At 35.0% G+C, this 70,806-nt stretch overlaps 8 protein-coding genes, 1 long non-coding RNA gene and 1 other non-coding gene across 13 annotated transcripts in view; 5 read left to right on the forward strand and 5 right to left on the reverse strand.

Annotated features, from left to right (window-relative positions):
* Nucleotides 1-10,249: 10,249 nt before the first annotated feature.
* Nucleotides 10,250-11,033, forward strand: LOC124921531 (protein DMP2-like). Its single transcript, XM_047462201.1, has one exon. It carries the CDS (start codon nucleotides 10,316-10,318, stop codon nucleotides 10,859-10,861), a length of 546 nt encoding a protein of 181 aa, XP_047318157.1. The 5' UTR covers nucleotides 10,250-10,315; the 3' UTR covers nucleotides 10,862-11,033.
* Nucleotides 11,034-11,214: 181 nt separating this feature from the next.
* On the forward strand, nucleotides 11,215-11,286 carry TRNAW-CCA. Its single transcript has one exon. It is a non-coding gene; the product is annotated as a tRNA-Trp (tRNA).
* Nucleotides 11,287-11,453: 167 nt separating this feature from the next.
* Nucleotides 11,454-16,291, reverse strand: LOC124919105 (F-box/LRR-repeat protein 4). Of its 2 annotated transcripts, XM_047459265.1 has the most exons (8): nucleotides 15,895-16,288; nucleotides 15,278-15,508; nucleotides 14,451-14,857; nucleotides 13,892-14,077; nucleotides 12,891-13,083; nucleotides 12,617-12,693; nucleotides 12,088-12,238; nucleotides 11,454-12,012 (listed from the first exon to the last, which is right to left on the reverse strand). In XM_047459265.1, exons 1-8 carry the CDS (start codon nucleotides 16,159-16,161, stop codon nucleotides 11,716-11,718), a joined length of 1,809 nt encoding a protein of 602 aa, XP_047315221.1. In that variant the 5' UTR covers nucleotides 16,162-16,288; the 3' UTR covers nucleotides 11,454-11,715. The 2 variants fall into 2 exon arrangements, with proteins under 2 accessions (XP_047315221.1, XP_047315220.1); XM_047459264.1 differs by having other exon boundaries at nucleotides 11,904-12,238; nucleotides 13,892-14,086; nucleotides 15,895-16,291.
* A 99-nt stretch (nucleotides 16,292-16,390) lies between these two features.
* Nucleotides 16,391-18,049, forward strand: LOC124919106 (BSD domain-containing protein 1-like). Its single transcript, XM_047459266.1, has one exon. The coding sequence runs from the start codon at nucleotides 16,443-16,445 to the stop codon at nucleotides 17,691-17,693; it is 1,251 nt and encodes a 416-aa protein (XP_047315222.1). The 5' UTR covers nucleotides 16,391-16,442; the 3' UTR covers nucleotides 17,694-18,049.
* Nucleotides 18,050-19,401: 1,352 nt separating this feature from the next.
* On the reverse strand, nucleotides 19,402-22,294 carry LOC124919970 (uncharacterized protein At5g19025-like). 2 transcript variants are annotated; one of them, XM_047460342.1, is made up of 3 exons: nucleotides 21,960-22,294; nucleotides 21,470-21,789; nucleotides 19,402-19,764 (listed from the first exon to the last, which is right to left on the reverse strand). In XM_047460342.1, the coding sequence occupies exons 2-3, from the start codon at nucleotides 21,724-21,726 to the stop codon at nucleotides 19,749-19,751; spliced, it is 273 nt and encodes a 90-aa protein (XP_047316298.1). In that variant the 5' UTR covers nucleotides 21,727-21,789; nucleotides 21,960-22,294; the 3' UTR covers nucleotides 19,402-19,748. The 2 variants fall into 2 exon arrangements, with proteins under 2 accessions (XP_047316298.1, XP_047316297.1); XM_047460341.1 differs by having other exon boundaries at nucleotides 21,470-22,293.
* An 830-nt stretch (nucleotides 22,295-23,124) lies between these two features.
* Nucleotides 23,125-26,378, reverse strand: LOC124921887. Its single transcript, XR_007097726.1, has 4 exons — nucleotides 26,327-26,378; nucleotides 25,708-25,848; nucleotides 24,197-24,307; nucleotides 23,125-23,595 (listed from the first exon to the last, which is right to left on the reverse strand). It is a non-coding gene; the product is annotated as an uncharacterized LOC124921887 (long non-coding RNA).
* Nucleotides 26,379-31,698: 5,320 nt separating this feature from the next.
* LOC124920760 (DUF21 domain-containing protein At4g14240-like) lies at nucleotides 31,699-35,973 on the reverse strand. The gene is made up of 13 exons (XM_047461313.1): nucleotides 35,615-35,973; nucleotides 35,370-35,446; nucleotides 35,154-35,237; nucleotides 34,953-35,066; nucleotides 34,528-34,611; nucleotides 34,306-34,377; nucleotides 33,777-33,844; nucleotides 33,234-33,321; nucleotides 33,086-33,159; nucleotides 32,578-32,974; nucleotides 32,442-32,488; nucleotides 32,254-32,353; nucleotides 31,699-32,181 (listed from the first exon to the last, which is right to left on the reverse strand). Exons 1-13 carry the CDS (start codon nucleotides 35,853-35,855, stop codon nucleotides 32,050-32,052), a joined length of 1,578 nt encoding a protein of 525 aa, XP_047317269.1. The 5' UTR covers nucleotides 35,856-35,973; the 3' UTR covers nucleotides 31,699-32,049.
* Nucleotides 35,974-64,640: 28,667 nt separating this feature from the next.
* On the reverse strand, nucleotides 64,641-65,489 carry LOC124919562 (glycine-rich RNA-binding protein 4, mitochondrial-like). 2 transcript variants are annotated; one of them, XM_047459824.1, is made up of 4 exons: nucleotides 65,178-65,489; nucleotides 65,036-65,104; nucleotides 64,835-64,941; nucleotides 64,641-64,751 (listed from the first exon to the last, which is right to left on the reverse strand). In XM_047459824.1, exons 1-4 carry the CDS (start codon nucleotides 65,428-65,430, stop codon nucleotides 64,656-64,658), a joined length of 525 nt encoding a protein of 174 aa, XP_047315780.1. In that variant the 5' UTR covers nucleotides 65,431-65,489; the 3' UTR covers nucleotides 64,641-64,655. The 2 variants fall into 2 exon arrangements, with proteins under 2 accessions (XP_047315780.1, XP_047315781.1); XM_047459825.1 differs by having other exon boundaries at nucleotides 64,641-64,761; nucleotides 65,178-65,472.
* A 1,336-nt stretch (nucleotides 65,490-66,825) lies between these two features.
* Nucleotides 66,826-69,160, forward strand: LOC124919561 (UPF0613 protein PB24D3.06c-like). Its single transcript, XM_047459823.1, has 9 exons — nucleotides 66,826-67,179; nucleotides 67,446-67,522; nucleotides 67,714-67,819; nucleotides 67,899-67,991; nucleotides 68,083-68,148; nucleotides 68,239-68,384; nucleotides 68,500-68,608; nucleotides 68,690-68,754; nucleotides 68,839-69,160. Exons 1-9 carry the CDS (start codon nucleotides 66,955-66,957, stop codon nucleotides 68,984-68,986), a joined length of 1,035 nt encoding a protein of 344 aa, XP_047315779.1. The 5' UTR covers nucleotides 66,826-66,954; the 3' UTR covers nucleotides 68,987-69,160.
* A 1,321-nt stretch (nucleotides 69,161-70,481) lies between these two features.
* The window catches only part of LOC124922457, a 2,391-nt gene continuing 2,066 nt past the window's right edge, over nucleotides 70,482-70,806 (forward strand). The window contains exon 1 of the mRNA XM_047463184.1: nucleotides 70,482-70,806. This exon is cut by the window's right edge and continues 1,277 nt beyond it. Within this exon, the coding sequence (XP_047319140.1) occupies nucleotides 70,765-70,806 (42 nt within the window). The 5' untranslated portion in view covers nucleotides 70,482-70,764.

Genomic DNA, 70,806 nt, shown 5'->3' on the forward strand with positions numbered 1-70,806 from the left:
GATGGGGCTTCTTCATCCTCAATGTGCATTTGAAATTGGGGATATTGCTAGAGAAGTGGTTACATTACAAAATAATTTTGATTATTTGGCATCCTTCAAAGGGTATCTTAGGGTTAGAGTTCTTTTTAATGTAACGAGACCTTTGCAAAAGGTATGTGGCTAATGCGAGATGGTGAAGATAAACTTTGGATCCCCTTTCGATATGAAGAAGTTGGAGATTTTTGCTATAATTTGGATGTTTCGGACATGATTATCAGAATTGATGTTTCGGACATGATTATCTGAATTGTGAGACATTGTTGCTTCATAATCTGGAATACGGTCCTGGTTTGAGAGCATCTAATGGATTTATACAACCATGCAAACCGGATAACAATGCTCCACTTATGTAATTTTATGCATTATTTAATCTTACAATGTTGAATGAGAATGAGGAAGCAACGAATAACATAAACAATGATGAAGACCGAAGGTTGATTGAACATCATTTGACTGATTCAAGTGTGAATTTGATGAGGGAAAAAATATGACATTCACTGTCTAATAATATTGAGAATCTACATATTCACAATCCTAAATCACTAGTAAATAATGAGTGTCGGCCCATGAAAGTTTAAACCTCAAAAGAGAGGTAAATCAATTATTAAAGATGAAGTTAATTCTACTAATGCTGGAAATACAATATCACTAGGTTTTATGTCAATTGGGGTAAGAAATATGACAGAATCTGCAACACATGAAGATGAAATGTGTGAAATTATTACAAATAACACACTTCCTCTTCATATATTTCAAATGTGGGTGGAATAAATACTAATGCATTGAAGAATGGTGAACAAATTATCAATAAAGATTTGCTTCATAATATTGATGACAGTGATGTTGGAATAAAGAAGTGCACTAATATTTCAGAAAATCGAATAGAGGTTATGAGGAAGTTGAAAAAGTGGCTATTGATTCAGATCTTGTTGAAGTTGTATATTTTACTAATGGTAGCATGTCACTTAATACTGAAAATACAGATCTAGTGTTAGAACTGGGTCTGAACCTTGTGGTGGGAGTTTGATGAGAGACTCAAAAATCTTGAAGTGATTCATCACAAAAGGAGGCTGACGGTGTTGATAAAAAGAACCTAATGCGGAACAGATTCTCTTTTAGTTTTAGTGCCCTGTTTATATGCTATCAATCTTCTTTCAACCAAGTAGACAATGGAAAATAAAAAAGAGACACGAGCTTTAGCGTGGAAAACCCTTAAACAAGAGTAAAATCACCGGACCCTTAGGCCGCTTAAACCATCCACTATAATATCGTTTATAATGGGCAATACAAAGTTCTTACAAAATAAGGTTTATAATAAAAAAGATTACTTAAACTTTTAAGAACTATCTAGAAAGAGAAGTTAAAGTAGTTGAAGAAAAACTCATTTTTTCTTCCTAACGCCTGCTTTCGTCTTGCTCTCTGTCGTGTTTACTTCAAACTTGTGTGTTGTGACTGAAAATCTTGATGTCTATTATATAGTATAGAATACTATATAATAATATAAAATAATATATGATAATATATAATATATCATTATAATATATATTAGTAGTCCAAGCCCAATGGGTCGGGCACCCCAACAAACTCCCCCTCCGACTCATATGGTGGGCTCCAACAGGCCCGCTCTTCGCCGACAAGCTTCAAGCTTTTCTCCCGACAAAGTCTTCGTCAACATGTCTGATCCATTCTTACTGGTGTGCACTTTTTCTAAGTACAATTGTTTTGTTTCAAGCATGTCTCGAATGCAGTGGTATCTCACATCAATATGCTTTGATCTAAAATGAAATGACGAGTTCTTGGAGAGGTGGATAGCGCTCTGACTATCGCTAAACACAACAAATTTCTCTTGGCTACAACCCAACTCTTTGAGAATTTTCTTCATCCACAAAACTTCTTTACAACCCTCAGTAATTGCAATGTACTCAGTTTCTGTGGTGGACAACGCAACACATTTTTGCAGCTTTGATTGTCATGAAACAGCTCCCCCTGCAAAAGTCATCAGAAATCTTGAAATAGACTTCCTGGAATCAACATCACATGTCATATCTGAATCTGTATACCCAACTAGCATAGGATCACTACCGCCAAAACACAAACACACTCTGGAAGTACCTCTCAGATATCTTAATATCCATTTCACAGCTTCCCAGTGCTCTTTACTAGGATTTGAGAGAAACTTACTAACTACTCCAACAGAATAAGCAATATCAGGCCGAGTGCAAATCATGACATACATCAAACTGCCGATAGTAGACGAATAAGGAACTCTGCTCATTTCTTCTTCCTCCTTCTCACTCTTAGAACATTGTCAGATCATTGTGTATTTGTTAAAAGATACTCGAAAGATGACTTCATTATTCTTCTTTTATATGTTGACGACATGTTAATCATCAGTCGTGATACTAGCAAGATTGATATACTAAAGAAAGAGTTGAGCAAATCTTTTGCAATGAAAGATTTGGGAAGAAGATACTCGACATGAATATTTCTCGTGATAGAAAAATCGGGAAACTTTGGTTATCTCAAAAAGACTACATCGAGAAAGTTGTTGAAAGATTCAACATGAGTAAGGCCAAGACGGTTTGTTCTCACTCTTAGGACATTGCTCAGAAGTGAGCTTGAAATGACCTGCAAGTGGAGAACAAACCGTCTTGGCCTTACTCATGTTGAATCTTTCAACAACTTTCTCGATGTAGTCTTTTTGAGATAACCAAAGTTTCCCGATTTTTCTATCACGAGAAATATTCATGCCGAGTATCTTCTTCACCGGTCCCAAATCTTTCATTGCAAAAGATTTGCTTAACTCTCTCTTCAGTATATCAATCTTGCTAGTATCATGACCGATGATTAACATGTCGTTAACATATAAAAGAAGAATAATGAAGTCATCTTTCGAGTATGTTTTAACAAATGCGCAGTGATCTGACGATGTCTTGTTGAACCCATGACTCATCATAAAAGAGTCAAACTTCTTGTACCATTGCCTTGGAGCTTGTTTGAGACCATACAAACTCTTTTTCAATTTGCACACGAGATGCTCATTTCCCTTGATTTTGAATCCCTCTGGCTGCTCCATATAATTTTCTTCTTCTAAATTACCATGAAGAAATGCAGTTTTCACATCAAGTTGTTCAATCTCTAGGTTCAAGCATGCTGCTATACCAAGAGAAACTCAGATCGAGGACATCTTCACAACCGGAGAGAATATCTCTTCAAAATCAATACCTTTCTTTTGACCAAACCCTTTAACAACCAACCGAGCCTTGTATCTTGGTTGTAAATTGTTATTTTCGTTCTTAATCCTGTAAATTCATCTGTTCTTGAGAGTCTTTTTGTCTCGTGGCAACTTTACCAAGTGTGATTCTCATGAAGTGATTGCATCTCCTCTTCCATAGCTTTTAACCACGACATTTTCTCATCAACAGAAATTGCTTCTTGGTAGGTTTCTGGCTCCCCTGCATCTGTGAGCATCACATACTCACCTAAAGGGTACATCGTTGATGGACGACGCTCTTTAATAGATCTTCTCAAAAAAGGTTCAACTGGTTCATCTTGAACTTCTTCATCAACATTTTCATCTGGATTACTGGTCGGCGGAATTTCATCAATAACAATGCCATCACTATCATTTGACACATCTCCCCCATGATTAGGATGCGCTGCATGTGTAGGAACTGGATCTATCTCAATAGAATCAACGAAATTCTTCTCAACTATTTCTATTTTATCAATATATGTTATGTTCTGGTTTTCGATAAACACAACATCTCGACTTCTAATGAGCTTTTTCTGAATTAGATCATAGAATCTGAAACCAAACTCATTTAGCCCATAACCGGTGAATACACATTGTCTCGTCTTTATGTCAAGCTTAGATCGTTCATCTTTCGGAATATGAACAAAAGCCTTGCACCCAAATACGTGTAGATGTTCATAAGAAACTTCCTTTCCCGACCATATCTTGTCTGACACCTCAAAATCCAAAGGAACGCTTGGCGTGAGATTTAAAACATGTACCACTGTATTCAAAGCCTCACCCCAAAAGGATTTTGGAAGATGTGATTGCGAAAGCAAACATCTCACTCTTTCAACTAGTGTTCGGTTCACCCTCTCAGCTAAACCATTTAGTTGAGGTGTCTTCGGGGGTGTTTTTTGATGTCGTATTCCTTGTTTCCTGCAATACTCATCAAAAGGACCACAATACTCACCACCATTATCAGTCCGAACACACTTAAGTTTTGTGCATGTCTGTCTTTCCACAAGAGCATGAAACTGTTTGAAAACATCTAACACTTGATCTTTAGACTTTAAAGTATATACCCAATTCTTTTTTGAATGATCGTCAATAAAAGTCACAAAATATAAGGCACCACTAAGTGTCCTTGTTTTCATAGGACCACACACATCAGAATATACTAAATCAAGTATATACTTGGTTTACGCGAGTGAGGAACATTCTTGAATGCAACTCTAGTCTATTTCCCTGCTAAACAATGGGTACACTTCTTTAAAGAATCATTCTTCACTTTAGAGAGAAGGCTTTTCTTAGCCAATATCATCAAACTTTTTTCACTCATATGACTAAGTCTGTTATGCCAAAGCTCAACATTTTCTTCATCATCAACTGCATTGATTGAAGAATCTGCAATCGTTGCTTGCATCATATATAACGAGGAACACTTTTCTCCCTTTTCCAATATCAATGAGCCTTTAGTAAGCTTCCATTTTCCGTCACGAAAAGTATTGCAAAAGCCTTCATCATCGAGCTTTCCAGTGGAGATCAAATTCATACGGATGTCGGGGATGTGCTTCACATTTTTCAGAGCCAACGTGTTGCCATTTTCAAGATTTAGGAACACGTTTCCAAAACCAATAACTTTGGCAGTACCATCGTTACCCATTCTAACACTTCCACAATCACTAGAAGTGTATGATGTGAAGAAATCCCTCCGCGATATGGCATGTATTGAAACACCGCTATCAATCACTCAGTTAGTCTCATGGCAAACGAGATTAACATCATTGTCATACAAACAAAAGAAATCATCGGTGGTAGCATTGACTTTCTCATGTTTGTCACCATCATCAGATTTCCTTTCTTTATCATTTGTATTTTTGTTCTCTCGTAGTAACGTTCGGCAAAATTTCTTGATGTGCCCCTTTTTGCCACAATGATAACACTTAGTATTAGAATTGTTACCAGATCTGCTTTTGCTTCTACTCCTCTCATTTGGGCCTCTACTCTTAATCCTCCCTTTTCTTTCAGTAAGTAGGACATCAAAATATGAAGAAGAACCTTGAGATTTTCTTCTCATCTCTTCATTGAGGACGCTACTCTTCAACACCTCCATAGTACAAATACCATTTGCGGCTGAGTTAGACAGTGATGAAAAGAACGTCTCCCATGAGTCTGACATTGTATCAAGAATCCATAACCCTTGTACTTCATCATCGAACTTGATACCCATTCCAGCTAGTTGATTAATAATCCCCTGAAATGTATTCAAGTGATCGGACATGGTGCTTCCATCTTGGTACTTCAAGCCCATCATCTGTTTGATCAAAAACAATTTGTTGTTACCAGTCTTTCGAGCATATAACTCTTCAAGTTTTCTCCATAGATCCTTCGCGTGTATCTCTTCACTAACATGGTTGAGAACATTATCATCCATCCATTGCCTAATATAGCCGCACACCTGACGATGACTTAAGGTCCATTGCTCATCGGTTTTATTTTCTGGCTTTCCATCAGCAAACACAGGTAAATAACAATCTTTGACGTAGAGAAGATCTTCCATCTTCTCTTTCCACACATGATAGTTGGAGCCATTAAGAGTAATCATTCTACTCGTATTGCTCTCCATTATTATAAACAGCACAATGAGTACAACCTGCTCTGATACCACTTGTTGATAAAAAGAACCTAATGCGTAATATATTCCTTTTTAGTTTTAGTGCCCTGTTTATAAGCTATCAATCTTCTTTCAACCAAACAGACAATGAAAAAGAAAAAAAGAGACACGAGATTTAGCGTGGAAAACCCTTAAACAAGAGTAAAAAACCACGGGACCCTTAGGCCACTTAAACCATCCACTATAATATCGTTTATAATGGGCAATACAAAGTTCTTACAAAATAAGATTTACAATTAAAAAGATTACCTAAACCTTTAAGAACTATCTAGAAAGAGAAGTGAAAGTAGTTGAAGAAAAACTCTTTTTTTCTTTTTAACGTCTGCCTTCGTCTTGCTCTTTGTCGTGTTTCCCTCAAACTTGTGTGTTGTGACTGGAAACCTTAATGTCTATTATATAGTATAGAATACTATATAATACTATAAAATAATATATGATAATATAGAATATATCATTATAATATAATATATAATATATCATTATAATATATAATAATATAATATATATTAGTAGTCCAAGCCCAATGGCCGGACACCCCAACAGACAGGTCAGAAAAAAGGGTTGAAAAACGAAAAATAAGTCAAGGGCTTGAGAGGATGGATAATTATTGGTTACAATGGAGATACAAGTCATGAATATTGAAACACAATTTGAAGGGGTTGAGGAGGTTGTCCCACAACAACCCCATGGGATTAAGTGAGTCTCATCGCTTGGAATTGTCAAGGTCTTGGTTCTTCCTTGACAATTCAATCCCTTAGGGATATTTGTAAACTTCAAAAGCCCTGTTACTTTGTTTATCAGAAACTCGTATAATGTTATCTAAAGTTAAAAAAATATTTTGTTTATTTAGTTTGACTCTTGTCATGGATGTGATCCAATAGATCTTGTTGGAGAAATGACGTTCATGTGGAACACATAATGTATTGATGTAATAATTAATTATATTTAGGGGTGAGCAAATGGGTAAAACCAATCCGTTTTGTTCGATCCGTATTAAATTCAAACTAAGTTTATCCAATCCGTAATTCAAACCATTTTACTAATTAATACGGATCGGATACGGATTGGATTGAAAATGGTTTGGATAATCCAAACTAAAAAATATTTATAGATTTCAGCTTGAATTAGTCAACAATTTTTTTTTTTTAAATTTTTTTTTTAATTTTTTTTTAAATTCAATTTTTTATTATTTTAATTTTGAATCTGAAAAAAATAATAAAAATAGAAACAAAAAAAAATAAAAATAAATATCGCTGTCAAGTGATAGATAAATAAAATATATATTATATTGAGATGAAATTTAATTTAAAGAAAATTAATTAAAAAAATATTTTTATTTAGATAGTTTGGATAATTTGGATAATCCTAATTCAATCCGATTTAATTCAATCCGAACTCAATCCGATCCGATCTCAGTTCAATCCGAAATATCCAATCCGAATTAGTATTTAAGATTCGAATTGGATTGGATTTCGGATTAAACCACCCAATGCTCACCCCTAATTATATTATACAAAATCTAGTGGATCTTGAAGTTTACTTGATTGATCAACAAAAATCATTTAAATTTTCATTCATTTATGGTTGCCCAATTGAAAGCGATAGACATTTACTTTGGATATATGTCAAAAAATGTACAAAGTTCATGGCTTTGTTGTGTAGACTTCAATGAAATATTTTGTCTATTTGAAACTTGGACAAACGTTATGGTTAGACAAAAGATGGGTTAATAGATTCAATGAAATGATGGACGAATGTAGATTTATGGATCTTGGAATTAAAAGATGTCAACTAACATGGTCTACTAATAGAGATCGAGAACATTATTTACAAAGAAGATTAGATAGAGCTTTAATTAATGTTCAATGGAGACTCCTCTTTGAAAATGATGTTATGACACTTCCTCCATTGAGAATAAACTTGAAGGTTTGACACAATATCGGAAAAATCATTTCAAATTTGAGGCTTATTGGTTGGATGACGTGAGCTCGGAAGAACCACTTATTCATGGATGGAAATACAACCAGCATTTACAACCATAGTGTAGTTTGGTTGCAAATTGTAAATCAATGTTATCTAGATTTACAAAATGGAGTAAAAGACGTTTTTTCTAATCCTAACAACATAATTAAAAAAATTGAGGCTCAATTGACGAATTTATTTAACCAATCTCTTTTAGAAGTTAACCAAAATAGAATGAATGATATTATTGAAAAAATAACTTCAAAAACTTTGGACACAAGAAGAGAAATTTTGGGGTAGTAGTTCAAAGAATAATTGGATAAAAATGGGGGTAGTAATTCCAAAATTTTCATGCGAGCACAATTCAAAGACGTTGAGTCAATAAAATTTTCAAGATAAAAATGGGGATCATAATTCAAAAATTTTCATGCGAACATAATTTGAAATTTCACGAACATTCTAAGATTATTATTGCCAATTATATACATCAAATGGACAAAGACATTTCTCGTAGATTCTTGATAAAATCAGACCAATGATTATTGTAACTATGAATCAAGACCTTTTAACACCACCAACTAGAGATGAAATTAAAGTTGTGACTACTAGTATGGGCGCTACAAAGGTTCCAGGCCCAGATGGATTGTCGGGACAATTTTATCACGCTTTTTGGGATCATGTTGAAATTGATGTGATCCAAACAGTTCAAGACTTTTTTTTGAATATGGATGGTTTCTTTCGAAACTTAATAAGACAAATATATGCCTAATTTAAAAAGGAAAGAATCCAGAAACAGTGAAACAATTCAGGCATATTGTCTTATGGAATTTCAACTATAAAATTTTCTTAAAGATTATGGCTAATAGACTTCAACCAATGATGTCTTCTATTGTTTCAGAAGAACAATCAACATTTATTAAGGGGAGGCTTATTCAATATAACATTATCATTGCTCATGAGATAATGCATAATTTTAAATCAAGAAGACAAAATGGAAAATGATAAAAAAAAACAATTCTTAATAAAGCTTACAATCATGTGGAATGTGATTGCATTGAAAAAGTTCTATTAGGATCGTGTTTTGATGCTAAATTTATTTATATGATTATGTATTGTGTATTTTCGGAGGAGTATCAACTTCTTCTAAATGGGCAACCACAACAATCATTTAAACCGACTCGGGTTTGAGACAAGGAGATTCATTATCTCCATATTTGTTTTTATTTGTCATAAAAGTTCTCAATAGTTTAATTAAAGAAACTGTGACAAATGGAAGTTTCATTGGCTTAACAATATCACGGGAAAGGCCTATTTTATCACACCATTTATCTGCTGATGATTCATTATTTTTCATGAAAGCTACATCATTTAATTGTAATACAATCAAAGGTATCCTTCATTGATTCTACTATGTCACTGGACAGTCAATTATTTTCAATAAATTGTCGTTGATATTCAATAAATTAACATACATCGTCTCTAGAAAGATTTCGAATCTCAAATCTGCTTAACATGTCATTTTCAGATAATGTTGGTCCATATCTTGGAATTCCTCTTGATTGAGGAGGATCAAAAATCAAAAGACTTCCGTGGTTAGATAAAAAATTGAAGAAAAAAACTCATAATTGGAAAGCAACGGTACTTAATCAAGTTGGAAAGAGGTGTTGATTAAATACGTTCTTCAAGCCATTCTCAACCATGTTATGTCAATTTTTTTCAATTTCCAAAAGAGACTATTTCATCTCTTATTTGAACAATTGCTAAATTTTGGTGGGGATTAACTACTAACAAGAAAATTCACTGGTGTAAGTGGACAAATCTAGTTTTATATAGTGTTTTATTGAAGAAAAAAAAGTATAAGGCTTGATTTCCATCAAAATTACTTGATTTTCACTCAAAATACTTTTGGTACATGACTTGATTTTCACTCAAATGACTTAAGTCGCAATTTGATTCCACTTAAAACACTTAAGTTGAAATAAAGTAAGTTTTACTTAAAATGTTTTAAATTAAAATATAATCACTTGATTTTTATCTAGAATGTTTAAAGTTAAAATAAAATTATGATTATTTCTCAGAAAATAGTATCACATCTCTATTTTGACTTGTAGTCAAATTAAAATTTATTAACCGATAATCCCATCTCTGTTGTATTGTAGTAAAAAAGTGTGAAAATGAGAAAATGTTTGTACAAAGTGGAGCTATCTTTTCAAATGAGTAGAAGCTAAACAATCAAAACAACACTTCTGATATGCAATCCAAGCTACCATGTAGATTATATTATAGCTAATCTTTCTTTGAAGCAATTCTAGCATAGCCACCTCTATATAATAACAACATTTCCAATTCTTCACATACAAAAACAAACAATTTCTTACATAAAAGAAAGAAAACCAAAAGATATGGCGAAATACTCGATCAAAAACATGAAACACATGGCCTTTACCGGGCTAGGAAGCCTCGTAAAACTCCTTCCAACAGGAACCGTCTTCATCTTCCAATTCCTCAATCCTGTCCTAACCAACAACGGCAAATGCCACCTCGTCAACAAATACTTGTCCGCTGCCCTTATAGCTGTATGTGGCCTGTCTTGCTTCTTAACCACCTTCACCGACAGTTACATTGGTAAAGACGGCATTACCCATTATGCTATCGCCACCTTCAAAGGGCTGTGGCCTTCCTCCTCTGCCTCGGCATCACTAGACTTGTCAAAGTATAAGATCCGGTTCGGGGATTTTGTGCATGGTTTCTTCTCGTTGGCGGTTTTTGCTGCATTGTCTTTACTAGATTCCAACACAGTGGAGTGTTTTTACCCGAGTTTCGTGTCTACTGAGAAAGTGTTGCTTATGACTATTCCTCCTGTTATTGGTGCTATATCTGGAACCGTGTTCATGTTGTATCCTAATAAACGCCATGGCATTGGTTACCCTTCGAGCCACTCAGCTTAGTTCGAATATATAACCATTCCTAGTATCTCGAACGAGTAAATAAAACTCAAATTTGTTTCTGCTTAATATATGATGTATTAAATTCTGTTCATTATTTGGTTTACAATAAAGTTCATGAAAATTACTTGATGAACCAATCTATATCTAATGCAAATTTGTATTTTGGTGTAAACTATCTTCCATTTATCTTTTAAAATCATTTTGTTGTATCCTTTACAAATAATGCATTTAATACAAGCAGGTAAAAAAATAAGGTATTTAATACAAAACTTATTTCATTTTACAAAATGCAAATAAATAATTGCATTAAAAACTATATATATTATATATTTTATTTAATATAATAACAAAAAGGATCTGTGGCGCAATGGTAGCGCGTCTGACTCCAGATCAGAAGGTTGCGTGTTCGATTCACGTCAGGTTCAAATATTTTTGTTTTTTTTCAATTCAATGAAAAGAAAAAAAAAATACACATACAGAATGGACTAATTGGATGAAAATGCTTTTTTGATCAATTAAATAAACATACAATAAAAAATCTCCTAAACCCTAATGATAATTACTGAAAAATAATAATAATAAAAGTCTTATATAAAGAAATAGAAACATATATAATTTGCCAAGTGGAATAATTATGTTTTACTAGCTTACTTCAAAGAAAACAATAGTCTAAAAATGAAAAAAACACAATTCAAGAACAACATGTCTCTCTTTTATGGAATCAGTTTTCAATCTTTTTATTTGTGAACAGAACTAGTAACCACACACACAAACAAACTATATAGCTCAAGGCTGGTCGGGCTAGAGTAAAATATGATCACCCGCAAACCCAAAGCTTATTGCGGGTTTTGTTTCTAGAGATCGACACATAGATAGGAGATGATTGAGCCAGCCCGCCTTTTAGTCCTAGGACTAACTTTCCATTTTTCGACCAACACTTTCTTTATGTCTGGACAGCTTGAGATCACTGTGGCAACCCCGGCTGAGCTAATATGAGGGCAGTATACCATATGACAAGTCTGAAGCAATTTGCATTTATTGATAAGATACGATAGACCCACATCTGTTATTTGTCTACAATGTGACAGTACTATGTCCTTTAGTGATGAACAACCTTCCCCTAATTCAGCCATTCCTGCATCTCCCAAATCCTACCAAAAATTAAGAGCACTGTCATTATGTGAATGAATGAATGAATTACCTTTTTTGAGTAAAAGATTACAAACCTGAAGAACACTCGCGTCAAGGTAAGTCAGACTAGGACAGCCCCTTGCAATGGCAGTCATTCCAACATCGCCTATTCGGTGACACCCACTGACATTTAAGTGAGTTAAGGAGCATCCTTGACCTATAGCAATCATTCCTTCATCTCCTACCCTACCAAATGCATTTTCATCTTGTATAAGAATAATTACCCCCCAAAATAACAATCAAGTCAAGAAGTAGCATGTCAATAAATTAGTGAATACTTATTACGGTTCTAGTGCTTGTTTGATGTAGGACTATTTGAAATATATATATATATATATATATATATATATATATATATATATATATATATATATATATATATATATATTGTTTGATGAAAACATAGACTATTTGGGTTAACTGACAAAAATGTCCTTTGTAATAATGTAATAAAGAAAAACAAAGTAAGAGTATTTTAGTTGATGATGGGATTGATGATCTCAGAAACAAGGTCTTATGCTCTAGCACTGAGATAATTAAAGGATTATATAGAGTGGTTCTCACCGATCACAATACCGAAGACTGAGATCAGTGAGGGATTTACAGTTCTCGCCCACAGCTATAATTCCTTTATTACCAACCTATTAAGCCAGAAAACAAGTAGTCAAATTAGTTATTGAAACATATAACAGAATATATGAAAGACATGCTGCAGCCAATCAGAACTTGGGCTATAACAAGACATGGGTTTAAAATGCGAAAAGAAAAACTCAAGAATCACTATCTGATAAAATAATGAATTCTTAGTAATATATGCGAGAGCTATCTAAATGAATACCTCGTAGCATCGACGTATATGAAGCTTTTTCAGGTTCCTGCATCCTTTGGCTATACTACATATTGCGTCATCACTAATACTGGAACAATCTACCAAGTGAAGGGCTTGCAAGTTGCTACAGCCTCTGCCAATTTCAGCAAGAGCTTCATTCCCTATCTTTTGGCAGTACAATAGAGCCAATTCTAAGAGGTTCCTGCAATATAGAGTAATGAACAAGAGGTTACACTCTCTCCAAATGAATAACGAATCCAACCTACCAAATTATTTAATCATCATAAACAACCAAAATATAGCAAGCTTGGGAATTTGGAAACATTGTCTAAATGGACATTCTTTGATTCATTGGAATGTTATCCCCATTGTGGAATGACAGGGTTTGTCTACAGATGTGATCAACTGTTCAGAAACCTGGAAATTATAAGCTCAAGACAGGCTGAGAGTGTTGTACAAGGCATACCTAGATATCAAGATTTCATTTAATGACAGTTAGGTATCACTATAATGGAATACTAGTGGTTTGAACAAGAGCTGAGTTTTTTTTTCCTACCGAGTTGAGTATTAATCCTTTGATCCTTTCTGGGTCAAGCTCAGGAGTGGCAACATCCTTAGGGAAGAAAGGATTAAGAAAATTTCATGAAGGATCATTAAATCATTTAGTTCATCCATGCAGCCAAGTATATATATTTTTTCCTCTTAAAGTCAACTTCTTTAGCATTCATACAATAATAGTTGCTTCCTTTATGCTTATTCAATTTCTCATAGTGTTTACTTAAAAAAAACTCAGTTTCTCAAAGTGTTCACCTTAACTTTTATAATAAAAAAAAGAAAGAACCCTAGAATAGATGGCATATTAGAAAATCTGATTTTAAAACAAGCTCATTCATTATCTTTTGACACAAATGGGATGGTCAAACACAGATTTAGAATTTATTCATACATGTCTTACAAACTATCTCAGATCTAAGGCATAATGTGCAGAGGGTAATTAGGGAAGACCATACCTGCAAGATCTACCAATGGATTCCAGTCCTTTCGTGCCAATATTGTGGCATCCATTAACTTCAAGATGTGTGAGTTCTAAGCAGCCAGATGCAACTGCTTCCAACCCTTTGTCACTCAAATAATAGCAATCACTTAAGGTAAGATTCTTCAGACTCTTGCACCCTTTACCGATTGCGTATAAACTCCTGGATGAGCTTCCATAAAAGAAATGCAAAAAAATGAGTGCCTGAGTAAATTGTTCATCTTTTTGTTCTTATAAATATGCAATCTCTACAACACTACAATCTTGGTAAATCTCTTAAAAAACTAATCTCCTTCACAATTGTCTATTGTGAAAAATCTTTTAAGCATCCGTCTAACATCTTCACACATAAAAGACTGCAACACATTTCTTTTCAGGATTCATGCCTCAGGAATGTATCATATATAGTGAAAATGCATGAAGGTTAAGTAACCTATATCCAAGCAATTATCTCATATTCTAATGTCATAGAAGGAAAAATGGGAAACCATTTTAAAATTGATATTATAAATGATTATGCAGGAGGAATGACTGACATGTCAGTGAATCTCTGGAAACTGTGAAGAGCCAGGAGTTCTAATGATGAACTGTACATGCCAACCATTTGCAGAGCCTCGTCTGTTACATTAATGCACTGCAGCTTTAGAACTTTAAGTAGACGACACCCTTTTGCCACAGCAATAACCCCTTTATTGTTGATCTGTTCAGAGTCCAATGACAAAGTTACAAGATTTTTGCAGTGAGATCCTACTGCTTCTAAAGAAAGATCTGTTATCCTTGTGCAAGCTGAAATCTCCAGAGATTGTAATGTACTTCCACAACTAAAAGCTAACTCAATTAAGCCTGCGTCAGTTACTCCCTCACAAAATCGAAGATTCAGATCTTCAAGTTGCTTACAGCAAACCCCAACAGCTGCTAGCCCTTGATCACCAACATAACACCCCTAACAAGAATAAAATATCTATTAGTCACCACAATAACTTTTGCAACAATAGGTAAGGGCATACAAGAAATGTACCAAGATAAGCGAAAAGGGAAAACAGAACCATGATATTGGTAAGATTTCTAAAATGGCATGTATAAAGGAACAAATGCAGTAAATATGGTACAAAAACACAGTGCACAGATATGTTCAGTGTAAAGGAACAAATTATCTCTTACTTGAACTAAAAAGAGATAAGTGAGAAGGAATGAACCAATGGCAATGAAGCAACACCATAAAAATTTCAGGATTCATGGTCACTTTTTCCATAATTAAACAGAAGTACAAAGTAATTTTTTTCTTTTTACTTGAAGACTAGAGAAAGGTTACAAGAATTGAAAGATTTTCAGAAAATAATGATCTGACGGAGCAGACAATCACCTGTAAATCCAGAGATCTCAAGGAGACACAATTCTCGGCAATAGATTTTAAACCAGCATTTGTCACATTAGAACACCAGATAAGGCTCAATTTCTCAAGCTTTGAAAATCCTTCACCTATAGCTATCAAACCAGCATCTGATAAACTATGTGAACTCGTTTCTTCATCTTCAAGTGCACGTGGAAGGTTAACGGATAAAAATCGAGGCTGATCTCCACCACGTCTTCTTCCCTACATAAACAGTAAAATCCCAACTAGAAAAAGTTAAACCATTTTAGCTAATAACATATTTCATCGACTTCTCTGAATCAAGTAACCTCTCGTGCTAATCTACATAGAGAAAATATCAGAAGTAGGAGAAAGACATATCATATTCAAACCAAATAAAATCACTAAAACCAACTAATGGGTTTCTTTATTCTGGTTCCAAGACCAACCAATTCACAACTAGTGCACAGAATGAGACTTCTCCAATAAACCAAATCATAAGAATTCAGATAGAACATGTAAAATCTACCAATAACTTCAACAGAAAAGATACAAAAATCTCGAATCAAGTTCTGGGTAAACCCATCTGAAGCTAGACAATAACGAACACAGACAAAGAAGAGACTTACAAACGAAACCGGAAGAGGAAATGGAAGCCTCTCATCGATGTAGATATTCTTAACATTAATAAATTGACGAGCCAACAGTTTGGTCAGGGCGTCAGGTTTACAGGAAGCAGCAATTCGAAGCTTATCTCGACTGATCCGCTCGAGCCCAAGCCATCTCTTGCAGACCAAGGAGCAGGCGTCGCGGTTCGACTTCGCGTGGATCCGCCTGAAAATCTCGAGGATCAACTCGTCCGGCAGGAATGAATTGATCCGATCGTAGCCTCTCATGTTTCGACTATTGAACAATAATGTTCATGAAAACATATTTATATAATTACTCATACAATTACAGAAATGGAAGCTTTTTGATGAATTTCAGGGATTTGGGATGAATGAGGAAGATGAAGGAGAAGAAGAAAGAAGATAATATATATATTTTTCCATATATATATATATATGAATATTATTTTTAATATATATATAAACGGTAAATAAATAAGGGGCGCCATCATTTCACAACTCTATACTTTATCCCTCTACAGAAAAAGATCCCATTTTTATCTCTCAACATGAATTTCTTCAAGTCTGTTTTCTCCGAAGATCTACAACCCTTTGATCCAGAAGATGATACCCTTCATTCACCATCCAAATCAAAACCCAAAGATCCAATCGACGAATCTTGCACATCGGAGGTGGTGGGTAGTCCAAGACCCATGTCATCAATCTCTGGTATTGCCAATGCTTGGTCGTTCGGCGGCTTAATGAAAACCCTGGCCACGAAGTCTGAATCGGTGATTGAGACTTACCGAAGGGATTTAGAAGAGTTCGGAACTGGTTTGCGAAAGGAAACGGCGGTGATCCGTGAAGTTGCCGGTCGTGCTGTGAGAGACCTCCCGGCGTCGCTAGAGGCTGGAGCCGCTGTCGCTCAGGAGTCTTTGGAGTCGGTTGGACAGGTAATTGATGTGTTTGGGAATACGGTGACTGAGATCATATCTCATGGTAAGGACTCAATCCTTGCTGGCGATTCTGATGCTGAATCCTCCGATTTCAAGCAATACAGTGCTGGCAGCAGTCAGCAAAATCTGAATCTTAATTCAAAACCGTACAGTAGACTTGATGCGCAAATTCGTTCGATTCAGTGTGATTTGAAGACTTATTGTGAACAACCTGATGAGTTGGATGAGTTCAAAGATTGGAAATTGGGTTTTCTGTTGGAAGAGAAGAGTGGGGAGATTGAAAACTTGATTGAAGAAAACGGAGTGATTGATGATATCCATAAAGAGATTGTTCCCAGTAAGGTTGATGATGAAACTTTCTGGAGCAGGTACTTCTTTAGGGCATATAAGTTGAGGAAAGCTGAAGATGCAAGGTCTGAGCTTGTCAAGAGGGCAATATCAATGGAAGAGGAGGAAGATTTGAGTTGGGATGTGGAGGAAGATGATTATGTAGAGGAGGAATTGCCCAAGCGGAAGGTGGAGCAAGAAAAGGAAGTCGCAGTTGCAGAACCGAAAGAGGCAGTTTATGGGGAGGAAATGCATCCTCCTGATGTAAAATCTGGTTCAGAAGGGGGGAAGACTGAGAATGGAGAATCTTGTAAGGATAGTGATTTATCAGTTGTCTCGACCCAGCCTTCATTAAACGATGAAGAAGATCTTAGCTGGGATGAGATTGAAGACAGTGATGAAACAACCAAGGCGGCTACAACAAGTGAGAGCCCAAACAAAGCTGAAATTCGGAAGCGGTTGAGTGGCATGGAGGAAGAAGAAGATCTGAGTTGGGATATTGAAGATGATGATGAACCACTACTTGTTAAGTCGTGACAGTAAAAAAAGTTATTACAGACAATAAATAAGCACTGGTTGTAATCCAGCCATGGAATGGAGCATACATTACATCTTAATCTTATATTATGGTTAGTTATCATTATTCATGTACATATACTAGTGTGTTGTTTGATCAAAAAAATCCAGTTCTCAAGTTCTTATAGTTGTTCATTATACACATTTACAATTACTCCCAGAGATTGGCCCCTATATTCTAGTCTAGTGTGAGCTTTGTTTGTAATGGCTGGCTAGACACCACCAATTTCAAAGCATGTTGCCTTGTTTGGCTTAAGTTATTTAAATTTCTTCCAATATCTGCATTCATGTGTTCATGAATCTTCTTTCACTGATAATGTGCAACATGTGTTGTATTTCCCATATACTTATAAGAAAAATTGTTTGTATTTCAAACTCAAAGGCATTTGATGTAAATTTCTTTGTTTCCAAAATACTACTCAATAATGTCAAAAAGGAGGGGAGACGGAATCTCCTCATAGATATTCCTACCAACGTTTATTGACTGTCTGGCTCTCCCAATTTTAAAACTAGTTATATTTAACATGTGTCTCTCCAAAGAACTCCATCCCGGTTTCCTTGGAGAGAGGTGTGGAAATAATTTGTTTTATCAAAAATCTCATTTTCTAATTGGAAAGCTATCAATTGAGACAAATTGAAAAAGAAATGATTTTATTTCGCTAGCCGATGCAATATTTGTTTGAAGAGCGAATAATTTATTGATCATATTCTTCTTCATTGTGATCTTGCCAAAAACAATACACCAACAAAAGTCGTCGATTTCTAGATCAAATGAATTTAATGGAGTTCTAGCAACAAAATTACGAACAACTAAAAACCAATTTCTCTCGTCATGTCGTGAACAATCTAGAAAAAAATAAATAGAAGAGTTTTCAAATGAAAAAATAATGGATACAAGCGTCTCAAAGAATTTCTATTACACGCATTCGCTTCAATTCGAAAAAAATGGATTTGTATGTGATATAAATTTTTCGAATTTTTCTTATTTATGCTTTATTTTTTCCTTTCCTCTTGTAACATTTGATAGCAGTTGAGATTTTTAAAAATAAAAAAATAGGTTTATCCCATTGGCAGTGATTATATGTGACATCAAAGATTGGGAAATACTAATCTCAAGCTTTTTTCCCATCATCATTAACTTGACTATATTGAATAAATGAACATAACAATACATGCATTTTCAGAATGAGATATTTCAATGTTAACTAAGGTTCTAGTAACCAAAATGTCAACTGAAGATTTAATGAATAAACCTTTATTCCTAAATCATGTCCTGGATTTATGATGATTGAAGATAATTTGAACAAATTGAAGAAATCAGCATAAATTCACAAAGTGATTTAAGAATAATGGTTTATTCTCTAAATCTTCAGTTGACATTTCTATGCATTGTATCTATTTATAGTAGCATATCAAGTGCAAAAAGACTAAAATAAATCATAATCTAAATTTTGCCCCAAACAAGATTGTGGTTAAAATCAAGACCCCTAATTTTGGTTGCTTGTGGCAGCCATGGAATTCTCTTCTGGTATGTGCAGGAGTTAAAGGTGGGCAAAGGGGATGTGCCTCCCAGGGCCGGCCCAAGTAGGGTGCCCGATTAGGCAAACAGCCGGTCACTGCCCACCTCTAGTTCTATGCAATGGTTTATTTTGAGCTGAAAAAGGAAGACTGAAACAAAACTGGTCAATTATATAATAACCCATTCAACAAAATGAAAGGATAACTGTGAAAGCAAATTGTATTTTTTATCTGTTTATTTGGTGGTGTTGGTTCAATGCCCACTTTATCCTCTTCTCACATACTTACCTCTTTTGTAGAAAGGAAAAAAAAAACATTATGTTCTGTTGTGTTGTGTTCTAACGAAGATGTACAAGTAATGTCCAAGAGGTACGAAAGTTCAAAGTTTGAAAGGCAATCAAAAGAGAGAAGAAGACATAATTAAGATGTGTGTTGGAAGAAAGCCATCACCATCACCAGCATCAGCTATTATTATTCACTGCTCCTTCCCCTCCATTTTTAACTGTTAAGACTCCTGCACATACCCAAGGGATAGTATTAGACAGGAAAATGCTCATATGATTATCAAAACAGATCATTCAGAAAATACATAGAGCCATTTCAGATACATAGATCGCAATTCTCTTTCAGAAAGCTTCAATTCTTCCATAATGTGAAATGACATCTACTAATCAGCAAAATCTTGAGGATATTTATTCATTAAACCAGAATAGTTCCAGTAATACAATACAACTGTTCTGCAATAGCTATTTTGATCAATATTGTAAAAAGAAAATAGACTGTATTATACAAGTCATGGGAATGAGACCCTTTCTTTCATAATTTTCACAACAGAATATAAGGGGGCGTAAACTGATTAGCTAATCATGATTCATGACACAGAGTCCACTTTTCCCAAAACTCATCTGTCAGGGAAACTGTAACAACCCTAATTACAGACAGATTTAGAGTGAACTAAAATAAGAAAACACAAATACTACAAATATCTCAATGAATTAGGTCCTTGAGGCAAACACAATCAATGTCTTGGACTCCTAGATGCATCTGAAAAATGCTAATAATAATATGAAGGAAATAAATGTTCATACATGATATAAATTAATATATAAAAACCATCTTGGGGCTTGCTTGATGATCCCATCTTCCTATAATCCTTTTATCAATTTGTTCAAATCATCGACTAAGTAAATACCAAAATACACTTAGTTTTTATTCTTCAAAACATTTTTTAAATATCAAATACTAAGAACATTTTGACCCAAATCCTCATGTTTCTCATCAAACAATATTATTTTCAAATAATCCCCCCAACGATTAGAAGAAAACTGAAGAAGTCAAGTAGGAGTTAAGGGAAGACTCGTGGTCAACAGGTTATACATGTCATAAGCAATCCTGAGATGCATTTCCTCCCATTTGATTCTTCTTAAGAAAATAGCTGGCAGGCCTTGTTTGATGCGGTTTACTATCCCAGCATTAATCACTTCTTTCATCAAATCATCAACTAAAATACCCAAATACCCTTACTTTATTCCTTGTAACATTTTAAATATTAACTACTAAGGATATTTTCTCCATTTTACCCAAATCAACTACGTTTTACATCAAACAAGCTCTTAACTAATGCATACTCTAATTTAGCTGGAACTAATACTTACATGATGGGTTTAAGAATATACCCATCTGTATTGTCACAAATTCCACACACCATTTAGAGCATCATGCAGTTTCAAGTCCAGATTAACTGGTTATGGATAATTTAACCAATCCAGCTTCTTGCTAATAGTAGAGGATATAGTGAAAATAAATCAAGATTCACAACAACTAATATTGATTTTTCATCATAGTAAACGCGCCATGGGTCACAGATTGGCGATCTATGAGATCAAACAGTATATCTCTATTGGTTATCGCATCTGAGTTTTGGCATTCCAAGGTGTTTGAAGCATTTTTTTTTTTCTCAATTCTATTTTACAATCATGCCTCTAAAACCCAAAATACCAACTAATGGAAACAGATTCCAGATCTGGGGAACATACAAGTTAGCAAAATGTTCTTCATCGAGAACCACACTATATGAAAAGATCCAGAAATGACTGTTCTCCATAATAGAAGTTCAGAAATAACAAAACGAGCTTAAAACCTGCTCTATAATATCAAATTCACCATGCATGAAAACAAGAATGTGAATTCAATCAATATATGAAGTTATGTGAACTCACTTCTTTGACCGTCGACCACCACCACCACGCTTTGCACCCCATCCTTCAAGCTTAGCAACAGGGCAGCCGCACTTAGCTCTGAACAACAGCACAGCTCGGCCATTTGGTGGAGCCATCTTCCTCAACTCAGCTCTCAAGCATTCATAATCTGGATTCGTCTCGTTCCCACCTTTCCAAGGTAAGCCATCAATCTCTCTAACCGCCTTTGAACCCGATCTCAAACACTCCTCCGTCTGCAGCTGCAAATCAAACTCCATCGCCTTCTTCAACCCTTTACATCTCTTCTTCCCACACTTCCTCGAGCGATACCCACAACAGATCTCGAACGAAAGAAGAGCGAAAACGAAAAAAGAGACGAATCCAATAAGATACACAACGGGATACTCATGGAAAAGGTCTCCACAGTGATAAAGGACGACCGAGAAAGGGGGTAGGATGAGAGATAGAGACTGGAATATGTAAGTGAAGTAGGAGGTGATCAAGAATGTACCGGAGAAGAGGACGAGAATTAAGATTAGAATGTCGAGAGTCGCTGAAGGTGAATGCTTGCAGAGAGAATGGGAGCAATTACCGATGGAATTGGAACTAGGGTTTGAGTGTCTCCTATGGTGGGGAGAGATGGATGGAGCCATGGAAGTGGTCAAGGAGATCAGATGATGTCGCATGTTAGTGGGGGCCAGATGAAATTTTGTTTGAAGGGTTACAGAGAACTGAAAGGGTTGAGGAGAAGGTTTCAGCTGCCATGGATGAGGAAAAGACTGCTCATTTGTGAAGGAGAGAGATGATGAAGATCAATTGCGACATTCGTGCGCTCCTTACTGCAAAATTACAGCTTAAATTCATAAATTAAATCATACCCATTATCATAAAATTGATTACTTCATCACATTTATGGAATATCCAGTAACACCCATATAGAGAATAAGAAAGGGTAAAGATCATATACTAAATAAGCTTATATTTCTTTCTCTTTTCAAATTAATTGACAAGAAATGAAGAAGAAAAACACTTTTCTTAATTGAAATCTAAATAAATGACACCCCTTGTCTAATTTGATTCTTTTGTTCCTTGTTTGGAAATTTAATGTAGTTTTAAGGTAATAATATTCAAAGTATTCGGACTCTCGTTGGTAAGTCATTGACTATTTGTTTTCGATAATTGTTGACCATTTGTTTTCGATAATAGTTTATCTTTGTCTTTATAAAAAAAAATTATGACCTACTCCAAAATCAAACACATAATGGCCTTAATTGTTTCTTAATTGGTTGTCAAACAAGAACAAATATAACATTGGATGTTTTGGTATGAAAAATACATACAAATTTTGTTAATCATTCCATTTGAAAGTTTTTGGGCCGAAATCACTAAAAATGCTTATATATGTAAGATCGTGTTAATCACCGCGGTAATTAACCCGGATAAAAAATATAAAAATTTCAGTACTTGTAAACCAAACAAGTACAAATTGAAAAATTTAGAGAATAAAAATCCAGTCAAATGTTCATTTTACATTTACCAAACAAAAAAATAATCAAAAAATAAGTTGGTCAAATCTAAAATGACAAATGGCATTCTTGTTTTGCCATCTTTTTCTTTATCTCATCAACAAAATACATGGAAAACAGCTATACAAAGCAATCTTCAAATCCAAACACTCAACAAACCAAAACAATCCACAAAATAACATAACAATTGCTAAAATGGGAAGGTAATTGTATAGAGAAAGAGACATGAATTACATCACAAGGTTGGTAAGGTTCTATCCAATCCATAAAACCTAACCACTGCATTTATTGCCTCTAAACTTCAAAAGTAGAGGATTGGGAATTTGAGCTACTCTAGCCCAATCCTAATCCCAAATTATTTTTCATAGTGAAAAATATCACAAAATAACAATACTATGGGAATTTCAAGAATCCAATTCATACACCAAAAATAAGAATCATACCACTAAACCCCTGAACCAGATGTATAATAATTAAAATAAAGATATAATAGAAATATAATTGTTTTTAGGGATGGGGATGCCTAAGCCCAATGTGGCTTGATGGGCTTACCCTTGGGCCGGCCCTACATTCAGCCAACCATCTTCCTTCTTCCTCAAATAGTTATTTCTTCCCATGTACCTAATTTAGTTAACACTTTAGTGTCCAAGATTTATACAAACCAATGCATCAAGAATCAAGATATCATAACACAAATTTATGCTTCACAAAAAAGAAATTCCATAACTTTTCCTAATTACAAACATTTGAAGGATCATGAATTCATGATGTAGCCCCCTATACAACCTTCTAGTCAAAGAGATCATCTAAAATCTTCTTTTAAGAAATTAATTATGTGTCCTTCACATGTACCTTTTTAAAATCAATAACCACTTAATCTTAAAGTGTTTTTTTTTTTCTTAGAAATAATATAACACTCATAGACCTGCTTGTTTGTTAATAATAGAAAAGGAGCTTCTCTAGTAGGTCCTCATGTCCAATAATCTTTTTTTCTGACAATGAAGTTAAAGTATCACGATAGCATGGACTGGAGTCTCTTGTCTCTTTATTCATTAGTTTTATATGTATATCTTGAAACATATATATCTTGTCTCTTTCTTTATTAGGTATAAATATTTGAAACAGAAAAAATCTTGTATCTTTATTTTATTTTATTTTTGTAACCAGTTTTATATGCAAAAAAAATATTTAAAACAGCACTAAACCAATGAAAAGTATGTACCTAGTGCCGATTCCAGAATCTTCAAAATGCGATGGGCAATGCAGCGTCAACTTCAAATATAAAAACTTGCGCCTCCTTGCAATATTTATCTCAAATTGAGCGAAAACCGGGCTGCAAGATTATGAAATCAGGTAAAAACTATTTAATGACAAAGTTCAAAAAGAAAGAGAACATAATTCCTCAGCATCATACTCAATTTTTTTTTTGAGAACGCATACTCAATTTAACCTACAGGTAATTAATATAATGTACATAAGGCACCCAGTGTAAATTAAACTAAACTTGAATAATTTGAAAGAGCTCTTTGACCCTAAGAGCTTGTTTGATTTTGGGTCATCAACTAAAATACCTTTACTTTATTTTTTATAAAATGATATTTTAGTACTTTAACCCTAATAATCCCCAAAAGTCCACATTTTCAAACAAGATTTGATTTCAGAACTTTTAAATAACCTCACATCAAACAAGCTCTAGGGAAGAGAGTGGATTTGTTGTAGAATTGTCCAAGAAACAATGTAAAACTGGTGTAGTTCATTTCATAACTCAAAGATGAGCCGGATCAAACTCACATTTTAGCTTCATTAATATTAACCACATGGAATGGAGACAAATTAACAGACTCCTTTCCTTGATCAATGTTCTCATCAAATGTCTGCCAACTTCAAAAGTAACTTTCTCTTCAGACTTGTGTCCACTTCCCACTCCAATTTATTTATTTCATCAGGCACTATACAATCACAATGTCACTGGCAAACAATATCCATCCTCACAGGCAATATCTATTGACAAGACTCTTATTTACTCCTATATTATAATAGGATAATCTCTAATGCAAGCAGTTGGCATTATACAAGCTTTACATCTTACAGCCATACTAGTGGAAAATGGTCTCAAGCATGTCTTGTAAAGATACAAAAGTATGTCTTATAAAGATACAAAAGTCTCATATAATGAACCCTTGCAAAAAATTTGGTACCTCAATGAAAATCCAGTTATCAGGTGTGTAAGCCCCGGACCCACAATTCATGTGAAAATATAGTGTTATTACACACCTTAGAAAAAACAACTAGGTCAAGTTCAAAAGGGTAACTATAGCTAAGTAGCTTCACATTTATAAACCCTTCTTATTTCTTAGCTAAGTAGACTAAAAACACCTGAGGTAGATAGAAAGTAATTATAGCCCACTTCTAAGTACACACATACTATTTCCTAGGGATATTCAATGTAGGACACCACAAACATTTACATCTAGATCATCACAGGCTGAATCATGAGAAAATAGATAACCAGAGTACCAGACAATGATGTACCATCACATCCTAGCTAGAAATAAGTCTGTTGTTTAATTTAAACCAATGATAGAGGAACCTAAAATGAAAAAAAATATCATCATAACATTCAGCCACCGAGTTTCTTTTAGATTAGAATTAAAAGGACAGAAGAAAGAAGAATCAAACAGTACTGTTTTCCCTGCCTTCCCAATTCCATGAATAAGCACATGAAACTTTTACCTTACTGAAGTTATATTTTCATGGCTCTTAAAACCAAGAAAAACTCTCTGTATTTATTTTCCCTGCCTTCACCCTGGATTCCTCAAGATGATGAAAGAGACCTCCATCTTCATCATCAAGAAATGAATTTGTGACTGCCAACTGAACAGGTAAAAAGTAAATGATCTAAAACACTTACTTTTTTGTGTCAACAGAAAGTATTGCATTTGTCTGACCCAATCCAATCTCTCTAACACAGTCAGGCTAGGCTGTAACAAGTTAAAACAACTCATTATGAATGTACTACAGAAAGACTCCAAATGCAATCTCAAATCTTGTAAACAAGTAACAAACATCTGTATATCATAGAAAGGAAGACTGAAGAAATGAAATATGTCAATAATACATATCTGCTATAGCCAGACCATAAAAACAAAGTTTAAAACAATGAAGTTTTCAATTGATCAGTAAACTAAACAGCTACTGTTTAACAATAAAGAAAGGATCTAAAAACAAAATGGATGATAATAAAGTATAATCGCAGGATAAAAAAAAACAGAAACAAACGCAGATCCAAGAGAATTAACAATACATATATCGATCCTAGAAGAACTAAGAAGCGCCGATGAACACAACTCACCGGAGAAGACGTGATCGCCGGAAAACAGCTTTCGGCCATTGCCTGAGATTGGATTACTGCTTTCTCAATTTTAGAAATTCTTAATTATTTTCTTTTAAACAAAATATTTAAAAAAAAAATCAAATGAAAGAGAAACCACAATCTAAAAAAATGATAAAATAATAAAATATGATTAAATTAAACTTATCTAAAATAAAAATAATTACTTTTTGTTATGCATTTTTATTTACTATTTATCTTTTTAAATCATAATATTTTTTTACCAGATACATTATATAAAATTTTAGTAAGTGAAATAAATGTGATTATGAAACAACTCAATTATATATTAGGTGTAATATGTTTTAAGATGATTAGGAAATTGTATTTTGGCTATATTGTAACTCTATTTGCTTTTTAATATATAATTTAGAAAAATCTTTATAAAAAAATAAAAAAAGGTAGAACATGATCAGGATGTTACATTGAAGGGTGGCAACACTAATTTTTTTATATTTTATTTTATTTATTTTCATCCTCAATTTAGATTTGTTTTACTAGAGTTATTTAAATAATCAAAATTAATTAAATATCATTTTCTTTTCTTTCATTCATTAAACAAAATACTAAAATAATATATATATTATTATAATATTTTTACCAAAATATCTTCCCCTTTCTTCTTAGTCTACTTCGATTACAACTTGGTCTATGGTGCGATTAAACAAGTGCGAGATTTAATTAAGAAAGCAAGCAGGTTTGAAGATCTCGATCAAAATCCGAGGAGGAGAAGGCTCTTAAATTGCCTACGTCATGCTCTCAGTTTTGGATCATTCTTTTTAACTAACTCCTCACTAAGAAAAGCACTTCATCGCTGATAACAATCGGATAACCCTTTTATGGCTGTCTCAGCAAGTACAGCGAGAATGACAGTAGAGAACAAGGCGGGGAACCCACCTACTATTTCAACCCTCAAGAACCTAACTCGTATCTCCTCAAAATCATTATCAATTAATCATTAATTTTTAAATAACTTAGGTTATTTGAATCTTAACCAACTCTTTATCTGCTTTTGCGTATCTTTGTTCATTTTCCAGTTTGTTAACTTATTTAATGTAATTTTTAGTTTTAAGTATGATTTAAATTTATGAGTTTTTTATTATAATTCTGCAATATTCTAAAAAATATGAACTTGTGAAATTATTTTATATTTTTAAAATAAAAAACAAAAGCCGCGTGCAAAGAAGTGAGGGATATATATAATTGTACTTAGTTTTGAAGAATTATACTAGTTAACTTGAATAACTCGATGAAGGGAACCTCGACAGGCCTCTAGCTAAAGAAAGAAAGAATTTGAGATAAAGGAATTTGTGTATTATAACTTAATGAAATGAAGGTATATTACAAAATACAAGTCAAGAGTTGCATGCATTATTGATGTGAAATAAATTACCCTTATCTTCAACAACCCAAATAATTGAAACCCTTATTTCATTTCCTATATACGGCCATGCATAGCTTGTAATTAAAAACCCTTATTGGGTATAATATTTAAGTTACGGAGAAAAATAGCAAACAAACAATAATGGCATGCAAGTCTAAATTGTCTAATCTTAATATATCTTCATGAATAGTAAGAGATAAGGTTTATCTTATCTAGATAAATTAGCTTTTCATGATGAATTGAAACGTAACAAATAAGTGAATATGCCTAGTATTTTTGGTGTAACACATACATCATATTCATATATACATATAATAAGAAAGAAAGCAAATTAATTCATAATATATCAAACAAATAGATCAAGATCATGATGAAGATGATCATATGAAGATATGAAGATAAAAAGAGGAGATGATTATATTTAGTTATCACATATTTTTTTCTCATGTGTTTCTGTTTATTTGAAAAGGAATGTTGTGATTGTAAAGTCTTAGTTAGTCACATCAAAGCCAGCTAACTATATATGTATTTATAGATGACTTAATTTCTAGCTTCATCTTTCTGATAACTCGTAAATAATTTCGATGATAAATAAATCTCAAACAAACAAACACATGTCAATGGTTTAATATAACAAGCAACTTGTCCCCTCCACCCCCTTCATTTTTGTTTATATTATTGACATGTGCACTCATCTTATTGGACCACCTATAACCCTGATTATTACTATATCATGTTTCTCTATAAAATAAAGAAAAAAATTGGATAAATATTAGAGATTGTATATATAGTTGTGACGAATATTGTGGAAAAAAAAGTCACGAAAAAATATAACTTATTAGGATAGTTGAAGTTGTGAAATGAGCGAGATAGGGCCTAAGTCCATTCCGGAAACCCTAAAAAAATTTACTCTAACATTCAACACACTAGACTAAATTACATTTTTTTTAATTATATTATTACAAAAGTATTATATGTTTTTAATGTAACATAAAATATAACAAACTAAATAAAAATAAAAACACATTTCTTTTTTGTTTAGGGCACCCCCAAACTTTTGTGTGGAATATCATACAATAATCAATTTTACAAATATGATGTATATAATGGTTTATTGCCGAGCTTTCGTGTGAGGATCTTGGGGGTGGGGGGAGGGTGCCCTAGCTTCGTCGGTGGAATACATAATGGACATGCTTGAAGATAACGAGTGGTGTAGCTTTTGTGGGTTGTTTGTTTTTGCGGGGACCTTAATTTATGGTACTTAATTATTTATCTTCTTATGGTGTTTTTACTTTAACTAATAAGTGGAAGGTGTTATTGTATGCACTTTAATTTGAGTTAGAGATATGTTAGATTTGAGTAGACATTAGAAGATGACATTTCTAATAAAACCGGGGGGAGAACTATCAAATATTAGGGACAAAACAAAGTACTAACCATCAAAAAAAAATTCATTATTGTGACAGCTGGATATATATTAATTGATGGAAAGTAATGTTGCTAGATAGAGAAAATATTAATATTAATATTAGTAATAAGAAGTTGAATTAAGATCCGGCCGGCCGGCCATGATAGAGTGAGTGAGTGATTCAAATGTTGAACTATTAAAGATCTTATCTTTGATTCTTGATGATCAGATTTAAAGAGATAAGGTGTAGAAAAACCATCTCTTGCCATTCTTTAAGTGACATTGTGGGACACTACTAGTTAAACACACAACACACCAAATGGGACATTTGAAAGACTAGAGAGGGGGAGACATATTTGTCACATTCATTCTTTTAACACATGAATGAATGCCCTCAAACCAAACCCTACCTTATATAGATTATTATATTTTTTTAATTGTAAGGTTCATATTAAATATATATATATATATATATTTACTATTTTTGAAAAAAAAAATATCAAAGAATCTTTAGTTTCTGTAATTTTAATATTTTATGTCGATAAAATGAGATAAACTAAAGATACGGAAATATGCATACATAGATGTGTGTAGTGAAAATCGGTTCATGAAGGGATTCTTCGGATCTTTTCTCGATCTTGGATATCGCAAATCTAGGTTTGGATCTTTGATGAAACAATCCTCGAATATCTGAAGTGAGGTTTAGATCTGTCAATCCTTTATTGATAGCATTTAAGTAGTTTTGAGATGTCACGAATTCGATTTCATCTGAAAATGCTTTCAGTTTAAGTGGGGATCATGACTATGTGATGTCATATTAGTTCTCTTTAATTCTAAAAAAAAAATCTCTAGTCTAATTATATTATCTATATGGGTAGTCAGGTTTGTGACATTTTATATACTCATTAACGAAATAATAAATGATATTTATGTTCATTCTAAATAACTCATAATCTTTATACTTTAATTATGCTTAATTTTTATTACGACAACAGTTAATATTATAATTATATGTACCAAATTTTGTAATTAATTCCAATAATTTATTAATTATTCGATCAATTTGAAGCATCTTCGACATAAATCCGAGCACTCAACACGCACGCATACATGCATGCCCCTCTTACGTAAACACTCGTGGGACTGATCCGTTCCTTTGGATCGCATTAAGTGTGCTTTGCAATTGTTATATATTGTCTTTGAAATGGTGTAACAATTAATTAATTAAAGGTGTTGATTAAAGAAGAGAAAATAAGAAAGAAAAAGAAGGTGAGTGGTGTGGTGGTAGGGTTAGAGGATAAGGTTTTTGATTTGAGAGTTTTTGTCAAGTGAAAATAATAATGATCAAAACTAGTAACAGGCAATATCAAGTGATTAAATCAAAATGAAGAAATAATTAAAAGATGTTTAATTAGAGAAAGATAGAAGAGAATAAGGGAGGAGAGAGCACGTGACATGGAGACGTTGTTAAGGAACATATGGGGTCCATTTAAGTGATGATAAAGTCAAATATATTGTTGTATGCATGGTCCAATCTGGCAGGTGAAGTAGAGGTCTATAAATAGTAAGTGTTTTGCAGCAGGCTTTTATCTCATCATTCATCATTCATTCGATATCATAAAGCTATAGTCTAGCTAGAACCAGAGACTTGAGTCAGATTCTACAATCTTATTATTATTATTATGGCCAAGAAGAATATGGGAGAAAGATATGGAAGATGGAAAAGAATGGTGAGACAACAAAGGGCAAAGTTCTATATCATGAGATGTTGCATTTCTATGCTTCTTGGTTGCCATAAATACAGCTAGTTCTTCTTCTTCTTCTCCTTCCTCTTCTTATGGGTTAATTTAGAGAGTATCTACTTAAAATTATAACCCTAATTATTAGCCAGCCAGCCAGCCATTATAACATGTTCATAGCTCTTCTTCTTCTTCTTCTTAATGAAGAAATGTATCAATTTTGCTTACAATGTTCCAATCTATGAAGATGATGATGTACATGTGGATGTGGGTTCCTTCCTATTTCTGTTTTCATGCAATCAACTAATTATTAATATATTATATGTGTTTATCTTATTTCATTTGATTCTTTCTTTCATTTATTCATTCATTTATATTATCAATTGTCTAGCAATATATATTTTGAAAGGATAAGATTAAACAATTAGAAATTAAGCTGAAAATGGGTTTTCCCTAATTACATAAATATTCCTTTTGTAGAAAACAAAAGAAAAAGGGGCAGAATAAAGGGTCCCTTCTTTATAGTACAAATTTGCTTTTTCAGTGACCAAATTTGCAATATAGCACTTCATTGAAATATATGTATGTTTTTTGAATGCTTTCTCATAAAAAATGGATTAATTAATATTTATTAAAGTAAAGAAAAGAAAAGAAAATCTAAGAATGTGCTATACCCGAGAAACAAGTACACAACAAGATGATTTTTTTGAAAAAGTTAAATTTAATTTTTTTGTTACTATAAACTGTTACAAACTATAATTATTTTAAAAAGATTATGAATATTGTAATGAGTTGGGCATGCATAAAGTTTGAAGGGGCCCTTCAAATTTATAACTTATAAAGTTGTGGTATACAAGTACTTTACGTGTCCTTGTTTTTAGTACGGCAAAAAGACAAACAACTTCAGTTCTTAATTGATTTCAGACAACTGTATTTTTTTCTGTATATTTGAAGCCCATACAATATGAATTGTTGCCTATTTGAACATCATAATCATCATCTTCTACAATGAAACAAACATATATATTATACATAAAGAAACATCACAAAGAAGGCGGTTAATTGATTGTTTATTGAACTCGTTTCCAATTAAGTTGAGATACTTATATTATGTAAGATAAACAACATACAACAAGAATCATTCATTGCAGTTTTAAATCTTTTTTCCCATTTCGGGTTTCTTATTATCTAAAAGTGGCTCGCCAAGACCACCTCCTTGAGACTTAGCCACATCCTCTTCAGTGTTCCTCCTTGGGGTCTGCACTAGCTTATTCTGCCCTCCACCCTGATCAGTTTTATCAACATCAAAATCAGAAAGAAAAAAACAAAACAAAACAAAAGTTTGTAATCAGCTTACTGCTCCTAAGCCTGTTGTCTTTATATGGCCAGCATTCAATCTTCTACTAGACGGGGCTCGAGCCATTGATGAAGCTGCTGCCGCTGCAGCCACTCGTATCCTGTCATGTAAAATCATTTTCATTCATCTTACTTCTTTCTTTCATTTTTTCCCTTCAAAGTCCATGTTTTAGTCAATTTTTATATTACCTTTTATGAACATCAACATATTCGTCGGTCTCATCTACAATCTCCTCCTGTTTAGTTGAAAGAATGTATAAAATATTAAAATGTCTTGGATAAAAAATTAAAACAAACAAAAAGTGAATGGAGATCAATTGATTACCTGCAGAAGTTCTTCAAAAACATCTTCCAAAGTGATGATACCGATAACTTCACCCTCTTCAATATCTTCTGACAATGTAGGCAAACCATATGTTGATGGATCGTTATGTTGAGAGATGGTATTCTTGTTTATTGTGGTAGTAGAAGATGCCTTTGACTCGATATCCACAACAATGCTTTCAGGCTTTTCTCCTTGCTTGTTTGGGAGTAAAGGAGTCCTTAATTGTGAATCCCCACTAGTGGTGACATTATTATTATTGCTACTATTCTCATCGCCTGCAGTTTCACTCACAGGAGGAATTTTGCTTTTGCTCTTCGTTTTCACCACCGCTGCCATATGGCTGCTACCCTTTTGGAACTCATTCAGGATATCGTAAAGGGGCATATCAGATGGAACCCTTGACAAGAAAATTCAAACCAGTCTCTTTAAATGTACTTTTATGGTATTGACAGAAATTGAACAAACAAGGTCTCCAATGGTTGGCTAAAGATAAAACAGGAACACACACCGTGGAATTCTTCGGATGGAAACTGCACTGACGGGAGTCTCTGTTTCTGGACGAACTGTTAGCAAACTCTTGACCTGAGTCAATCCAAAACAAAAGAAAGATAAAGACATTTATTCTACTTGCAAGGGTTGCGGCTGTTTGAACTCACCAGCAAGAGACCAATAATATTTTTGGGATTTCCAGAATATACAGGAACTCGGCTATGACCACGAGCAAGGACCTTCCCCATTGCCTCCCTAATCATAGTTTCACATGTCAATAACCTGGAGCTTCTTAGGTGAAGGTTTTTTTCCCAAAATATTCCAAGATTTATTTTGATGAAAAAGTGGACTATTTGGGTTAAATGACCAAAATATTCTTTATGTTTAATATTTTGGTTTTTCTTTTTGAAACAGCGAGACTCATTTTTATAGATCCATGGCACCGCGTAGGTCGCATGCACCATGGAGAAAACCAAACCAGTACATGACATGTGTAGTCATATAAACAGTCAACAAATCAGTGTCTGCACCAAACAAAGCATCAAATAAAAACCCTTCAGGAACATCAACATAAGAAAAACTCAATAGGATATAGTTGATGATTTGATAGAAGTAGTGACTGATGATGCAAGGGTGATTTATTTGGATTCAATCCAAACAAGCCAACTGTTTCTCTAGCAATCGTCAAAGTAGATTGAACAAGGATTTACCAGTCCAATTTTGAGTTCACGTCTAAGGAAAATGTGGATTCAATTGGTGTCATTGCCTCCTCAGCCGTCTGTTCAAAACAAAACAAAGAATACTGTGTGATATGCCTTATCAAAACCGTCACTATCAGGAAATCCCGAAGAAGAAAAAACATTATCTAGACTCATTCTGGATTAACCAAAATGATTCAAGGCATAAATAATATTTGGTGTGAGCCATCCCAACATTCAGCATCGTTTATTATCTGGCGGTTCAAGGAGCTTAATTTGTTAATATTCCATATATTGTTGTATCATGTATGGAGGTGTTATACCAGAGTTTAAATCTATCAGAATATATACATTATGAAATAAAGGAATATCTCATTTTCACATTGAATCTACTATCCATACATTTTAAATCAAATCAGTTTCAGATCTAGCTACAAGTGAAAGATAACCAAATCCAAATAAAACTTCAAACAACCACATTACCAGAAAAGTATGAACTAATAAAATACATGTGGTATGACATTTTGAGCGGTCTACGTACCTTTTCAGTTAAGTCAAGGGCCCCGCTAATGATGGTAGTCTCGTCATGTGTCAATTCACCACCCTTACCAGCCTGGAATATGAATTTGAAACAGTGATCTTTCGGATGAAAAAAGAACCCAATATATGCTGTAAAGCACTTTGGATAAGTAAAGAGACAAAATCTGTGGAAATCATGTAAATCAATTTTCAAATTAGCTTCTCAGCGCATGAAATAGTTTACCTCCTGGCTATGAATTGATACGAGAGCTTTTAATTGTGCCCTTCTAAACAATGCATCATTGTGCCCAAGTACATAGTCCAGCATCTGAAAAGGGGGAGAATCTTAAGAGCTCGAACCAATAGAAATGTTGACCTAAAAGCATCTCATATATACTGATAATTCTCTAGGGGTCAGTATTGAACTAGTACTGTCCTTCAACTAATACTAAAAACCAATTTTAGATATGACATTCTTATTTCAAATGAAAATTCAAAAGCATAAAGCTTATTTGATATTTATGTAAGACGGTTATACTCTACAATTTAAGTGAAGTCTCTATCCAGCAAAAGGTTTGTTTCCAAATGTGGAATCATAATCTACCTTAAATTCCTGAATAGAAAAATTCAATCTGAAATAAAATTAGAACAATAACATCGTGAATATACCTTTCCAATTGGATAAGCAATCGGGTAGCATATTACCATCAATATGCGAACAAGCAAAACAAAATTTGCACCTACAGCTAACCCATATCTACTGCATATCGCTTGTGGGATTACCTGACAATAAAATGAGGGAATTAAACATAAAAACCCATCCATAAAGACTTTAGGTTAAACAAAGTAGAGTTTATCTGCATATCATACCTCGCCAAATGCCAAAACAAATGTCACAGAGAGGATAATAGCTAAATATTGGTTGAACAATTTATCCAAGTATATAGGCAAGGCCTGCAAAAGTCCATTTCAACTTAAATCTTCAGTTTAGGCAATTGGGAACTCTTTTGTTTGCCATCATATACCAACTTCTTAGCTAGTTTAATCGATAAAAAAAACAATTAATAGGATTGATTGCTTACTTACTTCCATAGAACAGGCATTACAGAGAAGCAGAGTCACAAGAAGTTGGTGTTGCTTCTGAACAACAGGTAAGATAGCCGCTGAAGAAAGGAAAATAATCAGATTCATAGTATGTATGCCCTACTACTACTACTACTACAACATTTGTCAAGCAATCAATCAATCACATTCCAAATGTGGGTTGTATTCTAAAATGAGATCAGAACTGAAATGAAATGAAAGAAAGGAAGGAATTAGGGAAAAATGACCAGCTTGTTTCTTCTCGGTGGTAGTGCCGCTGCGTTGGAGGATCTCGAGTTCGACGAGACCGAGAGACATGAGTCCAAGAGTAAGACCGGACATGATGCCGGCGAAAAGGACGAGGACGCATGAGATGCCGGCGTATACGAAGAACCAGGCGGATCCGAATGGAATTGATGTCGATTGCTCCTCTAATCCCATACCTCTGGAGGCCATCCGTACTACCGCCACAGCATTTATGAGGTGCATCGTTGTTCGGTGGCTGTGTGTATTCTATTCCCCCCAAGCTTCTTGGGATTCAGCTTTCAGAGCCGTAGACACTTGACTTTCGTTCTCTCTCTAATCTCTCTCTCTGAATCTCTCTCTCGATTTTGTTTTCTTGTAATTAAAACTATTTGGTTTTTACTTTTTACTTGCAATAAATAGTTACAACATCCATAAAAGTATAGAAGAACATTTATATAACTCGAATATTATATGTTCAGATAAATATATATGTTTTTTAGTTGTGTCTGGATTGGATTGTCATCATTATCATTGATAAAGTTAATATGCTCAGATTTCTTCACGTGGCTATACTATTATAGTCTTCTACCTATCTATAGTTTAAAAAATTATTTCTATTATACAAAGGAAATTTGATGAGATGATCCTTAGAAAACAGGTTAAATGGGTTGGTCGCCCCTTAAAAAGTTTTTGATAAAAGTATTAGTTTACGACTTTACGTAACCTGAAAGGATCAGGATCGTCACACGAAAGAAAGACATGTGAAAAGTCCATAATATCCTTACTATTTAATATAACTTCGCATTTTTTTTCATTTTTCTCTCCTCCTTCTCTCTTCTCGCTCTTCTCCTCTTTCTCTATAAACGAAGACCTAAACGACGGCGATCGACGGACAGCCACGACGGCAATCTTCGACGGATACAAGCATGAGCACGAGCACGAGCATGAGCATTGTGGTAACTGATATTCTTCTTCCTCAATCTGTTTATTGTTTTCGTTAAAAATGGTATGATCGCGTCTCGCGAATCGTGAAGGGAACGATCGTCTCGCAAAGGGCACGATCATCTCGCGAAAGACACGGTCGTCACGCGAAGGGCACGATCGTCTCGCGACGACACCATTGAAGTAATGCAATTATAAACTGACCAGAATGTTTTTCCATTTTGCAATAGATGAAGACGATGTTTGATGATGAGAAGGAGAATGAGAATGAGAATGAAGATGAGAAGAAGGAGAAGATTAATGAGAAGATAGAGAATGAGGAGATGGAGAGTGAAGAGAAGGATAATGAGGAGATGGAGAATAAGAAGATGGATAATGAAGAGAAGGATAATGAAAGAGAATGAGAATGATGATGGAAAATGAGGAGATGGAGAATGAAGAGAATTAGAATGAGGATGGAAAATGAGGAGATGGAGAATGAAGAGAATGAGAATGAGAATGAGAATGAGAATGAGAATGAGGAGATTGAGAATGAAGAGAAGGAGAATGAGGAGATGGAGAATGAAGAGAATGATAATGAAGAGAAGGAGAATGAAGAGAAAGAGATTGAGGAGATGCGCGAACTTGATTTTTTTTACTTTCTCTCAACATTCTCAATTGTTATATCAAGAAGTCATAACTCATCTACATCTGAGATTCAATCCCCAAAATGACATGATCAAATGTAGTGTCCTCATTAGTTTTATTTTCAATTTATTAGGATGTTCTTGAACATGCAAAATGTTAATTTCTCTGGAAAAGAAGAATATTGTTTTCAACTTCAAAGAGTACCACATGGTTATATTCATACCAACAAAAAAATTATTGCCATGCTTAGACCAAATATTTCTCTTGTCCTAATTGATTATGTTATATAATTTATGCGCGAACTTACTCATGTTTTAGTTTTCTCTCAACATTCTCAATTACCATTTCAAGACGGCCTGCTGAACTAAGACTTCAAGACGGCCTACTGAACTAAGTCACTTGTCCTCCGATCTATTTATGCACGACATATAGACTTAAGACCATGTTTTTTTTCTTGGCACTGTCTTGTATGAATATGTTGCCTTTTACCGTCCATTTATGAAGCACTTCCAACAATAATTTATATATAGAAACAAGTTTTCAATGAAGATGTCTAACATATAACTAAAGCAGAAATTTGTGAACACCATCAAACAATTTTATCTAAAATTGATACCAATATTGTCACTCAAGATTCATGAAATTGCAAGTAAATCAAATATTAGGTCATAATGATATGTAAAGATGCAGTACATGTTGGGAAAAACCCTAACAGAAACACAATAGAAAAAAACAACCAAATAACACACTAACAGAATTTGATAACGGAGTTCGGCCAAAATGTTGCCTACATTTCCTTATTTTCCCAAAAAATAAGGAAAAAGAAATACAAATATTTGGTGCTATAAACCAAAGAGAAGAGAGTTTCTTTTTTAACACTAAGAAACTTCCCCAACTCCCATCATCTTTCGATGTGAAATTTATTCTAATTGTGAATATAGTTTCTTTTATATACTAAGAAACTTCTTTTACTCCCATCATCTTGTGATGTGGGATTCTAATTGTACCAAAAGAATAAATCTCCACATTGGCACAATATCCAAATACTAATCTTCAGTGTTTCCAATTCGCGCTCTGCAGCGCCGACTCAAACGCGAAATATGTTTACAAAATCTAAACAATGTTCAGATTTGGTTTTTCCCATGTCTTTCATCTCCAATCTTTACCCAATTGAGCCTTCAATTTGTCAATTTCATATTAGCTTTTTGATGCTATCAACATATCATCAACGTACAAGAGTAAATAGACTCATCTTACAGTTTACGCAAATACACACATGAACTGAATTTGCTTCTTGTGTACTTGTGCTCAATCATAAACTTGTCAAGTTGATTTTACCATTTTCTCAACGATTGCTTCAACATGTACAATGATCTGTTCAACTTGCAAACCCAATTTTCTTTATCAGCAACTTTGAATCCATCTAGTTGATAAATGTAGATTTCCTCGTTCAAATGATCGTGTATGTCTACGGTCTTCACAACTGGTTGAGCTAGCTCCAAATTCATCTGTTCTACCAAGACCAACAAAATTCTAATGGAATAGTGTTTAACAATAAGAGAAAGTACCTCATTATAATCATCTACTTCCTTCTGACCGTAGTTTTTAGCTACCAATTTTGCCTTGTAGCGAACATCAAATTTTTCGTGAAATATTTTTTCTTAGCAAAGATCCATTTATAACCAATAGCATTCTTCCCTTTTCATAGATGCGTCAACTTGCATGTCTCATTCTTCTTAAGAGATTGCATCTTATCTTCCATAACACCTTTCTTTTTTCCATTTTCAGTACTTCGACTGACATCTGAAAAAGTGAATGGATCATCATCTACGACTAGAAGTGTATAAGCCTCCATGTCAACAAACCGACCTGGTTTTTGACTAACTCATCTTGGCCTGTTCACAGAATTTGATTCACGTTGTTCTGAAGGTTCTTAGGTCAGAACCTCTTGCTCATTTGACTCTTCGTCTGTCGTCGGAGAGTCACTTATAGTTGAGCTTATCTTTATCTGCTCAAACTTCACCTGTTGCGGAGTACAATCAATCTTGTCTGGTGTTACTTTATTCAACATTGATTAATTGTCAAAAGTAACATCTCTACTGATAATGGTTTTTCTTGCATCCAAACACCAGAGGCGATACCCTTTAACTCCAGTAGTAAATCCCATAAAAAAAGTTTTCTTTCCTCATGGATCCAAATTTGATTCAACTCCATGATAATATATTGTAGAACCAAAAATATGCAAAAAATCATAATCAATTACAAGTTTTCCAAACCATATCTCTAATGGAGTCTTGCCACCAAGTGCAGATTATGGTAGGCGATTTACTAAATGTTGAGCGTATGACACAGCTTCTGCCCAAAATTTTCTGTCTAACCCAGCATTAGACAACATACATCGAACTTTCTCCACCAATGTCTTGTTCATACGTTCCGATATTCCATTCCGTTGTGATGATTTTCTAACTGTGAAGTGTCGAACTATGCCACACTCTTGGCATAAATTTTGGAATGGATCATTCTTGTATTCTCTCCCGTTATCAGTCCGAAGAATTTTGATATTTATTCATGTCTCGTCTTCAACTTGAGTTTTCCATTTAAGAAAAATCTCAAACACTTCACCTTTGTTCTTCATAGTAAACACCCATACTCTTCTGAAAAAATCATCAATAAAAATAACAAAATAATGTTTACCTCCAAGAAAAAAGTCTTGGTAGGTCCCCAGACATCTGAGTGCACATAATCCAAAATACCCTTGGTATTATGGATAGGAGTGCCAAATTTTACTCGTCTTTGTTTTCACATAATATAATATTCACAAAAATCTAATTTATAAACTTTTGTATCTTTCAACAATCCTTGCTTGACAAGAGTTTGCATAGATTTATCACCACCATGCCCCAATCGCATATGCCATAACTTTGTTTCCTTTAATTCCTTACTGCTCCTAGAAGTTGATACACATGTTGTCCCATTAATTGTACTACCTTGATAATAATACAAATTATTACTCTTCTTGATAGCTTTCAACATCACTAGTGCTCCAGAGATTACCTTAAGAATTCCATTTTCCAATTTCACATGTAGGTCTTTTGACTCCAAGGCCCCCAAAGAAATGAGATTTTTTTTCATATTTGGTATGTACCGAAGATCTTTGATAATTATGGTAGATCCGTCATCATTTCTCAGCTTGATTGAACATATCCCTTTTATTTTACATAAACTAGCATCTCCCATGTAAACAACTCCACCATCAAGTTTCTTAAAGTCAAAGAACCAATTTCGAACTGGTGTCATATGATAAGTGTAGGCTGAGTCCAATATTCACGCCTCAGAATGTGATGTTGTGTATGACATCTATAAAGAGTATTCTAAATCTGCATTACCTTTGTTTTCTGCAACATTCGCATCTTCAGAATCTTTCTCTTTCTTCTTCAACTTTGGGCAGTTAATCTTTTAATGTCTTTTCTCACGATAGAAAGCACATTCATCTTTGGCAACTCTACTTTCAGATCTTCTTTCTTTCCCTTTTGATTTGTTTTGCTAACGGCCCCAACCATTAATGCTTCATCTACTGTACCTATTTTGTTTTTCCTTTTGTCATGCTTTCTCAATTCATGATAATATAAAGTAGAACTTATAGCATCAAAAGAAACATTTCCCTTCACATGAAGTAACGTTATTTCTAAGTGTTCAAATTTATCATAAGGGACGATAGCAACATCAAAGTAAGATCTTCATCCTCAAACTTAACATCAAGATTTAACAGATCTGTTACTAGTTCATTAAACTTAGTAATATGTTCATTCATATTAGTACCTGGTTGATAATCAAACCGGAATAACCGCTTTTTCATTAGGAGCTTATTCTGACCACTCTTCTTCAGAAATTTGTCCTCCAATGTTTGACATAGTTTATGTGCAGAAGTTTCATTCTTCACGGCATATTTCTGCTCTCTAGAAAAGTACGATCGAATTGTTCCGCATGCCAACCGATTAATGATACTCCACTCTTTCTCTTCTATATCATCTGACTTTCCAACCTCAATAGCAACATCTAGACACTATTGAAAAATACAAACTAGAACATCACTTTGCCACATGCCGAAATGTCCAGTTCCATCAAAGATTTTCACCGCAAACTTCAAATTCGACATCGATGTCCTCGTCTAGATGACAAAGGAATTGACGCCCTTTTGAAGACTCCACCATGCCAAGGACGGACATTCAACTTTGATACCACTTGTTGGGGAAAACCCTGACAGAAACACAATAGAAGAAAACAACCAAATAACACACTAACAGAATTTAATAACGGAGTTCGACCAAAATGTTGTCTACGTCTCCGAGCACTAAAGCTATCAATTAATAAGGAATAAGAGATACAAATATTGGGTGCTATAAACAAAAGAGGGGAGAATTTCTTTTATACACTAAGAAACTTCCCCAACTCCCATCATCTTTCGATGTGGGATTTATTCTAATTGTGAATATAATTTCTTTTATATACTAAGAAACTTCTTTCACTTCCATTATCTTGCGATGTGGGATTCTAATTGTGTCAAAACAACAGTACAAAACAAAGTTAGGCTCAGTCAGGGGCGGAGCCAGGATGAAAAATTACCTGGGGCTGATTCCAACTTGCATCTCAGATTTAACTTTTTATGCTCCGTTTTTTTTCAATAAAAATTTTCACGATTATTAGAAGATGGAGACTCGTCATGCCCTCTCAATGTACACGTTTGCAAAGTGAGTCACTGAGTGCTTTCAATAGTTGTTGTAAGCCGTAATTTGTTATTTTGTTTTTAATCTGAAGACTGTGCATTCAGTACTTTGTCAATATGACAAGGATATTCATTAGATTATCAAGATATTCAACTGCCCTATTATGTGGTGAAATATTACATCATATATGCATAACAAAAGAGCATATATCCCCATCATTAACTCATTTTTAATATTTGAATTCATCTATTGTAAAATTTAGGTTTTGGGGTTGCTTATGTTCAAACAAGAAACATGGGAAACAAAAAGCAGCATCTTTCAAAGTAGAGTATTCTAACCAAGTAAATTTCTTAAACCAATGATTTTGGAACCGTCGATTTTGATTTCCAAATTTGGTCGACGGGTACTCATCCTTAATAGGTTGATATGACCACATCTTAATATAAACTCGTCTAACTTCATCCATTTGATTAAAATGATATTTTCATATCGGAATACGTGATGCTGAATCAAGTTTAAGAGAACTTACATCAACATCAATTCTAGGAGATTTGTTAAGTTCTTGAGCAGGGATATCAAATTCTTTATTTAAATACCGAACAAACCAATGTAACTATTTTAACTTGTTTATTAATATTAATTTATATTTTCTTATAAAATTTTGAAATAGTTTAAAATTAAGAAATATAAAACACTATTATTATTTATATTAAAATAAATAAAAAATAATGCATAATTATTATATAAATTTAAAATAAATAATATAATTAAGAATTAGTTTCAAAATATAATATTAAAAGTGTGAGGCAGGTGATGATCACCTGACCTCACATTTATAGTTTAGATACTCAACCAACTAGGCTAAGAGTCCTATATCAAATAAATATATAAAATGTTTTATTTTAATATTTTAATTTAGGTGGGGCTAGAGCCCACCTTAGCCCATGTGTGGCTCCGCCCCGCTCAGTGATTCCTCTAAAGATTATCTCCTTCAAGGTAATGCAGATGGTCACTTCATTTTTTATGAGCATCCCCTTCATCTTTCTGATCACCCAAAAGACATTAAAGTTTTAAAACCAAAGAAAATAGTAGATTCTACATACCAAAAAGCCAATTAAAAACTGATCACATCTCTTATTAACTATAACACCAAGAACCATACCGAAAAGCCATGATTCCAAGCAGAAGACATAAAAATGCTTCCTCACCACATGCCTATAACATTTTTACGTGTCGATTCTCGGGGGCTCATTTGTTTGCCTCGTGCAAATACCCTAGATTCCCGGGTAAATGCAAATGAGCCCTATCGAGACTCCAGCCTAGGTTAAGTATGAGAGAACATTTCTCTATCATCCGTTGAAAACAGGTCGGCATCAACATATCGCAAACAAGCGAAAAGTCATATAAAAACAATATATAAGATAATCAGAACTTTATTTACCACAAAACATTGATTAGATAAAAACACAACGAGAAAATAAAATAGAATCGTCAATTCAGATCTGATTAAACATTACCCCAATACAAATTATGCGAGCTAGTTAGCACTATGAAACCGTCCGAATTAGAGCATCATCTGCAAATATCATCATCGACAAAATGAACAACCAAGATGAACAAACTCATATGCATTCATCTGCAAATATCATTATTGAGCATCCAACATGCATCGACAAGATGAACAACCAAGACGAACAACCAAGACGAACAAGATGAAAATATGATGAACCAGATGATTAGGGTTTCGTCGCGAGAGAGAGACACACGGAATAAAGAGAGAAGAGAGAGAAAGGAAAATAACAAAATGAAATTTTTTTGAGTATTTATATACAGAATTAGGGTCCTTCGCAATCCTCCCCTTCGCGTTACACGAATGAGATATTTTCGTCAACTTTTTTTAAAATGGTCACCCGTATATTTAACTTTTTTTTTTGGTCATTTCGTCAAATTTATCTTATACAAAATTTACCCATAAAGTTGTGTTTTTTCTTTTATCTATATTATTATATATTTTTAATAAAATTTAATATAATAAATAAAATATAACATAAAAATTACTGTTATGTTTTTTTTATCTATATATGTTTATAATATCAAATTATTATATGTTTTTATTCAAATTTATAATATAATAAATAAAATAAAACTTTATTTTTGCATAGGTACTACTTAGTGCTAATGATTTAAGTAAATCAAACCAATCGCTCAAACTAAATTGAATCGATCAAATCAAATTTACTATTCAATTTATCGATTTAACGTAACTAAAAACAAAAATTAAATCTTCAACAATGATAAATAATGTTTTAGAACTATTAATTATGAATTGGTTATTAATTATAGGTTTATTAGTAAAAATGTATTTAACCCAACATTACTTAGAATTAGCATAATCTTGGATTATTTGAATTATTTATTAGTTTAAAAAAATAGTAATGATAAGGAACGGAACCAAATTTGGGACCGCTAAAGTCCAAGAAAATAAAATATTCATTCTTTCTCCTCTTATTAATTATTTTCTTTCTCCCCTCATTAATTATTTTCTCTCCCTATCTCTACTAATTAATTTATCCATATTTTATAATTAATTATTTCACTCATTTCTTTGATATTTATTATCTCTTATTTAATTTTAATGGAAAAAATAACTCAACACTTTATAACAAACTCTCACATTAAAAATTTTAATAATATGTTTAAATAAAACATATGTTGTATTTATTAATTAATTTCTTTTTCGCTAAACCCTAATCTCTAACCCCTAAATTCCAAACCCTAAACCCTAAATCATAAACCCTAAACTCATCTTTTATTTATTCTTTATGTCTTCTTTTTTCTTTTTCTTTTTTTATATTGACTTATTAATATTTTTTTAGTTTTATTACTTATAAATGTTTATCTAATATTTCTATTCTCACAATTAATTAATTTCTAATTAATTTTTTTTTTCATTCATTTCTTTGATAAATTCATAATTCAACTAAATAAAAATAAAAAATATTAATTAGGGTTTAAAATTTAGGGTTTAAAGTTTTGGATTTAAATAAATTAATTAGAGATGAGAGAGATAAATAAATAAATTAGAAAAGAGAGAATATTCAGTGTTTTAGAGAATATTCTATTTTCGCGTACTTTCGGTCCAAACGTTCCCTATCATTACTCTTAAAAAATACAACTTATCCTATAACATTTTTAAAAAAGTTATGAAAATGATAAATACAATAATATTATAAAATAAACATTTATATACATAACAATGAAGAAAAATCAAACTAATGTGTACAAAATCCTGTGAAAGGGGGTTAATTGATGAAATGGCCCCCATAACAGGGGAAATTCCAAAAAGGGCCCCCGCCTACTAAAGTTGGCAAAAAGGGTCCTTTTGCCCTGCGAAATGTCTGAAATAGCCCTTCGGCGCCAGTTTTTACGCTCATAGACGCGAATTACCAATCACGCGATTTAATCTAAATCGCGTGAGTTCATCACCGCGATTTAGATGAAACGCGTGATTGATAATTCGCGTTTTTAAATGTACGCGATTTACCATGCACGCGATTTAATCTAAATCGTGGTGATGAACTCACGCGATTTAGATTAAATCGCGTGCATGGTAAATCGCGTCTTTAGTCTTATATATAATTTTCCGACCCTAATTTAAAACAAAACCTCCCCGATTCTCCCTCCCACTCCGACTGCGGCCGACTTTCCATTCCCACATCCATCAAGATCATCGTTCCTCAACATCAGCGTTCCTCAACATCATTGTTCCTCAACATCATCGTTCCTCAACATCATCGAGATCCTTCCAACATCATCGTTCTTCAACATCATCAGGTCAGTTTAGGGCTTAAGGTTTAGACTTAGGTTTTGATGTATATTTACCGTTTATATTCATGGATATGGATGTATTTAGGGTTAAAGGATTGGTTTTGATGTATATTATGCCGTTTCCTATGTATATCGAAGTATTTAGGTTTAGGGTTAGGTTTTGATGTATATTTTTTTTTTTTGGGAAAACGACTTATTGTCATTTCATTAAAAAAACCCAAAACGGGAAAAAAAAAAACGGACATAGTCTCCTTTAACTTTCTAACAAACCTAGAAAGTTAAAGTTAGGTTCAAGTAAACAAACATTCAAACAAAGCAAACACGAGACTTACAATCATAAGAAACTAACTAGCTTTCGAAAAATTAAAAGATGTAACTTTGTCATAATCGATTTTCCACTCCCGACAAAGGGTCCATTCACGCTCACCTTTGGGAACCCGCCTCCACGTACCGATTAGCGCACCGCAATCAAACACGATATCCCTCCATACATGCTCAACGTCGCGACGAACTCTCCCAAATACTCTTGCGTTTCTCTCGGCCCATACATGATAAACAATGGCAACAAAACCACATTTGAAGACATTGGCTGGAAATCTATTACCTTTAGCCTTGATGCGGGCAGCAACAATGATCTCATCCCATGAACCCGGTAAATGAACAAAACCCAAAGCCAACGTGAACTTACTCCAAAGAGACTTAACAAACGGACAGCTCCCAAACAAGTGGCTAATAGACTCCATATTCCCATCACAAAGCAAACAATTAGCATCCGGAATGTCCATGTAAGCAAGAATCCGATCCCGGGTGTTAAGCCTACCACGTAAAGCCAACCAAAGGATGAAACGATGCCTCGGAATGACCTTTGAAGACCAAACGAGAGCAGCCCAATCAACGTTTTGTCCTTTTTCTCTAATTACATTCCAAACCATTCTCGACTTCAATTTACCATCTTCCTCGGCAGCCCAAGAGTGAACATCATCCCTATCGCTTAGACGAATTCCACTCAAATAGTCTAATACTCGTCTTCCTTCCGGAACTCGTCTTATAATTGAGACCCAACGTCCATCATCAATGTCGCCAATCGTGGCAGCCGCACAATCCCTTCTTATTCTCAAACCTCGAAATTCCTCTTTAGTAATCAACGGCTGGTTTTCAAACCAAGGATCGTGCCAAAAGAGAGTACCACACCCATCCCCAATACGAATATCAAAGATCGAACCAATACTGTTTTTTAGTTTCAAAATCTTCTTCAACGACCAAGTCATGTCATCCGTGATTCTACAAGTCCATATGCTCAATTCACGCTTCAAGAACCGAGAGTGCACCCACTTGACCCATAGAGAATCTTGTTTAGTTTGTAAAGCCCAAAGATGTTTGTAGGTAACAGCACGATTCCACTCAATACAACTCCTCAGTCCAATACCACCTTCGTCTTTCGGTTTGCAAACGTCGATCCACTTGACTTTCTTTCCTCCACGTCCTTGGCTGCCCCAAATAAAATTACGCATGATAGTATCGAGCTCTTTCATAACTTTCTTCGGGAGCACAATTTGCTGAGACCAGTAACCGATTAATCCCATGACCACGCTTCCAACCAACTCAATTCTGCCCGCATATGAAAGTTTCTTGGCTGCCCACCCCATAACGACGTTTTTAACTTTTTCAATGAGCGGCCTACAATGAACAATTTGAATCTGTCTTGTTGTGAGCGGAATGCCCAAATAACGTACCGGAAACGAACCATCGGGGATGCCCATAATGTCTTGTATCCTAGTCTTTGTCTCATCATCAACACCGCCATAAAACGCTAAACTTTTATCAACATTAATTGCTAAACCTGTAACATCAGAAAAGAAGTTAAGCACATCTTTTATAGTATTAATGGTTTCAACATCAGCATGAGCAAGTAAGAACAAGTCGTCTGCGAAACATAAATGAGTGATCTTCTCCTCTTCGCAGAAAGGGTGGAAAGTGTAATGGCGATTCTTTCGGAATGTCGTTAAGACACTCTCAAAGATCTCCATGATCAATACAAAGATGTAAGAAGAGAGAGGATCGCCTTGTCTCACACCATTTTCGCCTTTAAAATAGCCACCGTGAACACCATTGACACAAACTACAAACCGGGAGGTAGAGACGCATTGCATAATCCATTCAATAAAGATTCTAGGAAAACCAGCAACGACAAGAAAATCATGTATAGTTCCCCATTTAACGGAATCAAAAGCCTTGCGTATGTCGATTTTAAACGCGACCCGAGGTGAGATCTTCCTTTTCCCATAACCCTTTAAAAGATTCTGCATAAGAAGAATGTTATGCGAAATAGACCTACCGGGTATAAAAGCAGATTGCCCTAGACTTACAATCTTAGGAATAACACCTTGAAAACGTTTAGCAAGTATTTTAGAAATGATTTTATACACGACATTACAACAAGAAATAGGTCGAAAATCTTGAATTTTTTCAGGCACGAAATTTTTTGGAATAAGATTAAGCACAGTGACATTCCATTGGGTAAGCATCTTTCTATTTCTAAAAAATTCAAGCACCCCCTCTGTAACGTCATTACCTACAATATGCCAATTAGCCTTAAAGAATTCCGCATTAAAACCGTCAGGTCCGGGGCTCTTATTACCATTGATACTAGCCATCGCATTTCTAACCTCATCTCTTGAAATAACTCTAACAAGATCACGACTATCCTCAGCTGTAATTCTCTTGTCAACAATCTGATAGAGTACGTTAAGCTGACTGAGATGCTGCCCGGCTTTATTACCCATGAGACCACGATAAAACTGAACAGCCAAGTCATGAATCTGGTCCTGTCCGTGCACAAAATCACCCTTGTCATTCTTGAGCCTTTGAACATTATTCCGAAGGTTTCTAGAAGAACATTTCCGGTAGAAAAAAGCCGTATTCCTATCACCAAGAGAAATCCAATTCTGTCTCGACTTTTGCCTCGCAAAATTCTCCTCCATAGAACTAAGCTCTCTAAAAGTGGCAAGGGCAGTCTTTTCATCATCCCGCAGAGTATCGTCAATATCATCACAAAGAAATCGAGATTGAATCTTCTCAAGATCAACTCTTGCTGCCATGACCCTTTTTGATATATTGCTGAACTTCTTCCGATCAAACTTAGTAAGTTGATTCTTGAGGAGCCTCAACTTTTCCGACACGCGAAACATCATGGAGCCATTCACTTGAGTGTTCCACACCTCAATAAGGATGTCCTTAAACTTATCATTTTCCATCCAGAAATTAAAGAATTTGAACGGTCGTTTCACTTTCTTATCCTTTTCCCAATAAAGCTTAATAGGACAATGATCAGAGATTCCCGGGTTAAGAATATGGATATGACTTCTAGGATACTTAGCAGCCCAAGTCGAATTAATAAGACCCCTGTCAATCCTGCTCCTTCTGATTTGCTCATCACCCCTCATTGAAGACCAAGTGAACATGTTGCCAGAGTTAGTCGGTTCAACACACCCAATGTCACGAATGCACTCATTAAAATCAATCATGTCTTGAGTGATATCAAATTCAGGACTCCTCTCATTCTCAAATCTAGTAACATTAAAGTCCCCCATAACAGCCCAGGGGTCTCCATCATCAATCTTAGCTTTCAAACAACTCCACAATCTCCTCCTATCAGATCCTGAATTGCAACCATAGACAATAGCTAACCGAAACAGATTATCATCAACCTTGCTTTTGACATCAATCATAATAACTTGATCAGAATTATAAATCATCTTAACATCAGCCACATCCTTGTTCCAAGCAACCCAAATTCTGCCGGTCTTGTTGTTAGAATTGTGAACCAAATGCCAGTTGCTGTCCATATAAAGACACTTAATGCGATCCACATTGCGCTCTTTCACCTTGGTTTCAAGAATACCAAAAATAGCAAGCTTTTGATCATCCATAATCCTACGAATCTCTTTGCTTTTGATAGGATCATTGAGGCCCCGTATATTCCATGTCATTATATTCATGAATGGATATACGAATTGAATTCATGAATTTCAACGTCACCATGGCCATCAATGCTCCCAGCCATAACATGATCCTTGTCAACACTGCCTTCGCTTCCAGAAAATCCGTAAGAGTCACTGTCTTTGCTGTCTTCAATAGCCACAGACTGATTATCATCAAAGGTAGATTTGTGACATGAACTAAGTCCATCTCCATTGGAGTTAAATAAGCTCACCCCCAAAGAATGCTGCTCACGGCTATCAACAACCAAGTTATCCGCTTTAGGAAGGCTAGAACCGGCCATAGATATCACATCCAGACCAAAACCAGTTGGAATAGACCTTTTAGTCTCAACAAATCCATCAACATCAGCTAAACCAGAATGTTTGCCAGCATCATCCTTTGGAATAAGAGATTCAGAATTAACAATTTCAGACCAATCTACCAAAGCAACCTCATCAGACTTATCATGTCTTTTGTCATCAATACCACCTGAACCAAAAAAACTAGTCAACTCAGCATTAGAGTCTGCCATTCTAGAATAATTTGTTAAACCAGCCTTAGTGACATCCAACCTTAGAGCACCCCTTCCAACAAAATTAATTCCTGCTGAATTTGATATACCCATCATAGCAGCTTTGGAAACAGAAAAACCAGAACCCTTATGACCAGCCATAGAGTTTTTGGACCCAACAATCCCCTTAATATCAGCTGATAAAACTGACCCATAAGCCAGCTTTGCAAGATCAGTCTCAGCCAATCCAAGAGAATTATTCAAATCTGATTTAGCAACCACTAACCCAGTCTCATCAGCTGCCTTAGTGACTATCTGTCCCGAATTAACCTGTCCAAGTCTATCTGTCCTCAATCCTGCAACCCCAGACCCAGCAGATTCAACCCCAGCTAAACCAACAATGTGACTTTCACTAGTAAGTGTCTCTGCCAAGTGGTTGCTGCTTAGAACATGCTGAAGCCCAACCCTGCTTTTATGTTTCCCACTACCAATATAATCAATTTGGTCCTCAACAGTAGCATATCTAGCTAAACTACAACCTTCAGACCGATGTGTAACACAAGTTTGATCATTTAATTCCTCCTCAATTCTAATGTTGTTCTGTTCACATTTATTGTTTGACACCTTGGGTACTTCTACAATATCATAGTCATGGTCATTTTTAAAAGGATTCCTCTTGTTACTTAGTGCAGAAACCAGTTCATGATCATTAGAATTTGGGTTGTTGCCAAGATCAGTCACTTCTGGACCTAAGGGTACGGACATCATACAATTGTTGTGTTGATTAAGATCCTGATCAGACAAGGTGCCATTCTGTAAAGTAACCCCATTGTCATCAGTTCGTTTGAGCCCAACACCATTCACATGGTCCACTTGACAAGAAGCCTGGTCAATACCTTGTGTCTTCCCAAATCCAACCCTTTTTTTCACCCAAACCTGCTTCAACTGTTTCTTCTTTTTAATTCTCAACCCTTTGGTTTCTTTGTTCACCTGCATCTCCTTAGCAACATGAACCAACTGATCTGCATTTTTAACTTTATTCTGAATTTTCTTGACCTTCAAATTTCCAAGACCCCCACCATTATTTCTGACCCAATCACGTTTGACAATCATTCTCTTTGTCTTAACCCAATTCAGCTTTTTCAGTCGATTCTGTCTAGAACCCATACCTCTAGCACCAAAGCTTACTAGCTTCCCAGATTCCAAGTACTTGTTCAGTTCTTCAACCATTTCAGCATTAGCACCAAAGTTAACAAGTTTTCCAGACTTTAAAATTCTAAAAGAACCTTCAACCTTTCCAGCATCAGCCAAATCAGCATCAGTCTGGTTACCAACCTTATCACCCAACTTTGATTTGTTTACCTGGGCTGTAGATTTAGGAGTGACAGAATTGCTCCTTTTATTCACTCCAGCTGTTGAGGAAGGAGCACAAAAACCAGGTCGGCTAATATTATTAATAGGACAGGTCTTGATGGAATGGGTGAAGGTGCTGCATCTACTACAACGGTTCGGTCTCCATTCATACTGCACCCCAATAGAGAACACATTTCCAAGCCTGTCATGTAACTCCAGCTTCATAGGAAAATAACTAGCTGGGTGAATTTCAACACTAACTCTAGCAACCGAGGCCCTCTCGTACCCTTCGATGGCTGGATCAAATAATAGAGGTTTCCCTAGCATACTAGCAATGTAGGCAAGCCCCGTGGGATTGCAAATATGAGGAGGAATATTTTTTAACTGCACCCATATCTGCTCACATTCTGGAGGTTTGCTGTTAGTATTGAGTGTTTCACTCCATTTATAGATCTTAAATCTGTAATTTCTAACAAAGGTATACTGCGCATTGATGATTCCTTGAAGTTCACTTCCATTTCGAAAGGTAAGAAAATAAAACCCATAATAATTGACTGTAACCTTTTCAAGCCCACAATCTTCCCATTGCTCCAGCAAGGAGTTTCTAACAATGTTAAAATGGACCTTTGTGTTGCCCATAAAATGACCCACCAGCACAGACTCCCAGGCTTTAACACAGGATTCCTCAATTTCTGGGGGGAGTCTGAATTTATGAGGTTGATCAAGAGTGATCACTGCCAGAGAGACAGTGTCAACATTAAATTTCCCTTTTTCAGGATCTGGCATAGCTGAATTATTCCATACATTGCCCTTCTGCCAAGATTTGTTTGGATTGCCTCTAACAGAATATGCCCTGGACTTAGGACACTTAGAGACTTCTCTAATAAAGCTAACTGACCAGTTAACAACAACATCATACTGATCTTTACTGAAACAATTCCAATCCTGTAAATAGTGTGAATTAAATTCAACACTAAGCAACTCACATCTGTCTTTGGACACTGATGTATATTTACCGTTTATATTCATGGATATTGGTGTATTTAGGGTTAAAGGTTTGGTTTTGATGTATATTATGCCGTTTCCTATGTATATCGAAGTATTTGGGTTTAGGGTTAGGTTTCGATGTATATTCTTCCATTTATATGGATGTATTTAGGTTTAGGGTTTGGTTTTGATGTATATTATGTTGTTTATAATGGATATTGATGTATTTAGGTTTAGGGTTAGGTTTCGATGTATATTTTGCCATTTATATTGATAGATATTATAGTATTTATGTTTAGGGTTAAGTTTCGATGTATATTCTACCATTTATATTCATGGATATTGTTGTATTTAGGGTTTAAGGTTTGGTTTTCCTATATATGCTAATTGATTGTTGATTTTCAATTACATGAATATTGTATGGTTAGCTATTGATGTATATTCTGTTGTTTATAATGATGGATATTGTAGTATTTAGATCAGGAGCTGCCGTTGTGGTTTTCTCAGTTCGTTCAACAAAATGGTATGTATTAAAATGGTTGTTAATAAAATTGTTTTCTCAGTTCGTTCAACTCTTTTTTTTTTATAATATGCAGGCAACAAACACTGTTATGACCTTATGTCCCAATCAATTATCACCTGAAAATAATGTATGTTCTATTCTCTCTACTATGTCCATATTAACTAGTTTTGTATGTAATAACCATTATATTATTGTTTTACACAGTTGTTGATAGTTGAATTTGCTCGCACTTTTGGTGCAAGGGTGTCTCCGAAGTGGAGAGAAGATGTAACCCATGTTATTGCTTACACTGATCCCAATGGTGCATGCGGGCGAACTCAAAAAGTATTGAAGGCAATTCTGAACGGGAAATGGGTCCTTAATATTGATTGTGAGTCTCTGTTAACACGATTATTTTCATACATATGTCTGTTAAATTAATTTAAAAATTGTTTTGTTTAGGGATAAAATCATCATTAAAAACCCAAAACTGTGTTGATGAGGAACCTTATGAGGTTAAACATGATAATCATGGAGCCCAAGGTGGTCCTAGAAAAGGCAGACTTCTGTTGTTGAATAATGTGAGTTTGGTCTTATTCCTCCTATCTCTACTTTTTCTTATTTTGCATGATAACTGAAATTATCTTCTTTGTTGGTTTTTCAGCGGTCGAAACTGTTCGACGGTTACATTTTTATATTTATAGGTAATTTCAACACACTTTACAAACAGGATCTCATTGAGTTAATAGTTGCTGGAGGTGGTAGTATTAAAGAATCGGATAATCCAGATTATCCATTTGCTGAGCCAAGGGATGCGAAAACAATAATAGTATATTTCGAGATAGACAACAGGTATCGACCAATTGAAAAGGATTTTGATGTTCTCCCCGACAATTGGCTTTTTGAGACAGCGGCTGCTATGTCACGCATATTGGATGAACATGTTGTTCCTCATACAAAGTTGCTTCAATATGTTGCTGCTTGTGATTTGCAGCATTTGCTTACTTAATTTGGAGTTGTTTAGACTTAACGTTCTTCTATTTATGATTTATTTATGATATTTATGGTTTATAACAATACTTAATTTGGATATTTATGATTTATGGTGGTTTATATTACTAAATATTCTTCTATTTATGGTTTATTACTTATGTTAACAATAGCATAACTTATCCTCATAACTCACGCGTATTGTGTATAATCAAACAACAAGGAACAAGGAACAATGTTGTTATTCGCCACATAACTCAAACAACAAGGAACAAGGTTGAAAGGTTGTTATTCACGCATATTCGCCACATAACTCAAACAACAAGGAACAATGTTGATATTCACGTGTTTCATCTAAAACGCGTGAATAAACTCACGCGATTTAGATGAAACGCGTGAATGCATTTCATCTAAAACGCGTGAATAAACTCATGCGATTTAGATGAAACGCGTGAATGCATTTCACGTTAAAACGCGTGAGTTTATTCACGTGTTTTAGATGAAACACGTGAATAACAATTCACGTCTTTCATCGTATATATTATTTTTGTGCCCTAATTTATAACAAAACCACAAATCCTTAATTTCCCCTTCTCTCTTCTCTCGCTTTCGCCACTCCGACTCGACCCTCCCCTGAAGAACTCGACCACGAGCAGCAGCAGCGGACGACTACGACGACACCACGTTACCCTGAAGAACTCGACCACGAGCAGCAGCAGCTTACCCACTACTCTTCGTTCTCAAAATGGGTATGTTTATTTAATATTGAGTTATTGTCTTATCGAGCAGCAGCAACTTTGTTTTAGTTCTTAGAAAGTCTTATTGAGTTATTGTCTTGGAATTTGCTGATCATTATGTTGTTTAAGTTCCACAGTTCTTATAGTTACAGGACCTTTTTGTTTAAGTTCCATAGTTCTTGAGTTATCTTGTTATTCTAGTATTAAGGTTTAGGGTTTGCATGCTGGCATAGTGTAGCTGATTTCACTCAATACTATCTTGTTATTCTAGTATTGAGGTTAGGGATGGCAACGGGTACCCTACCCGACGGGTAGTAAAGTACCCATCCCCGAACCCGATTTTCATTTCACTACCCGAGCCCGACCCCGAACCCGACGGGTATCTCTACTTCTATACCCATCCCCGATTCGTCGGGTACCCGATCCCCGACGGGTACCCTATTACCCGATTAAATTATTTATAAGATTATAAAGTTTGAAAAAAAATAAACACAACTTTAATAAATAATTTTAACATTAGTAATATCAAAATATTAAAAATAAAAATAAAACAATTACTTACCTACCTCATAATTTTTGTTAATCTTGAACAAGATAAACTAGAGTGGAATAAAAGTAGAATGAACATTAAAAAAAAACTAGAGATTGAATATGAATTATGAGAGAGAGTAATATTTTGTTATTAAAATAAAAATTGAAGTTATGTAGAGAAATATTGTTTTGGGAATATAAAATAATTAAAGTTGAGTGTAGTGTATTTATGACTATGGTTGGAGTGAAGTGTGGATAAGATCAAATTAAATGATGCATATTTATTATACATTTGCAATGATGAAGCATTTTTGAAAAGTCACACATTAAACTTTAATAAAAAAAAATCAATAATATTAATATAACCGGTTATCGGGTATCGGGTTTGGGTTTCGCACACTCCCCATCCCCGACCCCGTACCCGACCGGGTACCTTCTCCCTCTCCCCATGCCCGACCCCGACCCCGAACCCGATTTAAAATACCCGAACCCGACTATCGGGTACCCACGGGTATCGGGCATACGGGTACCCATTGCCATCTCTAATTGAGGTAGAGTTTACTGGTATGTTTCGTGGAGATACAATGTTCCAAGAATTAACCACAAGTTTGCTTCAATGGACCTATTGGATAGGGAGCTCTTATCCCATTAGATTCATTGAAGCAAACTTATGGTAAAAAGTTGCGGCATTGGATTTCCTGAAACTCTACGAGCAAACTCTCCTCGGTTATGGTAATGTTGTTGAACTTTTTTCAATTCTTGTGATGTTGTTGAAGTGTTTTCAATTCTTGTGATGTTGTTGAACTGTTTTCAATTGCAGCTCAAATACCTGTACTTCTTTACTTTGATGGAGAGTGGAAAACTACGGACGATCTTACTCATTTTTCTGCAAAGTCAAACAGCGGTATGATTGTTCCCCAAAATTCTACTTATGCCCAATTAGTTGATCAAATTTATTCTGCTACCGATGTTGACAAATCTAGATATGATTTATTACTTCAAGCCAAGTATAATGCTCCTGGCATGATTGCCAAATTTTCTTATATAACTGATATAAAAAAAGATGTGGATGTGGAGTTCTTTTTACATGAAGCAGTTTCAGTCCACAACCGCACTCCATTGTGTGTATCCTTAGTAGAGAAGTCACTACCAACTCAAGAAAGTGTAGCGGTTCCAGAAATTGATGACCCCGACGTCTTCCTGATGCAGCGTGAGGTTTTCTTTGAAAATGACATTGAAGATGAACATTTGCGTCTGAATGTGGGGGATGATGCTGATGATGATTGGGTTCCTATTACCCAACCTAGTAGTTCTGATTGGGTTCCTAGTACCAATCCAAATCCAAGCGGTTCTTGGGTTCCTAGTACACAACAAAACAATGTTGTTGTTCGTACTCAACCAAGCTGCAGTGAATGGGTTGCTAGTAACATACCAAGTAGTGAAAATCCTTTACATGAGGCAGTAAGTACCGAAATCGGATTGGAAGTCAGTTCTTTGTTTGAGAATAAAAAAGAACTTCAGCTGAGATTATATAAATATGCCATGACTAATCATTTTGAATTCAAAGTGTTGAAGTCAAAAAAAGAACTTTGGTTGTGAAATGTTTGGATAAGAATTGCAAGTGGAGACTGCGTGCTGTCAGAGTAAATTCCTCGGAAATGTTTGAGATTCGTAAATTCGTAAAAGATCATACCTGTTCAATTGTGACGAGGCAAGAGAATCAAAGGCCAGCACCAGCATGGGTGTTTGGGGAATGCATGAAGAGCAAGTACATGGACCATCACCATGACCACATGCCCAAGAAAATAATGGAAGACATACAGACTACTTATGGAATAAAGTTGTCTTATAATAAGGCTTGGCGGTCTAGAGAAAAGGCCCTAATGGCGGTGCGAGGAACTGTAGAAGATTCTTACGGTAAATTGCCATCATACTTGTACATGTTGGAGAAGAACAATCCGGGTACCATAACAGACATCCAGACGGATGAGCACGGTCATTTCAGGTATATGTTCATGTCCTTAGGCTGCTCAATTAGGGGTTTCAAAAACTGTTGTCGTCCAGTATTGTGCGTCGATGCCAGTTTTCTTAAGCACAAGGTTGGAGGTCAGCTATTGGTGGCGATAGCATTAGATGCGAATGAACAACTCTATCCTGTTGCATTCGGCGTTGTTGATTCTGAAAATAACAACTCCTGGACTTATTTCATGCAAAAACTTAGAGATGCAATTGGATTGGTTGATGATCTCGTGTTTGTATCTGATAGACACCCAAGCATCGCCAATGCCTTGTGTGCTGTTTTTCCAAAAGCTGACCACGGTGCGTGCACATATCACATCAAGATGAATATTATGGCCAAATTCAAAACCGATCACTGCCACGCCGAGTTTGGTTTGGCTTCTCAAGCATACACAATCTTGAAGTTTAATCAGCATTTTGACAAGATCAATGCTAAGGACCCTCGTATTGCTATGTATTTGGCAGATATTGGGTTTGAGAGATGGAGTCGTGCATTTTTTCCGGGTAAACGATACAATCAAATGACAAGCAATTACGCTGAGAGCTTCAATAGTCAAAGTAGGGAAGCTAGAAAGTATCCCATATCAATCTTAGCTGATTATTTAAGATTCACATTACAAGATTGGTTTAACAGTCGAAGAGAAAAAGCTTCCAATCACAATGAACGTTTATCTTTTTATTATGAAAAGTTCTTACGTGATCAAGCTGAGAAGGCCAGATTATATAACGTTCATCCACTTAACCGTTTCGAGTTTTATGTCCATGACGGTGAATCTGATTATAAAGTTGACTTGAGAGTAATGAGTTGTAGTTGTAGGGTATTTGATGTATCTAGTCTTCCTTGCACTCATGCCCTGGCTGCTTCCCGTACCCATAGATTGGATGTCTATGAGTTCTGCTCAAGGTTTACTTTAGATTATTTACTATTGAATTTATCTAACTAACTTTATTTCTCACATGTTCAATTGTTATGTTTCAGGTATTACTCAAGTGAAATGTGGGTCAATGCTTATGCGGAAACAATATATCCAGTTTGTCATGAAGAGTATTGGGATATTCCAGAACATATCAAGCAACGAGTGTGCCTTAAACCACCTGTTAAGGTTAAGAAAGGGCGACCTCAAACAAAGCGTAGGTCATCCCAAGGTGAAATTCGTAAGGTGCCGAGAAGATGTAGCTCATGTGGTGGTCAGGGTCACAACAGGGCAACATGCAAATCAGTAATGCCTGCACCCTCTACTGCAAGAGCTGCAAGAGCATCATCATCTCAGCCGCCATCATCTCAGCCACAAACATGAATATTGTCTGTGCAATTTTGAATATTGTATACTGATTATTGTTGTTGGTTTTTGAATATTGTATGCTGATTGATTGTTGTTGGTTTTCGAATATTGTATGCTGATTAAAAGTTGTATACAGATATTTCCATACAGGTTGGCCATACAGTGAGTGACTCACGCATATATATTGCACAATGCTAATTCACGTGTATTGTAATATAATTCACGTGTATTGTAATATTACAATACGCGTGAGTCATATTGTAATACACGTGAGTTATGAATCACGCGTATTACAATACACGTGAATTATATTACAACCACGTGAATTATATTGGGATATTCCAGAACATAATACACATAATACACGTGTTTATATAATTCACGTGAATTATATTACAATACACGTGAATTTTATGATACCTATTACAACCACGTGAATTATATAAACACGTGAATTTTATGATACCTATTACCACGTGAATTATATTACAATACACGTGAAATAATTCAGTGTTTACAAAACAATATACAACAATAATTCAGTGTTTACAAAACATGTTACAACAATAATTCAGTGTTTACAAAACAATATACAACAATAATTCAGTGTTTACAACTTCATGGCTCTAAAATCTGGTGGTACAACCTGACTGCCCACTTTTCTCTATATACTTGCATATTCTTTGATATGCAATTTTCTAGACCAAGTTTAGCAGTCAGGTACTCTAAATACATTAATACAAAAACGCCACAGTCCCCACTCCATTCTGCTTTTGGTACTTCAGGGTGTGGGATTCTCTGAAATCTAAAAGTTTCATTTATCATGTTAGGATACCTGGCCATTTCAACTTCAGACATTGCTTTATGAAGGAAGGGCAGCAACATCTCACAAATGGCTTTCATGTATTTTCCGAATTCTTCATCTTTGAAAATTGTCTGATCGCAATCATAAACATCAATTCTCCATTCTTGCAATCGAATAACACACAGTACCCAGTGTACGTTGTTGAGGTTGAGGGGGAAGTAAATAACATCAACACTGCTCCAACCGGGCATATGTTTATCTTCTCTACCCAGTAGTAGTGGTAAATGACTTGATCGAAAGTATGGCCTTGTGGTTTTTCTGGATCAACCGAGTCAGCAACAAAATCGTCATAGTATAAAGTAATCAAAGGGCCACACTGGCAATCTAAGATGGTGAAATCCGCCGGGTACGACTTAGGGTAGGCGAATGCTCTTGCTCTTAGCAGACAAATTGCTGCATTCATCTCCACATCAGTTAGCCACTTATTTAACCTCAGAATTGTAGTGAAGAACTTAAGGTCTCCAGCACCATCAGGGAGTTGAACCTCTTTAAATGTAGCCCCTTTCGCAAATTCTTTCTTGAACTCTTTCCTCAGTTGCTCATTACAAGTCGACATAGGATCGACAACAATCGTCTTCTTTCTTGGCCGAGGGACGATGTAGGGACTAAGTACAGCTTTCGACGCCGTCCTCTTTCTCTTAAATAGGATGTGGGATGCATCTTCCAGTACCACCACATCCTCATCTATCCGCTTGTCCTCCTTCTTCTCTTCCTTCTTCTGCACAACGAAATGATCGTCCACATTCTTCTGCACCACCCTCCTACCCCTCTGCACCCCCTTCCTACCCCTCTGCACCCCCTTCCTACCCCTCTGCACAACGAAATCATCGTCCACCTACAAAGAAATCATTGAATTAGGCAACAAAAGTCTTCAATTAGTCCAAATGCAAGAATTGCATACCTCATCTTCATTATCCTCCACCTTCCTACTCCTCTGCACCCCCTTCCTACCCCTCTGCACCCCCTTCCTACCCCTCTGCACAACGAAATCATCGTCCACCTACAAAGAAATCATTGAATTAGGCAACAAAAGCCCTTCAATTAGTCCAAATTCAAGAATTGTATACCTCATCTTCATTATCCTCCACCTTCTCTTCCACCTTCTCTTCAACCTTCTCTTCAACCTCCTTTTCCACCTCCTCTTCCACCTTCTCTTCCACCTTCTCTTCAACCTTCTCTTCAACCTCCTCTTCCACCTCCTCTTCCACCTTCTCTTCAACATTCTCTTCAACCTCCTCTTCCACCTCCTCTTCCACCTTCTCTTCCACCTTCTCTTCAACATCATCTTCATTATCTTCCACCTGCTTCTCCACCTGCTCCTCCACCTGCTCCTCCACCTGCTCCTCCACCTGCTCCTCCACCTGCTCCTCCAAATTCCCAACATTCTCCATTTCCTACAAAAACCAGAAAAGCCCTTCAATTAGTCCAAATGCAAGAAATAGGCAAAGTGCGCGAATTGCACCAAATGCAAGAAATGCATACCTCGATATTCAATTCCCCATCTTGAACTGTCTTCTCCATCTCCAACAACGGCCCATCCTACAAAAACCAGAAAAGCACTTCAATTAGTCCAAATGCAAGTAATAGGCAAAGTGCGCGAATTGCACCAAATGCAAGAAATGCATACCTCGATATTCAATTCCCCATCTTGAACTGTCTTCTCCATCTCCAACAACGGCCCATCCTACAAAAACCAGAAAAGCACTTCAATTAGTCCAAATGCAAGTAATAGGCAAAGTGCGCGAATTGCACCAAATGCAAGAAATGCATACCTCAGTATTGTTTTTCCCATCTTGAACTGTCTTCTCCATTTCCAACAAAAGCCCATCCTACAAAAACCAGAAAAGCCCTTCAATTAGTCCAAATGCAAGAAATAGGCAAAGTGCGCGAATTGCACCAAATGCAAGAAATGCATACCTCAGTATTGTTTTCACCATCTTCAACTGTCTTCTCCCCCAAATTCCCAACATTCTCCATCTCCAACAACGGCCCATCCTACAAAAACCAGAAAAGCCCTTCAATTAGTCCAAACGCAAGAAATAGGCAAAGTGCGCGAATTGCACCAAATGCAAGAAATGCATACCTCAGTATTGTTTTCACCATCTTCAACTGACTTCTCTTCATTTTCATTGTCCTCCCCAACAGTGTTTTTCTTCAAGAGCCCAACAATGTCTTTCTCCTGTCCATCCTACAATAAACAGAAAAGCCCTTCAATTAGTCCAAATGCAAGAATTAGGAAAAGTGCGCGAATTGCACCAAATGCAAGAAATGCATACCTCAGTATTTTTAACACCATCTTCAACTGTCTTCTCTTCATTTTCATTGTCCTCCCCAACATTGTTTTTCTCCACAATCCCAACATTGTCTTCCTCCTGTCCATCCTACAAAAACCAGAAAAGCATTCAATTAGTCCAAATGCAAGAAATGCACCAATTATCCAAATGCAAGGAAATGCAAGAAATACATACCTCAACTTCATTCTCCACCACAAGCCCAACATTGTCTTTCTCCAGAATCAGCACATCATTGTCTTCCTCCTGTCCATCCTACAATAAACAGAAAAGCCTTCAATTAGTCGAAATGCAAGAAATGCACCAATTATCTAAATTCAAGGAAATGCAAGAAATACATACCTCAACTTCATTCTCCTCCACAAGCACAGCATTGTTTTTCTCCAAAATCAGCACATCATTGTCCTCAGTGTTCACCTCAAAATCCCCCTCGTCCTTTTCTTCATCATTCTCCTTCTTTTTCCCCCCTTGCTGTAGTTGCTTTAACATCCGTTTAATGAGAATTATGTCATCTCTCATTTCGGTTTTAATGAGACTTATTTCATTTCTCATTTCAGTTTTGAAGAGAGTTATTTCGTTTCTCATTACAGTTTTGAATTCATTTAGCTACTTCGAAAGTTCATCCAATCTACATCTATCGTGGGGAGTTGTTGCTGTTGGAGTTGGGGGAGAGGATTCTTCGTCTTCGTCTTCATCTTTTCTACTCGTGGCGCTTTCGACAGGATAAGAGCTGCTGGTGCTGGTGCTGGTGCTGGTGCTGGGGGTAGGGTTGCGGGTTCTTCTTCTTGTGGAAGGTTTGACTTTGGCTGGAGTAATTTGTCTTTTCTTCCTCATGACAGTTTTTTTATGAGGAACTCCATCGTCAATATCTCCAAATTTCCTCTTTCTACAGTCAAGATCAAAAAAGACATCATAAACATTACCTCCCATATCTTCAAAGTCATCCCCAGCATATAAGACCTTCTCTTCTTCAGAGAATTCCATTTTCTTAACAATCGTGCCTTGCAGGGCAGTGTGAAGATCAGAGGAAGTGCTCTTCCTCTTTGATTTGTACTGTATTATCCTTGGGCAGACAGGCTCTTCCGTTTGAAGCGTCGTTTAATTGCAAGATTGGGGACAAACGTTTGGATCACCTCATAAGTCCACACTTGTAAGGCTAGTGCGAACCCATATACTGTATAAGAAACATCGACATCTTTGTCTTTGTCTTTGTCCTTCTTCTGCAGATATAGAGTCCTGTAGCGATCAAGGTCTTTGGTCAAACCCTTCATGGTTGCTCTAAAGGCCACCTTTCCCCATGGAAAATTGAGGAAGGTGTCGATGTCATCGACCATGCTGAAGAGTTTCATATTTATTATCCTCCTCGGGTCAAGGGCAAAGAGATAATGGGAAACAAGGTATACCAGCCCCAATTTCCATGCATCTTCCCTATCAGAGCAGGACAGAAATTTTGAATGAAGGTCTCCTATTCCAATAAGTGGAATACGTTTAAAATATTTAAGAACCAAAGTTGGAGATTCTTTAACCTGGTTGAAAATTGTTTGCTCCGCAGGGAATCTCCCAAAATTGAGACCTGTAACCAATGCAAACTCCCTCATCCCGAAGCACAGCTCTTCTCCATTCACAAGGAACTTCATCTCCATAGAATTTGAGCTGGACTTCCTGAGGAGCATGTGGTGTATAATCATTCCTGAGAAACACAGTAACGGGTGCCCTTTGAATAAGAATCTGAATTGGGTTTCCTCTACCCTTTCAGTTAGATTCATCTTGGCAAACTTGGCAGCAATATTTCCCATATTGGTTTTCCAGGATACCCTCCCAGCAAACTCGGGTATTATAGTGGACTCCATCTACAAAACAAGGAAGAAGATGGGAATAAGCAAATCGAATTAACCATTGAGAAATGCTTGCAAATTTCTTAATAGATTAAGGTGCAGTAAAGGTGCAGTAATACATTAAGGTGCAGTAATGGACAGTTCTAAAGACATTAAGCATATGATGTGTCATTTCTTAGATCAACAACTCATCCTGTCTCATTGGCATTCTATTAAACGTAAAGCAGTAAAGCAGAATAAGAACAGACGAAAATTAAGCAGTAAAGCAACAAAACAGATAAACCCTAAGCCTACACAGTCAAAGAAAACACAGAAATACCATTTCTTCACAAGAACATAACAAACACGGAAATGCCATTTCTTAAACGAGAAATGAATGAATAAGCGTGAAATGCATGCATGTAGAATAAGAACATTGATACAATACTCGTCATATACACACTAAAAGCATTTACACACATAAACGAAACCAGAACCAAACCCTAAACCCTAAATACATCAATATAAATCAATATAGACGGCATAATACACTTCTAAACCCTAACCCTAACACTGAAAGCCCTAAACTCACCGGAATATGTCGAATAGACGGCGGAAAAAGACGATGATGTCGAATAGAGTGGAAAGTCGATGATGTTGGACGATGAATCGCGGTGATGAACTCACGCGATTTAGATTAAATCGCGTGATTGGTAATTCGCGTCTATGAGCGTAAAAACTGGCGCCGAAGGGGTATTTCAGACATTTCGCAGGGCAAAAGGGCCCTTTTTGCCAACTTTAGTAGGCGGGGGCCCTTTTTGGAATTTCCCCTATTATGGGGGCCATTTCATCAAATTTCCCGTGAAAGGACAATGTACCCAATTCCACCATAACCAAATTATATCACAAAATAACAAAATAATATGGACATAGATTTCCCATTGCTAACAAAGTACATTAATATATAGGTTAAATTATTTAATTTATGAATAAAAATATTAAAATATTTTAAATATAAAAGACAAGATAAAAAAACTGTCAGCTTAATTTATGAAAACTCAAGAAATGAAGCAAAATTCAGAACTTGTAGGGTGTTCCATCTTTACGTATCTTGCAGGAACCAGGTTTAGCCATCTCCACCAGAATGAATCTCCCTTCAAAAAACTGATACATTATTATTATTATTATTATTATTATTAACAAACATCCATCCATCCATCCTTAAACTAAACAATACCTTCCCGTTCATCTCCACGACCGCATTCTCAGCACACTCTCCATTCACAAACCAAACATAAGCAAACCCTGCACTTCCTTTGCTTTTCTCGTATCTTATCATTTTCACTGCAAATTCAACAACACATGGATTCATTCATTCATTGATTTCATTGCATCCAACCCAAATCAGACTCTTCTTCAGAGTTCAGATGCAAAATACCTCGACTGACTTCCCCAAACTTCGAAAACGCACTTCTTAATGTTCCTTCGGATGTTGATTGCGGCAATCCTACAAACGATTTGAGACAGAGGCAGAGGCAATCAGAATAAGCTAATAATCGGATCTCTTAAGAAACGTGTACCTTTTACGAATATTGCAGTGGATGAAAAGCTGTTGGTCTCCTCCATTGATGAGGAAACGGAGTTCATCGTGTTACAGTATAATCTCCTCTGGGATTGAGCGGGAAAGAGGTTGCTGGCTCGTCGCAAGGATATTGTGCATCTTTGAGGAGGAATTAAAGACGTCGGGATTTGACTGAACAATCGTGGAATAGTGCCAAAGTTCCGGCGAACATCAACGGTGGTGAAGCTTGGCTCCGACCAGAACAGAGACATTTTACAGAAACCCTAGTTTCTCTAGAACAGGGAAGGGCAAACCCGTTTAATCCGCTCAAGTGAGCAAAATGTAATTACCAGTATACCCCTCTACCCTTTTAAGGGATATGAGATTGGAATTTTGTTTAGACTATTGGAATGAAAAATTTGATGAAATAATTCTAATAATTGACTTAATTGGGAAAATGATATGCTCTTCTAATAAAAATTGCATAAATGACCACAGTAGATTTTTCGGACGAAAATACTCTTATCGTGTCATGTGAAACGACGAAAATTTTTCGGACGAAAATACTCTTATCGTGTCATGTGAAACGACGAAATCATAATTCGTCGAGTGTGTCGTTGCGTGAAGAGCGTGCCGTCGTGATATGCGACCATCATCGTGAGACTCCAACAAATTAGGGTTCCTTATTCGTCGAGCGTGCCGTTGCGAGACGCGACTGCCATCGTGAGACTCCAACGATTTAGGGTTCCGTATTCGTCGAGTGTGTGAGTGTGTCGTCGCGAGACGCGACCGCTATCGTGAGACTCCAATGGAATGAATTAGAGTTGGAGTAAGTTATCATTTTCGCAAGTTTTATTATACTCGTTTAATTAAATTTTCATTGAAATTTATTAAAAATTCAACTTTTTTTTAAATTATATTATTTTGTCATATAAGTAAAAATTTAAATGTAAAACTCACTCAAACACATTTTAAAATTATTAATCAAGGATGGATTAAAGAACGTGCTTAATTAGTTAATTATAATATGGTTTTATTTATAAGATATATGTTCTTATCTCGTTGTTGACCTTTTTTGTTTATAGTTAATTTATTATTAAGATTTTTTTTACTTTTAAATATTCTATTTACTTATTTATTCTTAAATTTGTTCAAAAACACTTTAAATTAAAGATGAACATAACTTTAAGGATTAAACTAACTTATTCAAATTAGAAAAAAATAAATAAATAAATTTTTGCAGCTTTTGGTTCCATGGTTTAATTGAATTGAGTTTGTTGTTTTGTTAAGCTCCTTCTTAAATTTAACAGTAATTGTGTTTTTTTAATTTCAAATTACCTTTTTTAATGATCATACTTAATTAATTATTATATTATTAGTATTTTCAAAGTTTTTCATACTAATAAATAAATAGCTTTGATTTGTCCATCCCTAAATTTGACCTAACTTATTTTAATCCTCTAATGCTATACTTGTTTAGCTTAAATTAAAAATTCAATCTCATTTATTTTTAGAATTGAATTTTTACAAGTTAAAAGTAATTAAATAAAAATATTATTATTATGGTAAGAAATTGCATTTTACAAAATTCTATCCAAATTAAATTATAAAAAATGATTATTGTCAAAATCAAACAGTTAACAATTTGTAAACCATTAATGTCTTAAAATTGAAATCTTGAAGAACTTAGAAGATTCACCATTCAAGCGCTTACATTTTTCGATTCCAGCTTCATAGTCTGTTCTTATGGATCTTGTTTGAATCAAGATAGACGAAGTAGAAGAAACCCTTAAAGTATGGATCTCTCCTCCGTCGTAACGTCGTCGGCTTCTTCATCCTCCCCTGTTCCGGCAAGTTCGACTACTTCATGGTTCTCCGGCATCGTTCGAGGCCGCGGGGACAAGTCAACAGTCGTTAAATTATCTGCAAACGCAAACGCTGCTAGCGACGGCGTTGGACCAGTCAATCGGAAGAAACAGTTTCGTGGAGTGATGTTCAAGTATGGCCCTAAACCAATCCAGGTCTGAAAATATCATATTTGTTTCGTTTTTGTTCATCTTGTATCAAATTGGATTAAGGGTTATGAAAATCTTAGGGCTATTCTGATTAGTAATTAGAGCTTGATTGGATCGAAAGAGGAAATTTGGCAGATTTGACTTTGTTTTGTAACTTGCCTAACAGCTAGGGTTTCATAATTGGGTAGAATGAATAATACTATCACCTGATTCTTCAGCTGTGAATCTAACCAATCCTCCATCAAGATTATATGGTTTTGCTTTCTCTGCAGATCGCGTTTAAAACGGGAGATTACAAACAGCAGGTCATCTTTATTGGGGGTCTAACAGATGGGTTCTTGGCTACAGAGTATGTGGAAATGAAAATTGATTAAATGTCTTCTTGGTTGTTAACATGAATTGAATAAACTTCGATAACTGAACTAAGGGAACAATTTCCTAATTGAATTTAATGTAAACAATTACATTTGTATGTGGTAATTTGTTGTTTACTCTATTGTAATGGCATGATCTATTAAAATTATTTAATTTTATTGGCAGTTACTTAGAACCTTTAGCTATTGCTTTGGATAAAGAGAAATGGTCACTGGTGCAGTTTCTGATGACATCTTCTTATAGTGGATATGGCACTTCTAGCTTGAAACAAGTAAGTTTTGTAGTTTTCTGCAAAAAAAAAAAAACATTTTTGTCAATGCGCTAAATACCATCTTGAATGCATAGTACAGGACGCAATGGAACTAGATCAATTAATCAGTTATTTGATAAACAAGGAAGAATCTGAAGGTGTTGTGCTTCTTGGGCATAGCACCGGCTGTCAGGTGTGACTAGTTTCATTTTGAATTGTATTGTTTTGCTTGAAACTACTATCTATTGTTACATTCTGGTTTAATATCTAACTCTACATTCAAGGATATCGTTTATTACTTGCGCACAAATGCAGCTTGCTCCAGAGCTGTCCGAGCAGCTATCTTGCAGGTCATATATCTTTAATAGTCATAGATTTCATATCTAAATTAGCAGCTGCACTAATATAATGTGAATTGGAATAATAATAATAATGAATAGGCTCCAGTTAGTGATCGTGAATATAGAGCTACACTTCCTGAAACAGCTTCTATGATTGATCTAGCTTCAAAAATGATAAGTGAAGACAGAGGTTTGGAATTCATGCCTAGAGAAGCAGATCCAGTGGCTCCATTAACTGCAGATAGGTCAGAGCTATACTTTTACTTGACAAATATTTCTATAAGCAGAGGAGGGTAGATTATTTGTTCATTATTGATGATTTTGATGATGGAAACAAATAAATGGGGCATGTTGTTGCAGATATCACTCTTTATGTGCGTATAATGGGGATGACGACATGTTTAGTTCCGATCTTAGTGATGATCAACTGAGAATGAGGCTTGGGCACATGTCCAATACACCCTGCCAGGTTTGTAGTTTTGTTTAAGGTCTACTTTTTCCATGAATGGTGATTTTAATGACAGGAAGAAATTAATGGTAATCTTCACAGGTCATCTTTTCCATGGCTGATGAGTATATACCTGAGTATGTCGACAAGAAGGCATTAGTCGACAGGCAAGTGTGTGTGTGTTTGTGAGAAAGATCTGAATATGTTTGGTTGCTAAGATGATTTAATATAATGATCGGGTCTTGCTGCAGATTGTGCAGAGCATTGGGAGGGGCGGAAAAAGTGGAGATTGAACATGGAAACCATTCATTGTCTAATAGAGTCCAAGAGGCTGTTCAAGCTACAATAGATTTTGTTAAAAGAGAAGGTCCTAAAGGGTGGGATGACCCGTGGAGCTAGTTAATCGATCTTAAGTTTGTTGTACCATCTCGAATTCATATTCTTTTGATGCGTTTATTTACTTTTAAAGACATGAATTCTTTAATTTCCTGCAATTGTTTTAAATGGTTTGTAGTTTTGAATTGGTGTCTTTCTTGATATTGGATTTTTATATATAGGAGTTTTTTGTCTGTACAGACCATCTTCATGATTCGATGGATTGAATCACTGAAAAAACATCAAATTGGCTGAAATTCAATATCATTTAGTATAAGGGTGTGGTTGATTATAATCAGTATTAAGAATCACTAGCGAGTTTTTCGTACATTTATACAGTTAAAAACAAAATAACAATTTTATCCTTACTTATTATCGATTCATTTCGTTAATAAATTATATAAACAAATTTAAAATATTATTAGTTTAATTATTTAAATTATGTTATTAGAAATGTTAAGTTGATTTTAAAATGTTAAACTTATATGGTGAGGTTATATTAGTATAGTTTGTTAAAATGTTAAACTTATATGGTGAGGTTACCCATAACTCTCAACCCGATAATCTGAACACTCTGAACACTTTAAAATTTAATTATTATTATTATATATATATATATTTGAGAATTTGAATCATGTGTTTATGGAGATATATGAATAACTTGAAGTAGAATATTATTTTTGGACATTATTGGGTTACAAATAACTAACGTAGATGTGAATACTCAAACCGAAATAAATCTTATTGATGTTGTATTAATAATTAATTAAGAGCTAAGTCTTTCCTTAATTGATATTGCATATTTTAAAATAGGTATTTTTAGTAAAAATAACTCAAAATTATATCAATAAAGAAATCACAATTTTGAGAAACAAATAATTGAACCAGCTTAAGAAAGAAGAAATAGTGAAGAGTATGGACATATTTAGAAACCTCTTATTTATGTATAAAATTATCCCCAAAGTACAAGTGATCCCAAATTGTAAATATTAGAAAATCAGATGTTACAAGTCTTTAATCTCAGTCACAAATAGAAATTTGTATTTCTTTAGATGGTAAAAACATATATTTGAGTGAAATCATTAGGCAAAAATTAATCTAATAGAACATGTTTTGAATTAAATGAGATCACATTCCAAATTTTACATACCAAATAAAGTAATATATATTCCACTTATTAATATCAAATGGTCAAAATATTCCTATAGGCTAAGCTAAAACAATGCACATTTTGTCCAAATGATTATTAAAATAAATAAATAAGAAATTAAAAAGCACTATCAACCCATAATCCCATCATGTGTAAACAAGAATTTGAGCTGGCACAAGACTCTAAACCATGAATTGACCTGTGTAATGACATAAATACCCTCACCACCCAATGCCCGTGAACCACTGCCATTCATTTATTACCGCAAAATCTAAACGGTCTCCCTTCCCCTTTTCATAAATTCATCATATAAATTCCAAGCGTTTATCAAGGGTATTATTGGAAACACATTTTATTGTCGTTACTCTTCTTCTTTATTGTTTTTTTTTTCTCTCTCTCTATCTCTTGAAATCTCCAGGAACTCCATTGCATGTATTAATCTTTATACAAAACCCTCAATCTATCTATCAATATCTCCTGTGATAGAAAAGAGGGTTTCAAGAAAGATTTAATTTTGTTTTCAAAAAAATCTTAAATTTGGAGAAGAAAGAGAGAAAAGAGATTTTCCAGGAATGTGCTTTTATGTCGGCAGATTTTTTGGGGCAACAGTAATTCTCTAGTTTGGTCTTTTGAAGATCTTGTTGTGTCGTGTATGTTTGGCACTTCTCTATTTCAGATGCCGGAGAAACCTGTA

This window comes from Impatiens glandulifera, chromosome 1 (genome assembly GCF_907164915.1).
Source record: "Impatiens glandulifera chromosome 1, dImpGla2.1, whole genome shotgun sequence".
Classification (NCBI taxonomy): domain Eukaryota; kingdom Viridiplantae; phylum Streptophyta; class Magnoliopsida; order Ericales; family Balsaminaceae; genus Impatiens; species Impatiens glandulifera.

What these genes read in the sequence shown, in the direction of transcription:
- LOC124919105 (XM_047459265.1), bottom strand. Translation starts at nt 16,161, where the DNA reads ATGAGAGGCTACGATCGGATCAATTCATTCCTGCCGGACGAGTTGATC. An exon ending in TGAGATCTCTGGATTTACAG is followed by an intron (nt 14,858 to 15,277) that starts GTGATTGTCTGC and finishes TATTCTTGTTAG; the next exon opens with GGGTGTTATGTTGGTGATCA. An exon ending in TCCATTGGTAGATCTTGCAG is followed by an intron (nt 13,084 to 13,891) that starts GTATGGTCTTCC and finishes TCTATATTGCAG; the next exon opens with GAACCTCTTAGAATTGGCTC.
- LOC124919970 (XM_047460341.1), bottom strand. Translation starts at nt 22,134, where the DNA reads ATGCGACATCATCTGATCTCCTTGACCACTTCCATGGCTCCATCCATC.
- LOC124919562 (XM_047459824.1), bottom strand. Translation starts at nt 65,430, where the DNA reads ATGTCTCTGTTCTGGTCGGAGCCAAGCTTCACCACCGTTGATGTTCGC. An exon ending in GTTTGGGGAAGTCAGTCGAG is followed by an intron (nt 64,942 to 65,035) that starts GTATTTTGCATC and finishes TTGAATTTGCAG; the next exon opens with TGAAAATGATAAGATACGAG. An exon ending in TCGTGGAGATGAACGGGAAG is followed by an intron (nt 64,752 to 64,834) that starts GTATTGTTTAGT and finishes AGTTTTTTGAAG; the next exon opens with GGAGATTCATTCTGGTGGAG.
- LOC124919106 (XM_047459266.1), top strand. Translation starts at nt 16,443, where the DNA reads ATGAATTTCTTCAAGTCTGTTTTCTCCGAAGATCTACAACCCTTTGAT.
- LOC124920760 (XM_047461313.1), bottom strand. Translation starts at nt 35,855, where the DNA reads ATGCACCTCATAAATGCTGTGGCGGTAGTACGGATGGCCTCCAGAGGT. An exon ending in TATCAATTCATAGCCAGGAG is followed by an intron (nt 34,378 to 34,527) that starts GTAAACTATTTC and finishes TTCATATTCCAG; the next exon opens with GCTGGTAAGGGTGGTGAATT. An exon ending in TATGTTGATGTTCATAAAAG is followed by an intron (nt 32,354 to 32,441) that starts GTAATATAAAAA and finishes TTTACATGACAG; the next exon opens with GATACGAGTGGCTGCAGCGG.
- LOC124921531 (XM_047462201.1), top strand. Translation starts at nt 10,316, where the DNA reads ATGGCGAAATACTCGATCAAAAACATGAAACACATGGCCTTTACCGGG.
- LOC124919561 (XM_047459823.1), top strand. Translation starts at nt 66,955, where the DNA reads ATGGATCTCTCCTCCGTCGTAACGTCGTCGGCTTCTTCATCCTCCCCT. An exon ending in GCACTTCTAGCTTGAAACAA is followed by an intron (nt 67,820 to 67,898) that starts GTAAGTTTTGTA and finishes TGCATAGTACAG; the next exon opens with GACGCAATGGAACTAGATCA. An exon ending in GGCATAGCACCGGCTGTCAG is followed by an intron (nt 67,992 to 68,082) that starts GTGTGACTAGTT and finishes TCTACATTCAAG; the next exon opens with GATATCGTTTATTACTTGCG.